Source organism: Pseudophryne corroboree, chromosome 4, assembly GCF_028390025.1.
Source record: "Pseudophryne corroboree isolate aPseCor3 chromosome 4, aPseCor3.hap2, whole genome shotgun sequence".
In the NCBI taxonomy this organism is placed as follows: Eukaryota; Metazoa; Chordata; class Amphibia; order Anura; family Myobatrachidae; genus Pseudophryne; species Pseudophryne corroboree.
Genome location: NC_086447.1, coordinates 73,679,692 through 73,751,780, shown reverse-complemented (window position 1 = coordinate 73,751,780; position 72,089 = coordinate 73,679,692). Strand labels below are relative to the sequence as shown.

Genomic DNA, 72,089 nt, shown 5'->3' with positions numbered 1-72,089 from the left:
CGCCCCTAAGTAATGCAATTTTTATGACTTTAGGGAGAGAGGTCTAATAGTGTGGGGGGTTTACCTGTCCACATGGCTCTGGCCACACCCACACAGCACTGGTCACACCCACACAGCACTGGTCACTTCCCTTACCTTCTCAATATAGGCCTTTGAACATTTTCAGCTCCAGGCCCATGTGACCCTTAATCCGACCCTGAATATATAATTATAAAGACTCGCTTGAATGAATACAAAGTCAGATTGTACCCTCTAATGAGAAAGACACAGTCTCACCATCAATTAGAAGTTAGATTCCATTCTGGTGCCAGTACTTCTGTGCAACAGGGTTTATGTTCCCAAACTTCAGATTGACTGCATATGATGCACACAGGCTTGGACTGGCCCACAGTGGTACAGAGGAAACCACCGGTGGGCCCCACTGCCTGGGGGCCCACCTCCTGCACTAAGGATCAGGTTCCAGACTGTGCACTTGAATTATACATAATACATATGTTAATGTTGACAGATACTTTAATGCAGTAAGGTGTCTATTCATAAAGCAGTGAAAACAGTGGAGAAACAGACGAGTGGAGAAGTTGCCCATGGCAACCAATCCGCAACTCCATAACATTTTATAGAATGCACTTGATAAAGGCTTCCTTGAAAGCTGACACCCTTGATAAGGTTAAAAATGGAATTCGCACTCACAAACAAAACATAGATGAAAGCATGTAACACATCAGCTTGTATAAGGAGACGTCTTATACTCACTGGACCAGATCTCACTTAAGGGTTTGCACAGAGTTCTGGAGGGATCCGGTCTGAAGGTCGACACTGTCTAGGTCGACAATGTTTAGGTCGACCACTATAGGTCGACAGTCACTAGGTCGACATGGATGGAATGTCGACAGGGTTTCTAGGTCGACATGTGCTAGGTCGACAGGTCTAAAGGTCGACATGAGTTTTTCACATTTTTTTTCTTTTTTTGAATTTTTTCATACTTAACGATCCACGTGGACTACGATTGGAACGGTAATCTGTGCCGAGCAAAGCGGTAGCGGAGCAAAGGCACCATGCCCGAAGCATGGTGAGCGAAGTGAGCCATGCGAGGGGACGCGGTGCACTAATTGGGGTTCCCGGTCACTCTACGAAGAAAACGACACCAAAAAAAATTAAACCTCATGTCGACTTTTAGACCTCTCGACCTAACACATGTCGACCTAGAAACCCTGTCGACCTTCCATCCATGTCGACCTAGTAACTGTCAACCTATAGTGGTCAACCTAAACATTGTCGACCTAGATACTGTCGATTTGATGAACCACACCCAGTTCTGGATACCCCTCAAGTCCATGGTATTGAAAGAAAAAGTTATCACCATAATAATTGGATAGAGGGAATTGCATTCAGCCAGTACGCAGTGGAGAATTTCCCATTAGGCACAAGAGTCAACTGCCTTGGGGCAGCACTTGTATTAGTTCTGTCAGACTGAGATTTACCTGCAAAATATTCCCACTGTACTGTACCATGTGCCATCTTGAATGGAGTGTGAATGGGTAGAACATGAACAAACTGCCCCGTAAGCTGTCAGACTTAGTAAATATGTATACAGAATTAAAAATAAAATAAAAGGTCATCGTTAGTGACTTTTTTTATTATTACTCTATTAAATAGCATATCATCAAATGAAGACTTATAACCAATCAGTGAAAATAAATGAATACATTAGGAAGGGGTTGGGAGGCGACCATTACTGTTGTGCCTAGGGGTGCCCTCGCCCCTAAATCCGCCAATGCCAATATGCCAAAATACAGAGAAACTGTAGTGACTACACTGCATGTGAAAATCAGATTCTGGAGACAAAGACTAGGTTCCCGAGCAAAGCTTACAGTGCCTTGCTAAAGTATTCACCCCCTCTGCATTTTTCATGTTTTGTTGCCTCACAACCTGGAATTACTGTAAAATGGATTGTTTAAAGGTTCGCATCATTTCATTCACAGAACATGCCTACAACTATGAAGATGTTTCTTTATTTTATTGTGAAGCAAACAACAAATAGGACAAAATAACAGAAAACTTCAGCGTGCATAACTATTCACCCCCCTAAAGTCAGTACTTTGTAGAGCCACCTTTTGAGGCAAATACAGCTGCAAGTCGCTTTGGATAAGTCTCTATGAGCTTGCCGCATCTTGCCACTGGGATTTTTGACACATTCCTCAAGGCAAAACTGCTCCAGCTCCTTCATGTTGGATGGTTTCCGCTTGTGAACAGCAATCTTCAAGTCTGACCACAGATTCTCAATTGGATTGAGATCTGGGCTTTGACTAGGCCATTCCAACACATTTAAATGTTTCCCCTTAAACCACTCGAGTGTTGCTTTAGCAGTATGCTTCGGGTCATTGTCCTGCTGGAAGGTGAACTTCCATCCCAGTCTCAAATCACAGGCAGACTGAAACAGGTTTTGCTCAAGAATATCCCTGTATTTAGCACCATCCATCTTTCTCTCTACTCTAAACAGTTTCCCAGTACTTGCTGCTGAAAAACATCCCCACAGCATGATTCTGCCACCACCATGTTTCACTGTGGGGATGGTGTTCTTGGGGTGATGGGATGTGTTGGGTTTGCACCAGACAAAGCGTTTTCCTTGGTGGGCGAAAATTTAAATTTTAGTCTCAACTGACCAGAGCACCTTCCTCCATACATTTGGGGCGTTGTCCACATGCCTTTTGGCAAACTCAAAACGTGCCTTGCTATTTTTATCACTAAGTAATGGTTTTATTCTGGCCACTCTTCCATAAAGCCCAGCTCTATGGCGTGTAAGGCTTATTGTGGTCACATGCGCAGATACACCAGTCTCTGCTGTGGGACTCTTCAGCTCCTTCAGGGTTACCTTCAGTCTCTGTGCTGCCTCTCTGATTAATACCCTCTTTGCCCGGTCTGTGAGTTTTGGTGGCCGGCACTCTCTTGGCAGGTTTGTTGTGGTACCATGTTCTTTCCATTTGAAGATGATGGATTTCATGGTGCTCCGGGGGATCATCAAAGATTTGGATATTTTTTTATAACCCAACCCTGACTTGTACTTCTCAACAACTTTGTCCCTGACATGTTTGGAGAGCTCCTTGGTCTTCATGGTGTGATGTCTCTTGCTTAGTGGTATTGCAGCCTCTGGGGCCTTTCAGAAAATGTGTGTTTATACTGACAGACCATGTGATACTTAGATTGCACACAGGTGGACTACATTTCACCAATTATGTGACTTTTGAAGGTAATTGGTTACACCAGAACTTTTGAGGGCTTCATAGCAAAGGGGGTGAATACATATGCACATGTCAATTTTCAGGTTTTTATTTATAAACATTATTTTTTATATAAATTTTTCTCATTTTACTTCACCAACTTAGACTATTTTGTGCAGATCCATCACATAAAATTCACCACAAAGGGCTTTCTAGTGCTTGCCACACTGCCGGCATTCTGGCGGTCAGGATCCCACTGTTGGGATCATGACAGCCAGCATCCTGTCCGCCGAGGAATCGCAAGTATTCCCTTGGTAGAGGTTCCAAATGGGTGTAGTACGGGTGACCGGCGGTCTCCTGACCGCCGGTCACCTTACCGACGCCGGGATCCCGGCAGCATACCGACGCCGGGATCCCGGCGGGGAGGGGCGAGTGCAGCAAGCCCCTTGCGGGCTCGCTGCGCTCGCCACGCTGCGGGCTCGGTGGCGACCTGCGGTCGCCACGGGTTCTATTCCCACTCTATGGGTGTCGTGGACACCCACGAGTGGAAATAGTCCCTGTTGGTCGGCATGCCGACCATCGGGATAGTGAGCCGTCGGGCTCACATGACTACCACTCGTTCCAAACACTCCACTCCGAAATGCATTGTCCCTTAAATATAAACTGGTGAAGAGTGCTCTAGAAGATGGAATTAGGTCCAGTGTAAGAACACAAGACTTTCACCTTTGCGGCATATGTCTCATGTGCAGGACAGTGAAGAGCCCTGTGGGTAAATTTACCATTTTTTTTGCTAATGGTGTCACCAGTAATATAAAGGATTTTATATTGCGCCAAACTAAAAAATGTCATTTATGCAATAGAATGTTCCTGTGGACTGATATATGGTCGGCAAGACAAGAAAAACAATTAAAATACGTCTTTCAGAGCACATATATAATGTTTATCTGTTTATTTTAATAACGAACATAGTCAAAAAGAATGTAATATTAATAAAAATTGGTGTTTAGAACAAGCTAAACAATCTTAGGAAAATAGAGATTCGGGAACTAGACTCTCCAAAAACTGAAATTAAATAGATTTTCAGATTAGATACACTTATTGCTAAAGGTCTTAAACTAGATTTAAGATTAAATGTGTTTTAAATTAATTGTTTCATTAATCATGCCACGATTTTATGTATTTTATGTATTTGTATGAATTTTAATACCTCACCTTTTTTATATTTTTTATGTGAACTTTATATGAATGGACGTTTCAACTAAATTTATGAAGATCAAACATCTATATGTTTATGGATAGTAACATGAGGACAGAAATATATGGAACCCGGAATGTCCGAAATAGATGAAAAAGAAAAAAAAGGAACATTTTATACTTGTGGAACGCAAGGAAAATGTACCGGAGTCGTACTTCCTATTATTTGACATGTAATGGAATGCTTGGGACTTTTGGAAATGCGCCCTGGAAAATAAATGGAATGCATAGCGCTATATCCGGGCCTGCGCGATTACCAGTTGGAATGCAATCCGCAGAAGCTGCCACTCGTGGATTAATTAACAGACGTTGTGCACAAATGTTGTTTATTTGATCATTAAAGGGGGGATTTATACTGGCTGACAGAGACCGGCCACTTAACGCTTCTGATGAAGAACGCAATAGAGTTTGAAACACGTTAAAACAGTGTGGCTGACATACTTGCCGGCTAATGTGGAGAACGCATTTACCTGGACTGACCAAGGGATTGAGGGGTATCTGGAATTCTGTGCAAACCCTTAAGCAAGATCTGGTCCGATGAGTATAAGATGCCTCCTTACACAAATTGATGTATTACATGCTTTCCTCTATGTATTGTTTGTGAGTGCATTTTAAAATTACATTTTTAGACTTATCAAGGGTGTCTCAACTACTGGTTTTCCTTTTTTCGTTTTTTATGTACATCGTATATACATGAGTACCTTTAGATGAATACTGAATGTGAAGCTTCCATTGGAACCAGTGGTGGCTCCAAAGGTGGGGGCCGCAGTGCTGTCCAAAATTCAAATACGGGAGCCACGCCAACTGCCACTCCAACCGCTGCTAAACATCACCAGCTGGGACTCACTGGCAGTTGGTGTGACTCCGCTATTTGAATTTTGAACTGTGCTGCAGCTCTACCTCTGGAGTCGCCGCTGATTGGATCTACGCTCTGCAAAACTCTGGAAACTAATGTGATTATCCTTGGTGATGTCATGAGTACAGGTTTCATGCGCATGTACTGTATTATAGCCCAAATTTATTAAGCCTTAACAAGAGATCAAGTAGAGACGGATACAGAGTGATAAATGACCAGCCAATCAGCTTCCTAACTGCCATGTCACAGGCTGTGTTTGAAAAATGACAGTTAGGAGCTGATTGGCTGGTACTTTATCACTCTCTATCCGTCTCCACTTTATCTCTTGTTAAGGCTTAATACATTTGGGTCTATAGTATCTAGAGATGAGCGCCTGAAATTTTTCGGGTTTTGTGTTTTGGTTTTGGGTTCGGTTCCGCGGCCGTGTTTTGGGTTCGAACGCGTTTTGGCAAAACCTCACCGAATTTTTTTTGTCGGATTCGGGTGTGTTTTGGATTCGGGTGTTTTTTTCAAAAAACACTAAAAAACAGCTTAAATCATAGAATTTGGGGGTCATTTTGATCCCAAAGTATTATTAACCTCAAAAACCATAATTTACACTCATTTTCAGTCTATTCTGAATACCTCACACCTCACAATATTATTTTTAGTCCTAAAATTTGCACCGAGGTCGCTGTGTGAGTAAGATAAGCGACCCTAGTGGCCGACACAAACACCGGGCCCATCTAGGAGTGGCACTGCAGTGTCACGCAGGATGTCCCTTCCAAAAAACCCTCCCCAAACAGCACATGACGCAAAGAAAAAAAGAGGCGCAATGAGGTAGCTGTGTGAGTAAGATTAGCGACCCTAGTGGCCGACACAAACACCGGGCCCATCTAGGAGTGGCACTGCAGTGTCACGCAGGATGGCCCTTCCAAAAAACTCTCCCCAAACAGCACATGACGCAAAGAAAAAAAGAGGCGCAATGAGGTAGCTGTGTGAGTAAGATTAGCGACCCTAGTGGCCGACACAAACACCGGGCCCATCTAGGAGTGGCACTGCAGTGTCACGCAGGATGTCCCTTCCAAAAAACCCTCCCCAAACAGCACATGACGCAAAGAAAAAAAGAGGCGCAATGAGGTAGCTGTGTGAGTAAGATTAGCGACCCTAGTGGCCGACACAAACACCGGGCCCATCTAGGAGTGGCACTGCAGTGTCACGCAAGATGTCCCTTCCAAAAAACCCTCCCCAAACAGCACATGACGCAAAGAAAAAAAGAGGCGCAATGAGGTAGCTGACTGTGTGAGTAAGATTAGCGACCCTAGTGGCCGACACAAAGACCGGGCCCATTTAGGAGTGGCACTGCAGTGTCACGCAGGATGTCCCTTCCAAAAAACCCTCCCCAATCAGCACATGATGCAAAGAAAAAGAAAAGAAAAAAGAGGTGCAAGATGGAATTGTCCTTGGGCCCTCCCACCCACCCTTATGTTGTATAAACAAAACAGGACATGCACACTTTAACCAACCCATCATTTCAGTGACAGGGTCTGCCACACGACTGTGACTGATATGACGGGTTGGTTTGGACCCCCCCCAAAAAAGAAGCAATTAATCTCTCCTTGCACAAACTGGCTCTACAGAGGCAAGATGTCCACCTCATCATCACCCTCCGATATATCACCGTGTACATCCCCCTCCTCACAGATTATCAATTCGTCCCCACTGGAATCCACCATCTCAGCTCCCTGTGTACTTTGTGGAGGCAATTGCTGCTGGTCAATGTCTCCGCGGAGGAATTGATTATAATTCATTTTAATGAACATCATCTTCTCCACATTTTCTGGATGTAACCTCGTACGCCGATTGCTGACAAGGTGAGCGGCGGCACTAAACACTCTTTCGGAGTACACACTTGTGGGAGGGCAACTTAGGTAGAATAAAGCCAGTTTGTGCAAGGGCCTCCAAATTGCCTCTTTTTCCTGCCAGTATAAGTACGGACTGTGTGACGTGCCTACTTGGATGCGGTCACTCATATAATCCTCCACCATTCTATCAATGTTGAGAGAATCATATGCAGTGACAGTAGACGACATGTCCGTAATCGTTGTCAGGTCCTTCAGTCCGGACCAGATGTCAGCATCAGCAGTCGCTCCAGACTGCCCTGCATCACCGCCAGCGGGTGGGCTCGGAATTCTGAGCCTTTTCCTCGCACCCCCAGTTGCGGGAGAATGTGAAGGAGGAGATGTTGACAGGTCGCGTTCCGCTTGACTTGACAATTTTGTCACCAGCAGGTCTTTCAACCCCAGCAGACTTGTGTCTGCCGGAAAGAGAGATCCAAGGTAGGCTTTAAATCTAGGATCGAGCACGGTGGCCAAAATGTAGTGCTCTGATTTCAACAGATTGACCACCCGTGAATCCTTGTTAAGCGAATTAAGGGCTCCATCCACAAGTCCCACATGCCTAGCGGAATCGCTCCGTGTTAGCTCCTCCTTCAATGTCTCCAGCTTCTTCTGCAAAAGCCTGATGAGGGGAATGACCTGACTCAGGCTGGCAGTGTCTGAACTGACTTCACGTGTGGCAAGTTCAAAGGGCATCAGAACCTTGCACAACGTTGAAATCATTCTCCACTGCGCCTGAGACAGGTGCATTCCACCTACTATATCGTGCTCAATTGTATAGGCTTGAATGGCCTTTTGCTGCTCCTCCAACCTCTGAAGCATATAGAGGGTTGAATTCCACCTCGTTACCACTTCTTGCTTCAGATGATGGCAGGGCAGGTTCAGTAGTTTTTGGTGGTGCTCCAGTCTTCTGTACGTGGTGCCTGTACGCCGAAAGTGTCCCGCAATCTCTCTGGCCACCGACAGCATCTCTTGCACGCCCCTGTCGTTTTTTAAAAAATTCTGCACCACCAAATTCAAGGTATGTGCAAAACATGGGACGTGCTGGAATTTGCCCATATTTAATGCACACACAATATTGCTGGCGTTGTCCGATGCCACAAATCCACAGGAGAGTCCAATTGGGGTAAGCCATTCCGCGATGATCTTCCTCAGTTGCCGTAAGAGGTTTTCAGCTGTGTGCGTATTCTGGAAAGCGGTGATACAAAGCGTAGCCTGCCTAGGAAAGAGTTGGCGTTTGCGAGATGCTGCTACTGGTGCCGCCGCTGCTGTTCTTGCGGCGGGAGTCCATACATCTACCCAGTGGGCTGTCACAGTCATATAGTCCTGACCCTGCCCTGCTCCACTTGTCCACATGTCCGTGGTTAAGTGGACATTGGGTACAACTGCATTTTTTAGGACACTGGTGAGTCTTTTTCTGACGTCCGTGTACATTCTCGGTATCGCCTGTCTAGAGAAGTGGAACCTAGATGGTATTTGGTAACGGGGGCACACTGCCTCAATAAATTGTCTAGTTCCCTGTGAACTAACGGCGGATACCGGACGCACGTCTAACACCAACATAGTTGTCAAGGCCTCAGTTATCCGCTTTGCAGCAGGATGACTGCTGTGATATTTCATCTTCCTCGCAAAGGACTGTTGAACAGTCAATTGCTTACTGGAAGTAGTACAAGTGGGCTTACGACTTCCCCTCTGGGATGACCATCGACTCCCAGCAGCAACAACAGCAGCGCCAGCAGCAGTAGGCGTTACACGCAAGGATGCATCGGAGGAATCCCAGGCTGGAGAGGAATCGTCAGAATTGCCAGTGACATGGCCTGCAGGACTATTGGCATTCCTGGGGAAGGAGGAAATTGACACTGAGGGAGTTGGTGGGGTGGTTTGCGTGAGCTTGGTTACAAGAGGAAGGGATTTACTGGTCAGTGGACTGCTTCCGCTGTCACCCAAAGTTTTTGAACTTGTCACTGACTTATTATGAATGCGCTGCAGGTGACGTATAAGGGAGGATGTTCCGAGGTGGTTAACGTCCTTACCCCTACTTATTACAGCTTGACAAAGGGAACACACGGCTTGACACCTGTTGTCCGCATTTCTGGTGAAATACCTCCACACCGAAGAGCTGATTTTTTTGGTATTTTCACCTGGCATGTCAACGGCCATATTCCTCCCACGGACAACAGGTGTCTCCCCGGGTGCCTGACTTAAACAAACCACCTCACCATCAGAATCCTCCTGGTCAATTTCCTCCCCAGCGCCAGCAACACCCATATCCTCCTCATCCTGGTGTACTTCAACACAGACATCTTCAATCTGACTATCAGGAACTGGACTGCGGGTGCTCCTTCCAGCACTTGCAGGGGGCGTGCAAATGGTGGAAGGCGCATGCTCTTCACGTCCAGTGTTGGGAAGGTCAGGCATCGCAACCGAAACAATTGGACTCTCCTTGTGGATTTGGGATTTCGAAGAATGCACAGTTCTTTGCTGTGCTGCTTTTGCCAGCTTGAGTCTTTTCATTTTTCTAGCGAGAGGCTGAGTGCTTCCATCCTCATGTGAAGCTGAACCACTAGCCATGAACATAGGCCAGGGCCTCAGCCGTTCCTTGCCACTCCGTGTCGTAAATGGCATATTGGCAAGTTTACGCTTCTCCTCCGACAATTTTATTTTAGGTTTTGGAGTCCTTTTTTTTCTGATATTTGGTGTTTTGGATTTGACATGCTCTGTACTATGACATTGGGCATCGGCCTTGGCAGACGACGTTGCTGGCATTTCATCGTCTCGGCCATGACTAGTGGCAGCAGCTTCAGCACGAGGTGGAAGTGGATCTTGATCTTTCCCTAATTTTGGAACCTCAACATTTTTGTTCTCCATATTTTAATAGGCACAACTAAAAGGCACCTCAGGTAAACAATGGAGATGGATACTAGTATACAATTATGGACTGCCTGCCGAGTGCAGACACAGAGGTAGCCACAGCCGTGAACTACCGTACTGTACTGTGTCTGCTGCTAATATAGACTGGTTGATAAAGAGATGTCTATGTAACTATGTATGTATAAAGAAGAAAGAAAAAAAAACCACGGTTAGGTGGTATACAATTATGGACGGACTGCCTGCCGAGTGCAGACACAGAGGTAGCCACAGCCGTGAACTACCGTACTGTACTGTGTCTGCTGCTAATATAGACTGGTTGATAAAGAGATGTCTATGTAACTATGTATGTATAAAGAAGAAAGAAAAAAAAACCACGGTTAGGTGGTATACAATTATGGACGGACTGCCTGCCGAGTGCAGACACAGAGGTAGCCACAGCCGTGAACTACCGTACTGTACTGTGTCTGCTGCTAATATAGACTGGTTGATAAAGAGATGTCGTAGTAGTATGTATGTATAAAGAAGAAAAAAAAACCACGGTTAGGTGGTATATACAATTATGGACGGGCTACCGAGTGCCGACACAGAGGTAGCCACAGCCGTGAACTACCGCACTGTACTGTGTCTGCTGCTAATATATAGACTGGTTGATAAAGAGATAGTATACTCGTAACTAGTATGTATGTATAAAGAAAGAAAAAAAAACCACGGTTAGGTGGTATATACAATTATGGACGGGCTGCCGAGTGCCGACACAGAGGTAGCCACAGCCGTGAACTACCGCACTGTACTGTGTCTGCTGCTAATATAGACTGGTTGATAAAGAGATAGTATACTCGTAACTAGTATGTATGTATAAAGAAAGAAAAAAAAACCACGGTTAGGTGGTATATACAATTATGGACGGGCTGCCGAGTGCCGACACAGAGGTAGCCACAGCCGTGAACTACCGCACTGTACTGTGTCTGCTGCTAATATATAGACTGGTTGATAAAGAGATAGTATACTCGTAACTAGTATGTATGTATAAAGAAAGAAAAAAAAACCACGGTTAGGTGGTATATACAATTATGGACGGGCTGCCGAGTGCCGACACAGAGGTAGCCACAGCCGTGAACTACCGCACTGTACTGTGTCTGCTGCTAATATATAGACTGGTTGATTAAGAGATAGTATACTCGTAACTAGTATGTATGTATAAAGAAAGAAAAAAAAACCACGGTTAGGTGGTATATACAATTATGGACGGGCTGCCGAGTGCCGACACAGAGGTAGCCACAGCCGTGAACTACCGCACTGTACTGTGTCTGCTGCTAATATAGACTGGTTGATAAAGAGATAGTATACTCGTAACTAGTATGTATGTATAAAGAAAGAAAAAAAAACCACGGTTAGGTGGTATATACAATTATGGACGGGCTGCCGAGTGCCGACACAGAGGTAGCCACAGCCGTGAACTACCGCACTGTACTGTGTCTGCTGCTAATATATAGACTGGTTGATAAAGAGATAGTATACTCGTAACTAGTATGTATGTATAAAGAAAGAAAAAAAAACCACGGTTAGGTGGTATATACAATTATGGACGGGCTGCCGAGTGCCGACACAGAGGTAGCCACAGCCGTGAACTACCGCACTGTACTGTGTCTGCTGCTAATATATAGACTGGTTGATAAAGAGATAGTATACTCGTAACTAGTATGTATGTATAAAGAAAGAAAAAAAAACCACGGTTAGGTGGTATATACAATTATGGACGGGCTGCCGAGTGCCGACACAGAGGTAGCCACAGCCGTGAACTACCGCACTGTACTGTGTCTGCTGCTAATATAGACTGGTTGATAAAGAGATAGTATACTCGTAACTAGTATGTATGTATAAAGAAAGAAAAAAAAAACACGGTTAGGTGGTATATACAATTATGGACGGGCTGCCGAGTGCCGACACAGAGGTAGCCACAGCCGTGAACTACCGCACTGTACTGTGTCTGCTGCTAATATAGACTGGTTGATAAAGAGATAGTATACTACTAATATTATATATACTGGTGGTCAGGTCACTGGTCACTAGTCACACTGGCAGTGGCACTCCTGCAGCAAAAGTGTGCACTGTTTAATTTTAATATAATATTATGTACTCCTGGCTCCTGCTATAACCTATAACTGGCACTGCAGTGCTCCCCAGTCTCCCCCACAATTATAAGCTGTGTGAGCTGAGCACAGTCAGATATATATATACATTGATGCAGCACACTGGGCTGAGCAGTGCACACAGATATGGTATGTGACTGAGTCACTGTGTGTATCGTTTTTTTCAGGCAGAGAACGGATATATTAAATAAAACAAACATCTGCACTGTCTGGTGGTCACTGTGGTCGTCAGTCACTAAACTCTGCACTCTCTTCTACAGTATCACAGCCTCAGGTCAATCTCTCTCTCTCTCTCTCAACCCTAATCTAAATGGAGAGGACGCCAGCCACGTCCTCTCCCTATCAATCTCAATGCACGTGTGAAAATGGCGGCGACGCGCGGCTCCTTATATAGAATCCGAGTCTCGCGAGAATCCGACAGCGTCATGATGACGTTCGGGCGCGCTCGGGTTAACCGAGCAAGGCGGGAGGATCCGAGTCTGCTCGGACCCGTGAAAAAAACATGAAGTTCGTGCGGGTTCGGATTCAGAGAAACCGAACCCGCTCATCTCTAATAGTATCTACGGTCAAATATTTCATAAGGAGTTTTTGTGAACATCCTTCTCAGTGTGTGTTTATGCTGCATTCTATAATCTTTTTTTGGCGTATGGTCACAGAACCTTTTCCTTTATATAGTAGATAATATGATACCAATGTTGAAGTCATTTCCAAATACAGGACAGGTTGTGATGAGAGAAGCTCAGTGAAATCAGCAGCTATATAGTAAATAGAAGCCGGCAGTTGTATTAAGTACAGCAGCTGTCACATGTATTTGAATGATGGCCCTCATTCCGAGTTGATCGGTCGCAAGGCGAATTTAGCAGAGTTACACACGCTAAGCCGCCGCCTACTGGGAGTGAATCTTAGCTTCTTAAAATTGCGACCGATGTATTCGCAATATTGCGATTACTAACTACTTAGCAGTTTCAGAGTAGCTTCAGACTTACTCTGCCTGTGCGATCAGTTCAGTGCTTGTCGTTCCTGTTTGACGTCACAAACACACCCAGCGTTCGCCCAGGCACTCCCACCGTTTCTCCGGCCACTCCTGCGTTTTTTCCGGAAACGGTAGCGTTTTCAGCCACACGCCCCTGAAACGCCGTGTTTCCGCCCAGTAACACCCATTTCCTGTCAATCACATTACGATCGCCGGAGCGATGAAAAAGCCGTGAGTAAAATTACTTTCTACATAGCAAAGTTACTTGGCGCAGTCGCAGTGCGAACATTGCGCATGCGTACTAAGCGGATTTTCATTGCGATGCGATGAAAAATACCGAGCGAACAACTCGGAATGAGGGCCGATATGCACTATTCTGGTGTATGGGAACACCATTCTGCATGGTGAGACCTTTTATAAGGTGCCATCTGACTTTCAGACTATGAGCCATATTCAGGTTTGTTGCCAAACTATGCGCACTGCAGGTGGGGCAGATATAACATGTGCAGAGAGCGTTACATTTGGGTGGGGTGTGTTCAAACTGAGATCTAAATTGCAATGTAAAAATAAAGCAGCCAGTATTTACCCTGTACAGAAACAATATAAGCCACCCAAATCTAACTCTCTCTGCACATGTTATATCTGCCCCACCTGCAGTTCACGTGGTTTTGCCCAAGTGCTTACTTTTTTGGTTTGCTAACAACTCTGAATAACCCCCTATATCCTTCCAAGCAAGTCTATTTAATTACATATTGCCATTGGTTACTAATTAATAACTGAGGGACCTCTACAGCTTACAGTCTTCCCTAATACTGGAAATATTTTCTGCTGGAATCTTACAATATAATTCTCTTTTAACATAAATACAAGTTTATTTTCAATACTTAGCAGCTACACTTTAATTAGTGCATTTTAAAAGACAGTGAATTATGGATTATCACGTTTATTTATTTTACTGTTTACTGAGTGTTGTTTATGCGTTAATATATAAAATGTATATTTTTACCAGAGACTTGTCTGCTAATTTGAGGCATCTGCATCCTAATATCTTTTTTCACATCTGATATTTGTTTTATGGTTACTTAAGTGGAGTTGATATCCTTTTAAAAGCTATCATTATTAACTTCCCATCAGATGTGGGTTAATGATTTATTAATATAGAGGTAACCTGGCTCAGTCCAATAAGGGACAATCCACTAGAAAAGTAAAACGCCCAAGGGGGAAATGTAATAGGGTGTGAGAATCAGAAAGTGAGAGATTTTGGAATCAGAAAGTGAGAGATTTTGGAATCAGAAAGTGAGAGATTTTGGAATCAGAAAGTGAGAGATTTTGGAATCAGAAAGTGAGAGAATTTGGTCAAATTCTCCTGTTTTTTTTAAAGTGGCAGTCATTTAAATGGCAAAATCAACCTGGTTTTGCCACTTAATTACCACTTTAAATAAACAGGAGAATTTGACCAAAATCTCTCACTTTCTGATTCCAAAATCTCTCACTTTCTGATTCCAAAATCTCTCACTTTCTGATTCTCACACCATATTAAATTTCCTCCCAAGACTCAAATGTTACTGTTGGGGTGGTATTTGCTGCTCTCAAAGAAACGGGGTATTAGCAAACCCCTAAATTCAAGAAAAAAGTAACAGAGAGTAGAGAGCGCAAACAGACTCATATTTTACTTTTAATTTTTTTTTTTTTTTAATTAATAAATGGTAAAACAAAATCCCCTTATATGTTTAAAAGACAGTAATAGTCACATTTGTTCTAAACATCTGTAACAAATTAGCAAAGTATCACGGAACACACAGTAAAAACAGTGATTTCCAGTTGTATAAATAAAGTCCTTAGGATGCTAGGTACACACTATACAATTATCTGCCAGATAATCTGCCAGATTTAGCTGGTTGGAATGAAAATTTGCTCCCAAAAACTGCAAAATGGACAAAAACAGTTGTTCATCCAAGTTGGTTAAATTTGTGTTTAACCAATTTGTATGAATGACAGGTTTTGTTTGTTTTCCAGTGTTTGGGAGCAAATATTTGATTGTAATTTGCCCTCATCCATTAACAGATTTTCATTCCAGCCAGCCAGATCTGGCAGATTATCGGCCAGATAATTGTATAGTGTGTACCTAGCTTAGGTTAGTATTGAATGATTCTAAAAAAGGATTGATAATATGGAAGAAATATAAGAGAACGTAGTTTGATTAGTGCACCTTCTTTATTTGGAGGTAAACAGTGTACCCTCAGGCTTTTGCACAATACTGAATAAATTGTATGTCTCTCCGGTAATTATATCTCCGGTATTGAAAACACAGCTACACACCGTGGCAATTTGTATATGTGTGGTAATAGTACTTGCCCTTCCAGCAGTATATCCAAAGGTGTTTGTACCTGTAGTCAGGTATTAGGGTTGCCTGACGTCAAACCAGAGTGCCCACAGTGTACGGTCCTCTTTGGAAAGCCGTAGTTGTTAATGACAGGGAAGTGCAATTAGGATGGCTCCATCTGCAGCTCGAGTGTTGACTGTGTTTTAGCCATCTTAAACAGCAACGTCCTGGATAGCCGTGGCTTCGGTTTACAAAGAAGCCAAGGCGGGCAGCTCCATGCCGGACGAAATTGACGGCTCTGCAATGTCTGTGCTGTCCGTAAAAAGATAATGGGGATATCAGCGTCCTGATGTGTTTCGTGACCACTAGGAACTGGTCGTTTCTTGAGAGAATATTACTGTCTGTTAAACATATAAGCAAATTTTTTACCATATATAAATTTTTTAGAAATTAAATAATCAAAAGTAAAATACAGTATGAGTCTGTTTGCGCTCTCTACTCTCTTTTAATAAGGGACAATCTTTTGGCCAAGATTTATCAGGCCTTGGAGAGTGATAAATTGCACGGTGAAAAGTACCAACCAATCAGCTCCTAACTGACATTTTTCAAACACAGCCTGTAACATGACAGTTAGGAGCTGGTTGGCTGGTATTTTATCACCCTGCAATTTATCACTCTCTAAGGCTTGATAAATCTTGGGCAGTGTCATAAAAACCTGGTGAGATACTTTTGACAAAGAAACAAAATGAAGGTCACAAACGGGTACACGTCAGGCATTAACAAATAATATTCCGGAAGGTTCCCCAGGTAGACAGATATATAGGAAATATGGTTTGAATGCAATAAGGTTTATGAGGAAGGATGAGAACTAAAGGCTGAGGATCCAGGTCAGTTCCCAAACAGCTGAACTTTTCCCCACCCTGTTTTAGAGTCATTGAGAAAAGTGCTGGATGTTAATGCTGGATGTTAATGAAGATGTTAATGAATGTCAAGTAGATATTAATTGTCAAAGGAAGATGGAAGATAGAATATTCAACCTACGGTATATAATCAACTCAATAGAAAGCACCTTATTGATCAATGAAAAAGAAAATGCAAGTAAACCTTAGAGTATACAGTATGTATCTTACTTGGGTAGCACACCTGAAGAAGAGTTGATGCCCATTTTAGCTGCCATAGGAGGAGATGCACTAAGCAGTGAAAACAGTGGAGAAGTAGCCCATGGCAACCAATCAGCATTGACATAGCATTTATAATTTGCATACTATAAAAGTATACAGAGCACCTTCTTGGTTGCCATGGCCAACTTCTGCCTCACTTCTCTACTATTATCAAGTCTTAGTACATCTCCATAGTCAGCTATAATCCTATCCAAGGTAAAACACAATGTAGCGCTGCATAGGGACATTAGTGAAATGCTGAGTAAACAGTTAAATCTTGAGTCTGAGCCTATTTTTTAAGGATTCTAGAGTGGAGTCCTCGCACTGTGCGGGGAAGAGTGTTCCGTAGAGGCGGAGCCACAAAGCTGAAAGCTCGACCTCTAGATGAGTTCAGGGAGATTCTAGGTTCTGCTAAAAGTCCTTCAGCTACAGATCGCAGTAATCCAGTGGGACAATAAGGAGTCAGAAACTGCTTCAGGTACCTTGGGCCTTGGTCATGTAGGAATTTGAAAGTCAATAAGTCAAGACTTAGGTCCAGATGCATCATCTCTTGGACAGTGATAAAATGGAGAGTGAAAAAGTACCAATCAGCTCCTAACTCCATTTTTCAAACATAGCCTGTGACATGGAAGTTAGGAGCTGATTGGCTTGCACTTTTTCTTTATTCCTTTTAACACTCTCCAAGCGATGATGCATCTAATGAGGAAATGATGATGATGCATCTAGCCCTTAGTCGTTATACTCCTGACTGTGTGACACAAGCTGAATTTCTGAGGTTGCAAAATTACTACAACAAGGAGAACTAAGCCCTTGGCTGACAAGGCAAATGCCGGGGTATCAGCTGGCAAGTTAAATTATAGAGGAGAATGAGCAACCAATCAGATGCTGTCTATCATTTTCTTAAAGGCACTAGAGATATCATAGACAGCATCGGATTAATTGCTATGGGCAACATCACCAATTCTCTGTTTTAGAAGCTTTAGTAAATGTATCCCCTAGAATTAATTTGATTATATGTAGTTTTTTATTTTCTGATTTCGATTAAAATAGCAGTTAATAATTATAGCACATTATTCCCTAATTCTTCTTCTTTTATGGGTGTTTATCTGAGTTGACAAATATAACTATAAATGTGCATTGGAAACACCATGCATTATTACTTTATAGTATTTTATTTCCTTTTTTGAATTATCTGCATTATATTTTGCTGATCTGTGCAGCAGACCCATATATATATATATATATATATATATATATTGCATATGCGTATATTCTTAATATTTGTGTTGTCATTATAATTATTTAAATTGTCAGATATTGTATATGTCTATAAAGTGTGCTATAATAGGCTGAGCATATACTAATGATCAACTGAGAACAGGTGTGAGAGAGGTGTTTAAGTCCATCTATCACACTTGAGGGGATCTCCGCTTCTTGAAAAAGCTGCAGAGAAACGCGTTGAAGTCCACAGATTTCCTATTTTCCTGCAGACATTGTGTCACAAGTGGTTACTGCCTTGGCTGCTGCTGGTTACACAGAACACACAGTCAGAATACACAGTCAACTCCAGCAAATAAGAGCCATCAATCTAGAACTCTTCAGTGCAAAGAGACTTCCTATTACACTTAGGGAGTATCGTACATCCGTCCGAGGCTGTACCGGTTGCTCTACTAGTTTCAGTGGGCGACCGTACGAGACATCCCTTACCGGCATTTGCTACTCATCCTTACCATCTGTGGGAACCAGGGGTGGCTCAAGAGGTGGGGTTGCAGCTCAGTTCAAAATTCAAATAGGGGAGGCACACCAACTGCCAGTGAGTCCGTTTGAAATGACAGTTGGAGGCAGTTGGTGTGGCTCCCCTATTTGAAATTTGAACTGACCTGCAGTTTCCTCTGGAGCCTCCACTGGTGGGAACCCAATATCGGGTCATGACCATACCAGAGTAGAGGCTTCACTAACACCGTACCAAAGTTGAGACCAAATATAGTTGTATTAGCCGCTTGACATAAGAATTACACCGGTGAGTGTGTTAACCATGTTGAGAGACTGATGGGACTACAGCAAGAGTCTCTACGGTAACCACAAATGTTATCTATGGTTGCTGTTGACTCCTTGCCTGGCTTCTGCTATGGCAACATTGCTATTACAGTATGTAACAACCGGATGATTTATGACATTTTGTTACATGTTTGTGGCAACAGTTACAACCAGTGAATGTTCAATGACTAATTTAATTCATGCATACTGTATGAATATGTGTCACGTGTCTACACTATGAATATGATTCATTTATTTATTTTGTAGTTTTCACTCCCGGGAGTATTAGTGTATTTTATTAAATGGATATTACCTACTACATCATCTTATATTTGATTGCTTGTGTCAGCTTGTGCTTCTAGTAGCGCCACCTGATTTGTTTCTGCTAGCCAAAATGGTTGAGTACATGTGTTAATCCCGTAAAGGGGAGGCCGTAAATGTTTATCACTATGATTCACTCAAATGGCTGCTCAGCATAATGTTTATAAAGGAGGATTTTAAAGCACTGTATTAGTAAAAGGACTAAAAACACAGATTGGAGACTGGGTGACAATTTGCCTTCCAATTTGGAAGCTGAAATCTTTGAGCAGGTCTTACAGCCTGAGGGTATCACTGAGACAATGCAGCAGTGGGGGGAAATTACACATGAGGATAGATAGATAGATAGATAGATAGATAGATAGATACCGTATTTGCCGGCGTATAAGACGACTTTTTTGCCCTGCAAAACATGCCTCCAAGTGGGGGGGTCGTCTTATACGCCGGGGGTCGTCTTATACGCCGGGGGTCGTCTTATATGCCGGGGGTCGTCTTATACGTCTTATACGCCGCAGTGCCTCCTGATGCACTGCGGCCGCGGTGGATCATCAGCGTGGCTGCGGCGAGCATCAGCAGCGATACAGGGGTGCCAGCCTTTTCGGCGTGACCGGCCCGTTCTGCTCGGGAAGCAGCGGCGCTCTGGCCCGCCCCTTGCACATGCGGTCATAATATACAGTGAGACAGGGAGGGCAGACAGGGAGCAGGGACCAATCCAATTAGGCTTTGTATACAGCCAACAGCCAACCACAGTACTGCACCATAGTACAGTACAATACAGCATAGAAAATGTCCAGCAGTCAAACCCCTATCAACCCTATCATGGCAACAGCAAAAAGAAAGAAATATGATGCAAGTTTTAAACTTAAAGTTGTAAACTTTGCCATGGAACATAATAATTGTGCTGCTGCAAGACAATATGGAGTAACAGAAAAGATGGTTCGGCACTGGAAATCAAATGAAAAAGCATTAAAGAGTATGCCAAGGGGTAAGTGTGCATTAAGAAGAGGCACCCCACAGTCTTATACGGCGAGTATATAACAAACTCTATATTTTGAGTGGAAATGTTGGGGGTCGTCTTATACGCCCAGTCGTCTTATACGCCGGCAAATACGGTAGGTAGATAGATAGATAGATAGATAGATAGATAGATAGAAAGATAGATAGATAGATAGATAGATAGATAGATAGATAGATAGATAGATAGATAGATAGATAGAAATAAATAAATAATCTCCCACTGTAGTAAACTTTACAGTTTGTATATACTACTGATGGTCCATTTTTTGCATGTAAGAATATCACAAACATCACTGCTATAGCTCTTTCCCACAATTTACTAAAATTCCAGTTCATGCTGACAGTCAACGACTGTTTGCTTTTCTGAGGACAAGTGCAAAAATTTATTTTAGAAATGATAAAACCAATTAACTCGTACAGTAGGTGTCATATTAAAACCCACATAATGCTTATTTTTGTAACAAAAAAAAAGGGGATTTAATTTAACTCTGCATTAGAATTAAACAACCCCGGGAAAGATTCAGAGATGAATGTAAACCCGATGGTTCACGGCACCCCTAGGCCAGAAGTTTCTTATTGAGAAATTTAGAAAGAAATATTAAATTAAGTAAATTGTCATCCTTGGGTTCAGTTGTGTGGTGGGGGACAGGATTTGATTCTGTTTGTCCACATATGTTAGGATTGACAGCCACTAGCACTGGTTTTGCCTATTACATTGACCATAAATAATTTGATTTGGTCCTAACCACCGACCCAGGGCACCCTTGCAAGTACCCCAAGGCACCCCAGGGTGCCACGGAACACAATTTGAGAACAACTACCCAACGCTATGCTGCAATGTTACTGTTTGAGTTTATATAAAACGTTGCAATATAAGTGCCAATGTCAAAATTATTTAATCTCAACCCTAAATTTTCCAGCTCTACAGATTGTACTGTACTATGTCTATAGGGTGATTCAAAAGTCGCAGTACACCCTTTTGTTTCAAAAACTGTGCAGAAAATGGGAAAACTGACATAGATTCAAGATGGTGCCCATGTTCGGTTCATACCCTAAAAGATAGCCCACCTTACCCATAACTTACTGGAGTATTCAGTTTTCCCATTTCCTGCACAGTTTTTGAAACAAAAGGGTGTACAGCGACTTTCGAATCACCCTGTTTATTTATGTACTTGAAAGTGCACTTTATATGATATATTATCATACTTCAGATATTAATTGTACTTTGAATGTTTACCTTTTCTTTTCTTTATTTTTTGTATCATTATAAAATTTTAATAAAAATACTAAGTTTATTATAAAAAAAATAGAGCCACATATTGGGTCCCAAGACTTTGCTGAGAGCCACAAGAAAGACTCAAGTGGACAAAGATTTATGGGTATACAAAAAGAGAGGCGGAAACTTCTAAAACCTATAGCACATTAGTTCGTCTAGTGATTCAGCACAATTTACAGTACATTACTAATACTCCAGTAGTGATCTGGTCATATGATATTCCCAACCTACCGTATCATATTTTCTCTGGGGATTCCATGCTGACTGCAATGCTCTCTTGTGGTATGCTAATTTGTGTAGACATATTATTATTATTGGCATGGTGATCTCTAGTGAGCGTTTGGTCATTCACGATTCCCAATTAGCTAATTCAGCGCCTATATTGTAACTCTGTTAGCCCAGTCACATGTATAGTCTCAGCCATTGATAGTGTGTACGTAGTGTTTTTAGCAAGATAAAGGCCCAGATTTATCAAGCCTTGGAGAGTGATAAGTTTCACGGTGATAAAATACCAGCCAATCAGCTCCTGTCATTGTTTGAAACACAGCCTGTAACCTGGCAGGTAGGAGATGATTGGCTGGTGTGTTATCACCGTGCAATTTATCACTCCAAAGCTTGATAAATCTGATCCAAAGTTCGATATCTATTTACAGTACTTAAAATGTTCCGATGTGTAAAACAACAATCATGGCAGATGTCCTCCAATTATTTTTCCTGTTATAACCCGGATAATATTTATATGGTCGGACCTCATTCAGATGTGGTTGGAGATGCTATCACTGTTGCTTAAATAGAAGCAGCAGCAAAAAGCACTAATATGGTAATGCAGCAGGGGGCAGGGCTGCCATCAGAAATTGTGGGGCCCAGGACTAACAAAAGAGACAGGGCCCCTCCCCACAAAAAAATAAGATTCTGCAACACCACTTTACAGCTATGTGATGTCATATATTGTGATATTAAATATAGGTGGAATGTTGCGGATCTACAGGAACGGTTCACAGAGAGCTGAGGCACAGTTGAAGGCTTGTTTGACGAAATCTTCGCTCTACAGGTAAACATAGAAACATAGAAACATAGAATTTGACGGCAGATAAGAACCACTTGGCCCATCTAGTCTGCCCATTTTTTTTATCTTTTAGGTAATCGCAACCCTCTTTGAACCTTAATTCCTTGTAAGGATATTCACATGCCTATCCCAAGCATGTTTAAACTGCTCCACATTCTTAGCCTCTACCACCCCAGATGGGAGGCTATTCCACTTATCCACTACCCTTTCTGTGAAATAATTTTTCCTTAAATTTCCCCTGAACCTGCCTCCCTCCAGTCTCAGTGTATGTCCTCGAGTTCTAATACTCCTTTTCCTTTGAAGAATGTTTCCCTCCTGAACATTGTTAAAACCTTTGGTATATTTGAAAGTATCTATCATGTCTCCCCTTTCCCTTCTCCATACTATACATGTTAAGATCTTTTAGCCTTTCCGGGTAAGTTTTGTTATGTAGGCCATGCACCATTTTAGTTGATCTTCTTAGTACACTCTCTAATGTATTTATATCCTTCTGGAGATATGGTCTACAGAACTGGACACAGTATTCCAGATGAGGCCGCACCAATGACCTATACAGTGGCATTATTACTTCTCTTTTCCTGCTACTGATTCCTCTCCCTATGCAACCAAGCATCTGACTAGCCTTTCTCATTGCTTTGTTGCATTGCTTTCCTGCCTTTAAGTCACTTGAAATAGTGACTCCTAAATCCCTTTCCTCCTCAGTAGTTTTGATTATAGTACCCTTGATACTATATTTAGCCTTTGGGTTTTTGAGACCCAAGTGCATGATTTTGCATTTTTTAGCATTAAACTGTAGTTGCCATGTTCTTGACCATTTTTCAAGCCTAGCTAGGTCATCAATCATTTGTTTTACCCCTCCTGGTGTGTCTACCCTGTTGCATATCTTTGTATCATCTGCAAAAAGGCATACTTTCCCTTCAATACCATTTGCAATGTCACCAACAAAGATATTAAAGAGAACTGGTCCAAGTACAGATCGCTGGGGTACTCCACTGGTAACATTTCCCTCCATAGATTGCACACCATTTACTTAACTGTCTGTTTCCTATCCTGCAACCAGGTTCTTATCCATTTAACTGTTTTATAATCCACCCCTATGCTTTCAAGTTTATTTAGCAGTCTGCGATGTGGGACAGTGTCAAATGCCTTACTAAAGTCTAGATATGCTACCTCTACAGCTCCCCCCTGATCTATTATATTCATCACTGAGTCAAAAAAGTCAATAAGATTTGTTTGGCATGATCTCCCACCAGTAAATCCATGCTGTTTTGGATCCTGTAAGTTGTTTGATTTAAGATATTCCACAACTCTTTCTTTTAGTAGTTGGTATTGGTAGTAGGAGCCAGGGGTGGGCCCCCCTCTCTGTAAGGGCCCAGGACACCAGTCCCCACAGTCCCCCCCCCCCCCCCCCCGGTGGCTGCCCTGGCAGGAGGCATCACACCTCCTGTTGCATTACTGAACCGAGCTGGATCATCTCCAACACCTTCAGCCGGCTCTGTGACCCATGTGGTCTTGCAGGCCAGACACCGCATTTGCTACACAGAGGCCAGGAAATGTCCATCCTCTGACGGAGATCCTGGCCTCATCCCTACATCCCGCAATACTGTTTTAAGACATGGATTCAGTACGGGTCTGTCGCATGTGCAAAGTACTGAACATCGGTTCTACCATGATAATTTAGAAGTACAGCAGTATTAAAAGCAATAAAATACTTTTCTCTTATATCATTAAATAAAACTGATTCAAAATTATTTATTTATTTTTTTATTTGTTGCAGAATATGACAATACAGGTATTCTGTTGTATTCCGCTACAGGTACAATGGAGTATACAAATATAATCTCTTGCTACATCTCTTAGTTTCTTTTATTTATGTTAATTGCAGGTCACTGATAAAAGGTAATATTATTTCTTTACCCTAAATACAAATAACATGATTATCACATTATCACAATCATCCCATGCGGCTAATTCAATCTTTAATTGGATAACCAGCAGTTTATACTGTACATGGTGCAAAAGAAACTGTGTCTTAACGGTATAGAGATATTTTTGTTACTCGTAGCCCCTTATGTGGCTGGTGTCTCCGATGGCATCCAATATTTTGACAATTGGATTAATCATGATAAATATAATAAATATTTCTTCCAATTATTCAATAATATACATCCTTCAAAATTCACACACAAAAGTCCATAACCTCACTCATCCCCCCATACGGGTGTAGTATGTGTTGCCGGTGGTCGGGCTCCCGGCGACCAGCATACCGGCGCCGGAATCCCGACTGCCGGCATACCGACAGCTGGGCAAGAGCAAATGAGCCCCTTGTGGGCTCACTGCGGGCACGGTGGCGCGCTACAAGCGCCACGCTATCTATTCTCCCTCCAGGGGGGTCATGGACCTCCAAGAGGGAGAAAAGTCATCGGTATGCCGGCGGTCAGGATTCCGGCGCCGGTATAGTGGTCGTCGGGAGCCCGGCCGCCAGCAACCTGAAGACCCCCCCCCCCCCATACAGGTGGGTATATAACCTCATCAGGTACCCATCAGCATTCGTAACTGAATATTCATTCAACATTCATCAAGAGAGTTGTTTATATGAATTAAATGTATTCTGAAATAAAATTTCCGTCAACATACTCAAATTATGTAATAGTCAACTCTATGTTTAGAATGTTCGTAAATTTCGCTTTGTGTTGAAGGTATTTGAACAGTTCACTTAATACCGAGCATCAGCGCATATCATCAGCTTTTTTGGCGTCGTTATATATCCCATTCCAGGTGTCATATCTACACCGCTAACGCCAGCGGGTGAACGGAATGTGAATTTCTGTAATAGGGTTGTGAAGAACATGAAAAGCTCCATTCTTGCCAGAGTTTCTCCAGCACACGCTCTGCGCCCTAAAATAGACCAGAAAAAAAAAATATGTATTATAAAACAGTTATAATAAATCTACCCCATCTACAGTATGATATGCTTAAGCTGGTTTAAGTTGGGTAAACACCGTTCACGAAAATCGTCTAGTGTGTATGCACTATGTCACTGACGATGCTCGCTCCCACATTTCATTAGCGACATCACCTGTTAGACGTGTATGCAGGTCAATCCAGCAATATCGCCAGCGAGGGCCATGCTGTACTGTATTATAGACTATATTATAGGCAATAAATATAAATATAGGCAATTCTATAGAGGGCTTCTAGCTATCACAATCTGGAACTTCAGGTCACGTTTTCTTGTTGCACTTGTGTGGCGGAGCTGATGCATGAATGTCACCATGTTGGATCTTGTCAGCTGACCACATCTTCCCCAATCAAAAGTGTTTGTTGCCTCAGCTGACTCTGGCAACCAATCTGTGACCTGCAGCTCTTATGTACACCTCTCCTGTTCATTAACTCAGTGCCAGAACAATAAGTCACATTGCTATATCCTGGCTCCTGTTTAGCAGCAAGTCTGTAATTCCTAGTAATATCTCTGTGCCTCGGTATGGCTGGGTTCCCTTTCTGCAAGCAACAGCACAGCTAAAGCCTTCCAAGCCACTCTTTTCTCCTGTGTTCCCAGTGCACATGTACATCTACATATCACCAGTAATATCCATCTAAACATGGGTGGTATGTAATCCAATCAGTATTACACCATTTGCTTTATATTAAGTTTTCCTTTGCATATATTATTGGAGAATCATTGCATATATCATTGGAGAATATCACAGAAGTGACATGGCATTTGGATAAGAGCATTTCCCTTTGTGGGAATATGTTGAGACAATCTTTAGTGCATATGTGGCCCTCCCATTCTTTATAGTGTTTTTATGTGAGTTGGTGACTCTCTGTTCGGTCTTTGCTGCTTTCGAGTGTGGCGTTATAGGATTGGTTTTAGCTCATTTGTAGCAGTAATATAACTTACTGTACATTGTAAAGGCCTACATAAAACACATCAGTATTGCTAATTTAGTAATCTGTCAATGACAGCAGGATGAACAACATATAGTACTGTGCAATCACAAAGTCCGGGCATACAGTACATACCTGCTGAGAATGGCATAAACGCATCTTTCTTTAGAAAATTCCCTTTAGCATCAAGAAAATGATTTGGGTAAAACTCGTCAGGTCTCTCAAATTGCGTCTTGTCTCTCAGTACAGATGACAGTAATGGGACGATGCAGGTTCCCTAGGATGAGAAACAGTTGTGTATAGAGACGTAAAAAAAAAGAACAAAGTCTTAGCTGAAAATGTAAATCTAAAAGACAAGCCCTCATAGAGCAAAGGAAACACAGCTTGGAGCAATGGAGTTACAGGAAGAACCAAGATTTTTTTTGCAAATCCTTTTGTAGGGCTGTAAGGGATTAAAAATGAGATTTAAAGATATTGTGATAGCCAGATAAACCCAAGAACAAATACACTTTATTTGCCATTTATTACTTTGGTGCATTGTCCAAAGACTGTACTCTAGACAGGGCTGCCACAGGGGGGGGTACAGTCGGTACTAGTGTACCAGGCCCAGGCACAGATAAGGGAAGACAGTATGCCCATAATCCCACCTGAGAATGACTTCTAATACACAGGCAGATGGCAAGCAGGTAGCTTGATATTAAAATCAACAGTGCCCCATTGATAGTGACATTGATCATGAGCCCACCCCACGTGTGACTCTGCCACAATTTCCCCTTCATGTGTACCTCTGGAAACCTCTCCATGTGTTCCTGTGACCATCTGTCCTAATGTGTCCCACTGAGCCCTTCTCTGTTTTTCACTTTTACTTCTCCTATCCACAACTGTGACTTTGGCTTTACTCCCCGTGTACTGGTCCTTGGGTTTTGACTAATAGGGATGTTTTTATGTATGTGCAATAGGGAATGTTGATTAACACCAAGGGGGGAATGTAATAGGGTGTGAGAATCAGGCGTCCTCCTGCTTTTACAGTGCCAATCATGTACATGGCAAAATAAACTTGGTTTTGCCATGTAATTAATTTCCAAAAAAAAAACTCTCACAAAATCTCTCACTTCATTATTCTAACACCCTATTACACTCCCCCCATATGCACTGTCTACCATGCACGGATGGCAATGATCAAGTATGAGCTGTACAGAGCTATGTAATATAGTGGCTTCCTATTAACATTAATACTATACTTATTTTAGGCAAACATTTTCTTATCACTCAACCTGGTTTTGCTTCATTATTCAGCCAATTATACTAACAACAACATACATCTGTAACCACACTGACCTCAGAGGAAGATTTATCAAAGCTTGGAGAAAAATTAACCGAAGAGAGATAAAGTACCAGCAACTTACCTTCTAACTGTTTTTTTTCAAACACAGGCGTCTATTTACTAAGCCTTGGATGGATGTTAAGTGGACAGAGATAAAGTACCAGCCAAACAGCTCCTAACTGTCATTTTTCAAACCCAGCCAGTAATATGGCAGTTTGGAGCTGATTGGCTGGTACTTTATCTCCATACACTTTATCTCCATGCAAGGCTTAGTAAATAGACCCCCAAGACTGTAAAATGACAGAAGATGATTGGATAGAATTTATTTTATCTCTCTCTGCTCCAAGTTTTGAAAAAATGTACCCCAAAGAGAGAGATATTTTTATCATCACCTTACCCAAAAATTTTGAATGAAATGTTTGACAATGTTTGAAAAATAACTATAAATATGTTTCTAAATTAAAATTCACTGCGGTGTGTCGATATTCACAATGTCAATACCAGAATGTTGAATGTTATGATGTCAACATAGTTTGGTGTTGGCAACTAACATGTCGATGCCAGGGACTGTTGGCTATAGCTCACTAACAGGAATGTGCCGAATACGTCTGAATAAGCTTAGGAAATATACAATATCATAAATCCTCATAGCAATATAAAAATAGTTACAATTAATACTTGCAGTAAGATGTCTTATAATGAATTATTGTAGTTACTAATATATGTAGATGAAGGTGTTACAAAAGATTAAATGATTTTAAAATAGAATTTTTGTTCTTTTAGATTATTTATTGCATTCCTGTTGTTGTTTTTTGGGTTTGTTTGTTTGTTTGTTTGTTTGTTTGTTTTTGTGTTTTTTTTGTTTGTTTTTTGTGTTTTGGTTTTAGATTTCAAATCTATGGACCAAAATTTCCCTTTAATAAAAGTGTATTTAAATTACTATGTCTTTAAATTTTACCTTTAGTACATTGTTTCAATGGTGTATTAATGTAATATTTACACTTTTATTTCCCTTTAATAAAAGTGTATTTTAATTACTATGTCTTAAAATTTTAACTTTAGTACATTGTTTCAATGGTTTATTAATGTAATATTTACACTTTTATTTCCCTTTAATAAAAGTGTATTTTAATTACTATGTTTTCAAATTTTACCTTTAGTACATTGTTTCAATGCTTTATTAATGTAATATTTAATCTGGTATTTTACATCAGATTTCAAATGAAAATAATCTATCCAAAATGAAACACATTCTCAAATTAATAACTATAAAATAATTCATTAACGAGGACAAAGTGAGCATTGCAACAGTTTTGTTGAAAAAAAAATCTGTAATGTTATATAAATGTTAGCTTTGCAGATTATGTAATATTGACATTTATAGAGCATATAATATATACTCACTTTTGGAATGAAATATCCCTTGAAGGTGACGTCTCTAGATGTCTCGTGGGCTACGCTAATAGGGACAATGTCGGAATACCTCTGGATCTCATGTACAACTGCATTTGTATATGGCATCTGTCCCCGATGGCTGTACAACGGTTGTGCATGTCCAACAACTCTGTAGATCTCATCCTGGACTTTTTCTAGATAGGATAAAATATAGAAAGACATGAAGAAGTGTCTGTGTGAGTGATGCCTTCTGGGGCATGATGAGAGTGTTTGCAGGACCTGAGAGTGTTTAAAATGTCTCAAGAGAAGAAAAGAAATCCAACAAGACCAAGGAAACTGAGAAAGGACTCCTGAGAGTAAACTCAACGTTTATGGCTGACCTTAATCTGTATGGTGGATTCCGACAGAGTTAGGCCCAAATTTATCAAGCCTTGGAGAGTGATAAATTTCACGGTGTTAAAATACCAACCAACCAACTCCTAACTGCCATGCTACAGGCTGTGTTTGAAAAATGGAAATGTGTTTGAAAAATGATTGGTTGGTACTTAATCACCATGCAATTTATCACTCTCCAAGGCTTGATAAATCAGGTCCAGTATGAGTCTCCTACTGTCATTGTATAAGTTAACACTTTCAAAGCTTACTTCACAGAAGGAGTCACCAATTCAAAAGATAGAGATCCAAAGAGAATGTATAGGGTTGGAGCAGGCTGACAATGAGCACATGTGAGTGGAGTGTTGAGTGTGAGAGCTTGCTCATTGAGGTTTGGAGAATGCATTTAGTTGTACCCCAAGAGTGGTCTGGGATGATGCTAGGAAAGGGACAGAAATACAGACTCAAAGAATAAGAGAGAGGATCTAAACGCAAGAGTCTCTGATATAAGATCAATTTAGATCAAGGTATGACTTATGCATGCTACGTAATATAGGGGTCTATCTACTAAGCCTTTGAGATATATAAAGTGGACAGAGATAAAGTACCAACCAACCAACCAGCTCCTAACTGCCATGTTACAGATTGGGTTTGAAAAGTGGTTAACTGGAACTTTACTCCATCGACTTTATCTCTATCCAAGGCTTAGTATATAGACCCCATAGTTCCAAGAGGGGTCTATTTACTAAGCCTTGGATGGAAATAAAGTGGACGGAGATAAAGTACCAGCCAATCAGCTCCTAACTTTCATTTTTCTGCTGATTGGCTGGTACTTTATCTCCATCCACTTTATCTCCATCTAAAGCTTAGTAAATAGACCCCTTAGTGTTCGGTGATTCAGAGGAGAAATTTGAAACTGGCAGAAAGTGACAGTGCATCCTGTTCACCAAGATGTATGGGACCATTATACATGTGAAAACAGGAATTACCACGTGTTTTAAGCAGTAGACCCATTCACCATTGCTACAACGCAAGAGATTATCACAGACATCTGTGGGCCACACCTGGACTACAGCATAGTCCAGATGTGGCCCGCAATCCCTAAACACTAGTATGGGGGCAGTCTCACATACAGTATATTCCCTGCACAATGCAGTTTTCCACCAAACCTTTAATAATTCTCTTATATTCCTATCTTCTCTCCCTTTTGGGATGCATGAGGGATTAGGAATGTGTATGTATTCAAATCCCACTTTATTCATTTTGGGGTAGTGGTCCAAGAAGAGAGGTAGGGAGTGCCTACATGCATCTTCCAGTTATCAGTGAGACATTTGTAGTAATCTACAGCCGGATGCACATTTTATTTCACTTGCTACATAGACAGATCATGATATATATTAATGCTAAGTAAGAATGACTGTACCTTGGATATCTTTATGTTTTGCCATCAGCAGAAGAGCCCAGTTGAGGGTATTCGTTGTGGTCTCGGTTCCTGCAGAAAGCAGGTTTCTGACCACCCTTGTTAGATTGTCATCGTGGAAATAAGACTTGGGGTTCTCTGCGTCCTGCAAATGACATACATAGCACAGGGTGAGCTCTCAGCACCTTATAATCATATATTTGCTTTGCATGTGTGCATGAAGCTGTTGGATTCAGTGTCTCATTGCCGCTCGGTTACTCTATAGAGTATAACTTGTTGACAGTTATGTCGACAGCCATCAGGTTGACATGAGAATGTTGACCGGGTGGAAATGTCAACCTACAGCATGACAGCATGCTCAACATGTTGACAACGGCCGCGTTGACATTCATTGTGTCTACATGGATGATTTGTCAACATGATGAATGGTCAGCAAACCATGCCTGGTCGTCTAGAGTTTTTTTTTTACCTTCTTCTGGTGTCAGTGGAAGCTGCAGCATTTTCTCCTTCCCCTAGTGCTTAACCCTAACCTCCAGGCGGCGCCTGACCCTAACCATTGGCATCCTCAGACTGTTGACATTTCAGATGTCAACATTGTGAACCTGTCGACAGTTAGAGGATGTCGACATTATGGTGTCAACAATATGAACATCAACATGTCAACCATGCAACCGGATACTTCGGCAAAAACCCGTCTGTGAACTGTGAAGGAAACTTCATTACAGTGGACCAGTCAGCTATAGCAAAACAAGTCATATAAGACCTGGTTCAGAGTTCCATGCAATTCAGCCGGATATAGATGGGAACGTTTGCCTCTTTTGAGAGTTGGACGCATCTAAGGGACCAGATTACCCCAGTACATCTGCTGGCGAAAGTTGCCATCAGTTCTGAGTGCCGACTAGCCCTATTCATGGTACATGAGGTCCGCCTGGGATCAGCCTCTAAATATACACACCTCTGACATATAGGCACCTTGACATAAAGTAGATTGCTTCCCCAGATCATTGGTGCTCCAACACTCCACTGAACGCATTCCCTATCGGCAGGACAACTACAAGGGCACAAGAAGCAGCAGACATATTAAGCTAACAACCCTTTCACCTACATCCTGGTCTCGGAATCTATGCTGGAAGAGTCCTGCAAGAACACCTGCCATTTTGAGTGGACTTTGAGCAACAAATGATTCTTGTGGAGGCAGCTGTGGTTGACAGGGCTACACTCCAATTCTAGTGGGACTTCGGCTTCTGTTCTCATCTGCAATGGTGGAAGCCACCATTGGTGGCAGTGGGAGCTGTGAGCTAGGGTTGTGTGGGGGGCACATCCCATCACCTGTTCTTGTGTGTGTGGTGCAGTATATACACATACACATACACATAAACCCACTGCTTTATCTTTATAGATAAAAAAACAACTAGAGTACAAAAAAAAAGTGATGCCAACGCTTGTTACCGTACCTCTTTCTGCTTTACGAGGAATGCATCAATGTAGCCTCTCTGGCCATTCTCATCTAGGTCTTTCAGACGCTCCGTAAATGTCTGTGTTGCATATTCCACCAGCTTGTCCGTATTGCTTGAAACAATTTTGTGAGTCCCAGGGAGGAATCCCAGGAATGGAAATATATTATATATCTGTTAAAGATAGAGTGCAGACAAATGAAGCAATTCATTATATTACAGAATACAGTGTCATTAGACTACCCTTCCATTTCTACATACAGAAAGAGCAGAATTATTTGTAGGGATCAGTGCAATGTGGTCCAAAATGTCCTCTGCAGCTGAGTGCATGGGTGCACAGGGCCCAATACAGGGATGTACTTAAACCCCATGTTTTACGACGTATAACTCTGATGTTTGTGGGACTTCACATGTGCAGAACGAGTATAGGTAGGAAATGGGTGGTGCTGCCTGTGTTTCCATAAAAATGGGGACGTGTTATCCCCATTGTCTGGGAGTGGTGAGACCAGTGTCTGCGTCCACTGTTTAGGCGTACTCAAATGGCAGTTACAAAGACCGTGACCATTGATCCTATCTTGCGTCTTTGGGCACAGGCAACGGATCTGAGACGCTGGCAGGAGGCATCTTTTTTCCTTCAGATGCCTCCTATAGGCATGAGCAAATTTCCAAATGGCTGCTCCACCTAAAGAGGCAGAAGATATACTAACTGCGTCCATCTCTTAATCAGGCCCACACTGCGGATTGTACTTTAGATTACATTATTCTGATCCCAAGTTTATAATAATAACACAACAGCGATACAGTTAGGGGTGAAGAGCGCTACCAAAGTGACAAGCATTAATTGGGGTTTTTAGAACAAATAATTGCCCTCCAATCAGAAAATACCTATATGTTACTGTATGGAGAATCCGTGGCAGTCCATCTTGAGAGATGGGCATAGAGAAACCATTAACTGATCATGTACTTGTGTATGGAAGAAAGTGCAAAGATTATTGGGCCGATTCTTCAGCAAAGCACGCCGCAATGCAAGGGATGCAGTTTCTTGTCTTTTTTTATTTTTTTGCATGTAGGTTAAATACTGTACTGAATGATTTTTCATGTAGTCCACAAATACTGGACAGACCCGGATGAAGTGACTTCATGCCAACCAGAGTCTGCCTTAGAAGCTCCCTCTAGTGGCCATGTTGGTTATGCAGCCAGAGAGGAAAGACACATATTGCAGTATCTCCAGAATCTGGTCCTTACCTACACAGACAAATCTATATATTCTCTTGTAGCTGTATATGAAGTGTCTGCACTCATCTAACAATACTTAGCTTGTACTTGTGATGTGTTGATGAGCGCATAAAAGGAATTATAAATAGGTGTATGAACATGTAATAAGTCAAAGAGAGATCTAAGACCATAACATTTTTAAAGTACATAGGGATATATTTACTAAAGGTAGATATTGATCCAATTCAAATAGATGAAAATTGATCTACAGGACATCGATGTTGGGATTCCAGGGCTAAAACACACATTAACTAACATTTAAAAGTTCAATAAAAAATCATCATGTGTTTTAGCTCCTGAAACCCAACATTGGGGTAAGTTTACTATAGTGGGAGTTTTTAAGAACTGGTGATGTTGCCCATACTGTAACAACCAATCAGAATCTAACTATTATCTTCTAGAAGCAGGTATATATATGTTAAGTAGAATCTGATTGTTTGGTATGAGCAACATCATCAGTTCTAAAATACTCCCACCTTAGTAAGTTTACCCCATTGATTGAGATCATTTTCCATCAACTCAAACAGATGAAAAGTGACCTTTAGTAAACCCCATAGTGTTAAGTCTGGGACATGTAGCCCTTATATAGAAAAAGGGACATACAGTATATTGAGAATGAGAAAAAAAAATGAAATAAACAGACAATAAAGATAAATGCATACAAAGTCTAGTAAAAGTGCTGCGGAATATGTGTGAGCTATATAAATAACTGGTAATAAATAAATTGTCCCCTGATTTTTAGATCAAATGTAATTGTATTAATGAATGTGTTGATGCAAATTATATGCCAGTTATGTAATGATGCATACATATAAATCTATGAAAATATAAATGATTATTATTACTTAGATGTGTTGTTTTGTTATCTTACTCTATTATAGTTCTTTTGACCCTTTTCTAGTGATCCTGAGTGAAGACATTGCCTGATCGTAGAAGGTTTTGTATACAGAAAACATGGACATGATGAAACAGCGGTGTGGAATGTGGAAATTTTCGATACAAAGAAATCAAGATGTACCGGTGTCATATGACACCAATTATACATCTGATTGGTGGTGAATCACTTTTCTAATTCAACGGCCCCCTGTAAGAGGTGGAGAAATGTGCCAGTGCTTTCTGTGTCAGTGACGTCACCATCAGTTTCTATTTACTCTGACAATCCATTGCATTTGGCGTTAAAGGACTCTGCATGTCTGGGTCCCCATAGGCAAACACATGGGGAGGGGTCCGGTTGCCTGGAAACCCCCCTTCTCTTGGCAAGTAGCTCAAATTATGACACCCCATCACCTAAGATGCTGACATATAGGTGCACCAGCAGCAGGGGTTATGTGGACTGTAACAAGAAGGTAACCCTGGCTCCATACGGGACACTGTTACTGTAAAACCTCACTGTGGATGCCATCATTACATCATGTGACCTTAGTTCACATATATTTATTGCCAGTGTCAGACTGGGGTATGAAGGGCCCACCGGGGAATGCAGTGATAGGGGCCCATATTTAGGGGTGTGGCCAGCCTACAAAGGGGGTGTGGCCAGCCTCCACAGAGACTTGAAATACACAATAGTCTTGTGCAGTGTAATGCAACATATCTACCATGTATAATACAAGTGCACAGTCTGGAACCTGATCCCTAGAGGAAGGAGTGGGCCCTCAGGCAGTGGGGCCTACCGGTGGTTTCCCTGGTACCCCTGTGGGCCAGTAAAACCCTGTTTATTGCTCCTACATGATCAAAGCAAAGACTATTGTACTATTTATTCCACGGAGATCCTTGCATAGACTGACAATTGCTGTATACTGTTGCTGTATCCTCTCATCAGGAACTAATTCCATTATAATTATTGTACTTGCATGCAAAGATACTAATTAATACCTAGTCTGTGGACCGATGGTTTGGAAAATATCTTGGAGAGCCATGTATAATTATACACGTTTATGAAGTGTGTTGATTGCATTAATGGGTGAGATTACATCATTATTAAGGTGATCTCAAAATGAGCACCTGATTTTTTTTCAATAAAATATTTTCCTACTTCATTGCAAGATCTCTGTTGAGAAGCCTCTCTTTCTTCCCCTTGTTTTCATGTCTGCACTTTTTCGTCTACGGTATGTTTGTGTAAGACCTGTGTTACCCACTGTTCCATGCTGCAGAGCTTCCTTACAGATTAATGATAATAATAATAATAATAATAATAATAATAATAATAATATTATTACCGAAACCATTGGACTTCCTAAATATTTATTATTTTGATCTGTCAAGCTTATAAGTTTCCTGAATGTTGGGTCGTTATAGTCCATTCGCTGTCCAAATAATATTGACACAATTATATTGCCCACACCAGCGTTCAAGATCATTGGGTCATCAATTCGCTGTCCTAAAGAAACATTAAAGAATAATGAGAATTAAACAAATCATGTATAGTGTAAGCAAAAAACAAGGGGGATAAAGTGGACAGATGAAGCACCAACCAATCTGCTACCAATTGTCATTTTCTAAATGCAGCCTGTAAAATGACAGAAGCTGATTGGTCGGTACTTTATCTCCCTCTAAGCATCTCCCCCACAAGAGGATGCTAAGCCATTATTAATAGTATCAGTCCTATGGAGGCACAGAATTTCCGTCATAACATGACCAACGGTGCCATTGCAACGTCATCAAAACACGCAATCGCTGGTGGTAACATGCCCACCAACGCCTGTGTATGGCTAGCCACTTCCCTGCTACCTCCCAGGAACGCCCACTGAAACGCTTGTCAGACTCCAGATGTCGTGAACGTCTGTTTTTGAAAATGGGGCTCTATGTAGATCACATGCAGAAAAGAGGGAGCTGAGAAAGATCTTTGCTCCTAATTTGTATTGGGGAAAAACCATAGAGTAGTGATATTCATACCCTCCAACTGTACCTTTTTGGCCGGTACAGGACCATTTTTTTATTGTCTGCACTGGTCAAAAAGGGCTGTGTACCGATTTTCAGCGTCTCCCTTGTCCCATTGATAAATATGGCAGCGCTGCGTAGCCACGCCCCTTTAGCCGTGGCCACACCCCCTTATAAAAATTTGTACCTGTATCTTATTTACTGATGTTGGAGGGTGTGGATATTTATAATATCTATGCAGATCATACTGTACCTTTAAAAGATGAAACATATTGAATTAGGTGTCCACATTCTTCGACGATCTTATCCTCAATCGTACTTTTCCCCATCCCATAATCACGTAATGTTTTTATTGTAAATCTTCTCATTACTTTCCAGTTATCGCCGTGTGAGAAACTGAGTCCTGAAATGTTCACAAGGATCAGTGTTATTAGTTATAGACATTCATGCATACATTATTCTATACAAAGATGCTTGCTTCCAGTGGCGGATTTTACCTGTAGCCCCTTCAGTAGAATCTGACTTCCCATTGGAAGCACTTCCTACTAATCGTAGCCACACAGGCAGTCCCAGGGGGAGGTGTTTTCTCCCCCTGGGACTGCCAGTCCGGACTGCAATAGCAGAAGGAGTACTTCCCATGGGAAGCCACTCCCCTGATATACTGTCAGCCCTATCTGGCTTCTATGGTCTGCAGCTGATGCAATCCATAGAAGCCAGGCTGTCTAGCAGCTATGGAATTAAGCCCCACCCCAGGACATAAGCCCTGCCCCCAACTGACGCTTGACCTAAGCCCCTCCTATCATTGATGTCAGCCACCAAACACCAGGATAGCAGGAAGGAGATATCAGCAGACCCCCAGCCAGACAAGTAACCAGCCGCCACCGCTACTTGCTTCTATGTGTGACTGGAATTTTTGTCACAAATTACAACAAAACATAGAGATGCTTTTAGCACTGACTGACCCAGAACCTCAATGTAGTCTGCAAATACCTCAAGTGAAGATTAAGTGGGTAGCCAATTAAATGCGCTAAGTTTTCGGCCAATAAAAATTTACCGATGGTCATTATCGGGCTATCCAATTGTAGGCTAAAAAGTGTCCCGTTTTCGGATGATAACACATGGAATCTGGGATAAGTATCTGGACCCGTGTGTTATCATGGAAAACAGGACTGTTATTGCGGATAATGCTTTGTGTTCCTGAGAACTGGATACCCCCCTAAGAAAGAAACTAATGGACTCTCCTCAACCTGCAGATGCGACAGCCCTCGTATTTGCCTCTAGGCACAGCAATCATAAGAATTGCATGGGTGTGGGTGATCCTGCGAGCGGGGTGCATGCGGGTGTGGCATGTCGCAATCACATGTGCTGGGCTGGGGAGAGAGTCTGCTGCCACTGCTGACAGGTAAGAGGGAACACAGGGGAGGGGAAGGGGGTGGTGGTGGACCTGTGGCACTGCCAGTTCCTTCCAACAAGTCTGGACCTGGGTAATTAGTACATGACAAGTCCTGGCTTTGATCACTTTGGGGTTCCAAGTAGAAACGTGTCCCAGTCAAGTTCGAACTTTGGATCCAAAACCAATCTTGGTTTATTGGATTGGATGTAGGTCCATTCCTTGTGACTTCACATGCCATATAACGCAGGAGAGTGTATGGAGAAGGTGTGGGCTGAAGTTCATGATGCAATGCTACACGATTTTAGCTGTTTTCTATCAGGTTTTAAAGGAATTCAGATCCAAAACCTATACCAAAACTATAACCCTGGATTATGGTTTTGCCAAAACCAAAACAGCGATGATTTAGAGCCAAAATCAAAACCAAAAAACATATGGTCTGTGAATATCTTAATATTCTTTAAATGAGCATGAGGAATTTTTTTGGGCTAAAACACCAAAAATATGAAAATGTCCAATTACTTCTAACTCACCCATTCCCTTGTCCATGGTCTTAAATATTTCAATTCTTGCCCTCTCTCCAAAGTCTTCAGCATGATTGACGAGAGCGTCTTTCACCGTTTCATATCCAGCTAAGACCACCGTCCTTTTCATGCCCATGGGAACGCTAAACACCGAACCATATTTCTTTGCAAGCTGAAACGCAACATATTAAAAATTATAGCACTCAAATATGAAATAAATAACTTGCTATCACACAAAACATTTTTGTAAGCTAGTGATATAACATTGGATTATCTTTAATGAAGAACAGTTCACAGCGGGAGAAAAAAATTGCAACAGACGGATTAAAATTTACGACATGATAAAGCAAATCTTTGGTACGGGTGGTGTCATTGATGTCATCCATTTCAATATCAGAACAATAAAGCTATCTCATGCAAAACTCAGTATATGGCCCAGATTTATCAAGCCTTGGAGAGTGATAAATTGCACGGTGATAAAGTACCAGCCAATCAGCTCCTACCTGCCAAGTTACAGACTGTGTTTGAAAAATGACAGGAGCTAATTGGCTGATACTTTATCTATCTCCGCTTTATCACTTTCCAAGACTTAGTACATCTGTCCCAAAGGGTGAGTCAGATAACACTGGGAAGACAGGGTTATTGTATTGCAGTAGTTTAGTCCTGTTATTTCATTGGTTAGTCTTGCAGTGGGTGGAGTTAGGGCTGTGTTTCTGTGTTACTGTAGTTTAGGCTGGCTGGAGCATTCTGGTTCCTCTTTGATCGTTTGGCATCGCCTGGATAAGTACCTGCTATTTATTTCTGCTGAATTGTTTGGTTTATATTGTCTGTTCTGTTTATCTTTGTTTTGCTGCCCCCTCCTGTCTGCTCCTTCCCTTCTGTTTGTCCACTTATTCCTTTGCTGTCTGTCCTTTTTAATTTCTTCCATTTCTTCTTTACCCTTGTTCTTTTCCCTTTTTTCTGTCCCATATCCACAGTTCGGCCCATACAAGAAAGTGTTCTTTCCTCCCTTTGCATATCCCTTAACAGGCCTGTCTGTGAGTGTGTTGTGCTGGGAGCTGCTGAGGTGTCTCTGGGCTCTATTGTATGTACTAAGCCTTGAAGAGAGATAAAGTGGACAGAGATAAAGTACCAGCCAATCAGCTCACAACTTCTATGTTACAGGCTGTGCTTGAAAATGACAGGAGCTGATTGGTTGGTACTTAGAAATAGACTCCATAATGTCTGTCAATCCTCTTTCCAGCACATAACCCTGCTCCACTTGCTGGGTCATGTCCCATGTCCTGTCCCCATCATGCCACAGAGCTGCCTTCCCACCACCTTACTGATGTGAGGGGAGGCTCATGGTGCAGCCATGGCTACTCATGCTCCCCCCATCACCAGGGCCTCAGTTCACAGCCTATCAAGATTACCAGCTCCATTGCGCATCCTAGCAGCCTCTACAATCTCCCCCTACCCTCTGGTGCTGGGCGCCAGTTCATGGTTTGCCGGAAAACTTTACCTGGCATCCCACAATATTGTGGGTGGGGTGCTCCTGGCCAGCCACTGCTGCCCAGAGCCACTCAGGCTGCACTAATGTTACAGCCGCTGGCCTGGCTTGCATACCTGTGGAACCTCCAGGCCCACATGTAGTTAATGAGATACCCACTGGTGCATTAACAAGGCATGTGTGCCAGTCACGGGCACTGTGGAAAGCAGCCATTTTAGATGGGAGAGCCATTTTATGTGACCAGGATGGAGTATGAGAAGAATGCAACCGACGGAAGCAGTGTGATGCTTTGGACAATGCTCTGCTGGGAAACCTTGGTTCCTGACATTTATGTGGCTGTTACATTCACACTTAGCACCTACCTAAACATTACTGCAAACCAAGGGGTTTGGTATGGCTGACCGACGGTCAGGAGACCGGCGGTCAGCATACCGTAGCCGGGATCCCGGCAGCATACCGACGCCGGGATCCCGGCGGGGGTGGTGGGCGAGTACAGCAAGCCCCTTGCGGGCTCTCTATGGGTGTCATGGACACCCACAAGTGGAAATAGTCCCAGGTGGTTGACATGCCGACCATCGAGATAGTGAGGGGGCGGGATATTGGGGGAGGTCATGTGACCGTCGGTCTCCTGACCGCTGGTCACATGAATACCACCCCAAACCAAGAGCAACCCTTAATGGCAATGGTATTTCCTTATGGCAATAGTCTCTTTCAGTAGGATCATGCGCCCTGTTACACTGCAGGCATTGTTCAGGAATAGTTTGAGGAACAAGACAAAGAATACAAGGTATTGCCTTGGCCTCCATATTCCTCAGACCACATTCTGATCAAGCATCTGTGGAATGTACTGGAGAAACAAGTCTGAGCCATGGAGGCCCCTACCTCGCACCTTACAGTATTAAAGGATCTGCTAACGACTTGGTGCCAGATACCACAGGACACCTTCAGAGGTCTTGTGAAGTCAGTGCCTCAACAGGCCAGAGCTGTTTTGGTGACACAAGGGGGATCTACACAATATTAGGCAGGTGGTTTTAATGTTATGGCTTTCATGTGTAATCCTTATAATATTATGGCTTGTGTGTAAACCTTAGAAAGTGTCTCCAGATTGGGCATTGTATTTCAGATAAACATATTTCGAATTTATTAAAATATGGCAATCTCTTACCTCTAAATAGGTCACATGAGGGTTCTCTAAGTTCATGACATGTAAGTACCCAATCAGAGGCAAGCCCTTCGGTCCAGGAGGAAAATTGGATATGCTTTTTTTGTTCCATTGTTTCAGAAAATATAAAATTGTAAAAATCAGCACAAGGTACGTAGCTGCAGAGATCCCGAAATCCATTGTGAAACCTGCAACTGTAAGGGAGCGTTCCTCAACATTATGATTCACCGGTGCCTTAATGACTAATGTGATTTATATAAACTTTCCCACAAACAACATTTGAAACAATTATAATAATTATCAAACAAAGTTTTAAAAGGAATAAAGTGAGGAGACGGCAATGATAAGGAGACTGAGGACATAAAGTTATTTACATTAGTAACATGAGGTGTAAACAAAATATTTAAATTTTTATTCGCTCTGCTGCTTATTGCAGTAGCCATATTTACAGTATATGCGTGTTTGCCTGTATTTGCATAATATGAATATTTATAGATAATGTGACAGGAATCATATACAGTATACCAGAGTTAAAATCCCAGTTTATTTCAACCACAGGCAGTTACACAAGCAAGTGCAGGATTCACAGGTCAGGTAGAGCAAAGCAGAGTTCACATAGTCTTCAAAATACAAGTTCTCCAGTGGACCCTAAGATCAAGGACCCCTAACAGTAGTCAACCCCTGGCCTACCACCTGGGCAGCTTGTCCACCATCAGGAGCAATACTTATTGTGTCTGAAACCCTTTTAGCACAAATTGACAGGTTGCTGCAATCAGCTGCTTCTCCACCCTGGCTAACAGCAACACCTGGCTCTTCAGACGCAATCCTGCAGTTCTACAGTCATGTCTTTGTCACAATATATAATAAAACATTTCCAATTAAACGGTTTTCTGCACTTTAAAAATCTTGGGTTGCCCCATATTGTTAAATGGTGGTCTTTTAAACAATATTCCATACACTTAATGAGGTGTATTAAATTAGCTATTCCATCACCACAGAATTTAAACCAGATTGTTATTCTCTCTCATAACTGTACTACCCCTTTCATGAGCATTTTGACTGGGAAAGTGCCAAGTACAGTAATCCCAGGTTGCGTATTGGTGTGAAATGATCAACCCGTGTATGTGTGCTGGGTGTACGACCCAGGTCATTACAAATGTTATTACTGGATCTAATCCCAAAATGCCTTGGTGTGAAAGGCGGAACCCGAGCTATTTGCCCTGGGATACGTATTAAAGCTGCTCATTGGAGACTCGGAAGTGCTGTGTGATGATGTATGTGATGACGATTCACTTTTAATGACTTCAACTTGATATGTAGGTCAAACATGGGTGCAGAGTGAAAAGCAATGACTCGGGAATAACCCAGGACCAATAAGTGGTGTGAAAGAGGTTTGAGCACTGTAACATGAGTTGAAATCATGTTGATTAACCGAGTCGGACCCTGGATTTTGGCATCAAAGGGGTATAAGATACTGTGAACAATCCACCAAAACAAGAGATTATTATCTCTTCTCTTACATGACTCCTCAGGAGTCTCCTTCAAATTAGGTGCAAGTCAGGTGGAGTGGTTGTCCGATATCTTGGCCAGTGTCCTACCATCAAAATCTAAATTGGAGGACTGCCTTCATTGGACATCAATTCTTAATCTTGATGTGGAGATTTGTAGGAAAGATATACTTTGGTTAAATTATATGCTCCAAACGTTGCCCCTCGTGATTTCATTGGACACCTGGTGCAACTCTCATCAGAACAGACTAATTTTACACTAATATAGGGCTGGAAGGGCTTTGATCTATCAACCTGAGTTAGCAAATTTAATAAAAATGATTTCTTTCCCACAGCTTTTGTACGTCATACAAGCTCTTCCCCTTTTAATTACTCTTATTACAGCGTATACGTGGTATATTCCAAAAATGTATTTGACATGGGAAGAGTTACACAATTAATCTTAAGAAATTAAATGGTGAGATCAGCTTTCCAGATATCCAAATGTACATTCAAGCTGCCATGTTTTGTCACCTGTCCAATATGATTAATTTAGATTACCTTATTCCAGTTTCACGCTGTGAGGTGCCAGCTAAACACACCTACATAGCAGGTAATTGTGGAGAGAGTTACTGTAGCCTACACAGCGCAGACCTATACTGTTGCTGGCAATACCTAATTATTTATGTCAGATTGCTGCTGTATAATCATTCTTTGAATGATGAATAACAAATACAGCAGAAGTTCATGAAAGGTGTGTTCTGCAAATTAATTATACTACTACAGCTAAGCAAGCAGACCTGCAAATTACAGTCAGGTTTAATATTGTTATTCTAAGTATCAGTTGTTTAATATTATGGAAATTTGGCTCCATTAGAACGTCTAATAAATATAATAATATTGGTAAAGCGGCCGATAGTTACAATTTGTAATTTGTTTGGTTTGTTTTTGCATGTTTAATAAATGTGATATTTAATAAGAAGACAGGGGTGCTTCAGTGTTGCTTGTATGTTGCCGACTTCCTACGCGTTGTGTGATAGTGGTATGCAGTTAGGCCTGTATTGGCCACGGCTGTTATCTTGATATCCAGAAATGGGGAACTATTCAGAGATAGACGCAGATTTTGCTTCCGATTTTGCTTCTGTTTTCTATCCTGCAACCAAGATCGTATCCATTCAACCATCTTAGTATCCAATTCCATGCTTTCCAGTTTATTTAGCAATCTGCGATATGGGACAGTGTCAAATGCTTTACTAAAGTCTAGATAAGCTATATCTACGGCCCCACCTTTATCTACTACTTTAGTCACCCAGTAACAAAAAGATCTGTTTGATACAATCTCCCCCTAGTGAATCCATGCTGTTTGGGATCCTGTAAATATGCTGGATTTGAGATAGTCTACAACTGTTTCTTTTAAGAGTGTTCCTGTCAATTTCCCTACTACTGATATAGGGCTCAGTGGTTGGTAGTTGCTTTCGTCTTCCATGCTTCCACTTTTGTGCAGTGGTACTATGTTCGCTCATTTCCAGTTCTCTGGAATTACTCCTGTAACTAGTTACTGGTTGAATACTTCTGTTAATAGTGTTACCAGCACCACTTTAAGCTCTTTTAGTATCTTTGGCTGTATCCAATCTGACCCCATTGTTTTGTCCACTTTCAGTTTTGAGAGTTAGGACCTTCTCCTTTGTAAATGTACCTGTATCTAACTTATTTTTATGAATATACTTGTAACTTAACCGGCCCCTTCCCCTTTTTCTGTAGTGAACTCTAAGCAAAAATAAGTATTAAGATGATCTGTGAATACGTTGTCTCTGTCAACAAGACTCTCACTTCACAATACTTGCTACATCTTTTGCTACACATTGGCTTCCTTTTTCATGTGCTTTTCCTAACCCTTTTGATACAGAAGTGTGTTGGCTTTAGTATTGCACTTTTTTTATTTTTCCCACCTCTCCTGCTTTCCTTCCAAGTTCCTCCATTCTGCCAAAGAATCATTTATACATATTCCCAATCCCATCACTGCAAAGTCAGTCTACAGTAGCTAAAATCTAACACCTTTATTTTTGTGTGATATGAATCAGATGTCCTTTATACTAAAAACCATACTGCTTGATGCTCACTGAATCCTAGATTCTCACTCACATTTACATCAGATATTCTGTTACCATTTGTAAGTATTAAGTCCAATATTGTGTCTTTGCAAATGGGCTCCCTCACCAATTCCTGGAAGGATGCACGCTGCAAGGAATTCAGAATGTCCCTCCCTTCTAGTGGAACTTGCAACAGATACTATCCAGTTTACATCATGTATATTAAAGTCTCCCATGATTACTACCCCTACTTATTATGCCATTCTAGGGATGTCCTGCAATAAGGCCCTGTCCAGTTCCTCTTCCTGACCTGGTGGTCTTTCACCCCAGTATGAAGATTAGTCTTCTCTCCTGTTTCTTTAGTCACTCAAAAAGCCTCAGTTTTTTCTTTAGTGCTTTGTATTAAAGTAGTATTTATGCTTTTTTCAAATGCAATGCTATCCTTTCTCTAATTCTTCCCACTCTGTACTTCCCATATAAATTGTGGTATAGTTATACCCCAGTCATAATTTTCATTGCACCGTGACTACCCCAGTCATAATTCTCATTGCACCATGGCTTTGTAATAGCCACAATATCCAGATCATCCCTTGTCATTATTGCAATTGGTTCTGGGACTGTATGTGCTTAGCTCCTAGCATTTGCCCATATAGCTCTAAGAGTTTTGTTTGGGCATCTCCTATTCCTAGCTATGGTCATCTATTTTGATCTGCATTGTCTTCTGATGCTGTGGACATGTATCTTGTTTAATTTGCATGCAGAGACAATACATCTTTGTTAGGGGGGCAGATTGCTTTATAACTAAATAGTTCACTTGCCGCCCTCACCCATCCTTATTCTGCCATCTTAAATGGTTCCAGATGAAGCATACAAGCTGCTCACTTGGTATACTGGTTCCCATTGAAGATGGGTGCAGGCCTTCACTTTTGTATAAACCCCTATCCTTGCCAGATGAGGTGCCTATGTTCTAATAATCCTGCTCTATCCTTGTCATACCACTTCTTTAGCCACACATTAAAGTTTCTAATGTGATTAGTTCTGTCTTCACCTCTGGTACTGGTGGTAATACTTCTTAAAAAAAGTTATAGTGGTTCCACCTGCTTAGAACAGTCCATAACTTTCTAAATTATTTTTTTATGGCCATGAACTCAGCATTAGCCAGGTCATTTGTCCCTTGGTGGACAATGACATGCACCTCCCCATCTTTTCTTGCTGCCATCTTAATTCGGAAGATGCAATCTATATCCTTTGGAGCTGTGGCTCCAGGTAAGCCCCTTAATTGTTTCCCTACTTCAGCAGCTTTTCACAGATGTATTCCACTTATAATATAATCACCCAAGTGAAGTGCACCACTATATTTGTATCACATACCTCTGTGACACATACCTATCCTTATACAATATTTTATTTTCTTCTTTCTAACAAATCTTCTGCATTTTGTCAAAATAGGAGCGTTCAGCAAATAACCTTAGGTCATATTTGTCACCTTAAATCTATTCTATTTATACATTTCTAACCATTATTTTCCTCACAGGCAAGAGCTACAGTAGTAGGTAAATGAGTTTGCACATAAAGTACACTTTTATCTGTTTAACCTTCTCCCCTTTCTTCCCATTTTAATGTATAATAACCTGAGGTACAGGATAGCATGGCAATTCCCCAAGAATGCATGATTTTCAAAAAATTACACAGCCCAACAAAAACAAACGTTTGTTTAGTTCCCAAGGATATTTGAACAAATTTAGGGTATTTTTGGATTTCTGAACTCAAAAATGAAAGTAGTTTTTTGAATTGAGCTCTATTTCTTGAGATAATAGATACTGTACCCTCAACTAAAAGGGAACTTAGCCATAATGTGCTCATACTGTATGTGAATTCTACGTTTCATATTCTAGAGTATACCCTTGTATGTCTGTGATTGGATACTGTAAGTCGGCAGTTGAGCGGTTTGCGTTGTCTTAAGTGTTTTTCTTGTATCCTGTCCATTTTCTAAAAAAAATTGGAGCCAATCTAGCAAAACCAATGTCATATTCAGAATCGGCACCTCAAAGTTACCCCAAAATTGCTGTAATATGATTGGCAATAAATTGAGTATTGAGTACTGTTATCTATTGCATCATTAAAAAACCTTCAAATATGTCTACCAGAGTAAAGTAGGAACACTGCAAATACCACAACTCCCAAACCTTTCCCACCCTTCAGCAGGAACCCCATCACCCGGATGTGCCCCACTGTGTACCACAACTCTAACTTTAGAAAACAAATATTGAAATTGGAAGTGGAATAAATAATACAATTGTTCTTATAGTTATTTGTTCTGTCTTACCTGTCTGCCCGATGCCCTTCACTCTCCTGTAGGATGCACCACTATAGCTCCCAAACTATAGCTCTGATTTAGGCGCTGGAGCCTCAATGTATAGTGCAACTACCTCCTCCCCCTTTTATACTTTAACTTTCTCAACTTCTCAGAAAAGTTACATAATCTACACAATAATGCACATAATGGAATGTATACCACGCAGCTGAACGGTTGTAAAGCCCTTTGGTTTGACCTTTGTTTATCTTTATCACACTTGAGGATCTCTATCACACTGTAGATAGATCAAAGTGGAACCTGGTAAATGTGCATCTTCTGCTTGTTGCAGTTTGTACAATTTAATCTGAGAAGCGAAAAAGCGCCCACTCAGTAATATAGTATGGGCAAGGAGCTGCGGCTACCCAAGGGGTCCACCTAGGGGTTTAACAGTCCCACTCAATAATATAGTATGTGCAAGGAGCGGCGGCCACCCAAGGGGTTCACCTAGGGGGTTAACAGCCCCCTCAGTAATATAGTATGTGCAAGGAGCTGCGGCTATCCAAGGGGTCCACCTAGGGGGTTAACAGCCCCCTCAGTAATATAGTATGTGCAAGGAGCGGCGGCTACCCAAGGGGTACACCTAGGGGGTTAACAGCCCCCTCAGTAATATAGTATGTGCAAGGAGCGGCGTCTACCCAAAGGGTCCACCTAGGGGGTTAACAGCCCCCTCAGTAATATAGTATGTGCAAGAAGTGGCGGCTACCCAAGGGGTCCACCTAGGGGGTTAACAGCCCCACTTAATAATATAGTATGTGCAAGGAGCTGCGGCTACCCAAGGGGTCCACCTAGGGGGTTAACAGCCCCGTCAGTAATATAGTATGTGCAAGGAGCGGCGTCTACCCAAAGGGTCCACCTAGGGGGTTACCAGCCCCCTCAGTAATATAGTATGTGCAAGAAGCGGCGGCTACCCAAGGGGTCCACCTAGGGGGTTAACAGCCCCACTTAGTAATACAGGATGTGCGCGTTGCGGTGGCTTCCCAAGGGGTTCATTAGGGGAGTTAACAGCCCCCAGTGAGTTATATAGATGTGTGAGGAGCAACTGCTACTCAAGGGGTCCACCAACAGCCTTAAGGCAAAAAACCCAAAATCAAAAGAAGAAAAATGGCTACGCCTATACTCCTAAATCCCATATACAAGTACTAAAAATGACAGGTATAAATGTGAAGCTCCACTGTGCACCAGTAACAATAAAGTCACAGTTTAATAACTATAAATGAACACACAAACAACGGTCCTAATAAGTAACAATAACAAGCTACTTATGCAATAGAAAAATAAAGCCTTAGGAGCAGAGCCGGCCCTAACCAATATGATGCCCTAGGCAAGATTTTGGCTGGTGCCCCCTAGCACCACCGCTGGTTCCGCCTCTGACCTTGCACCTCTTTTCCAGCACCATCACCCCTCACCCATAGCAGTCCTTATTTTGGTGTTTGTACCCCCTATATTTTAATTAGGAACAGTTCGCACATTTGGCGCACAGCCCAAAAAGGGATGTGTTTTTGCTGGCAAGGGGCATGGCCACACAATAGTAACCCCAATTCCAATTACGCCACACAGTACTGCAACTTTATTCATATTTGATCATGTGATAGTGTCTATTATTCATATTACATCCCACAGTAGTATTACTTTACCTTATAAACATTACTCCTCACAGTAGAGCCCCTTATTCACATTATATCACACTGAATTGCTCCTTATTCATATTAGACGACACAGTAGTGCCCTTTCTATACGCAACACCACATAGTAGAGCACCTTATACACATAATGCCACACATTAGTAATGCATTTATACACATAATTCCACACAGTAATGCCCCTTACACATTATTAATGTCCTTATAAACATAATGCGCCTTACACATTATGACAACCTTTATTAATGCCCTCTTACACATAATGTCCCTTACATATATGCTGCACGTTATTAATGCCCTTATACACATAATGACACACATAGTGCCCCTTACACATATGTTGCACATTATTAATGCATTTTTACATGACACACATAATGCTCCTTACACATATTCCGAACTCTACTGCACAACCAACTCACTCACATGCACACAGCACTCACACTGCCACTAACACTGTGACCTCTGCCTCTGCTTGGATACTTGGATACAGATGTGTCCTCATAAATCTTGCCTCAATGCTAACGTCGGGCACCTTTTTATGAAAATGCATCTTATTTGCATTGCTATGTGGCTAGGATGCACAAGCAGATTCTGCTGATTAAAATGATATGCAGCATGCCAATATATTGTGTGAGACTGTGGCTGTATCTGCATAAGAAATGCTACACACAGAATATAGACATGCCGCATATCATTTTAATCAGCAGAAGCTGCTGATGCCCCTAGGCATATCAAATGCCATAGGCAATTGCCTAGTTTGCCTATGCCTGTGGCCGGCTCTGCTTAGGAGGTTAATCAGGTTTGTTAGCAAACCAAGAAAGTTAGCAATTGGGCAAATCCATGTTGCACTGCTGGTGGGGCGGATGTAACATTTGGAGAGATATTTAGATTTGGGTGGGTTATATTGTTTCTGTGCAGGGTAAATACTCACTGCTTAATTTCTACACTGCAATTTAGATTTCAGTTTGAACACACCCCACCCATATCTAACTCTCTCTGCACATGTTATATCTGCCCCCCCCCCACCACCCCCCCTTCACAGTGCAACATGGTTTTGCCCAGTTGCTAGCTATTTTGGTTTGCTAACAAACCTGAAAAGGACCTAAGTAAGGTGCGCAATAAAACACTTAGTGCAGCCGAAAATAGTGCATAAAACTATACTGTACATCAAAAATACTCCAAGTAACACGTGAAACAAAATAGACTGTACAATACCATATAAACACTGAGATAAATGTAAACACCTTTACGTGTCATATATTATGGTATAGAATAATAGTCACCATAGAAATAAATCTTCTTGAAATGTCCAATTATGACGTAGGAAATTCAGGCAGGTGTAGATTAATTAATGGTTGGATTCAGCTTCCTGACAGGTACTTGGTGAACCTGGGCTTCCGGAAACATTTCTCCACCAGTCCACCTTACATCTTGGACATTAAGGACCAACCTGACTGTTGCTGTTAACATTATTGGAGATCTATTTAGGTGCATTTATTCCACCCTCCATTGTAAGTGCAATGTGTTATTAAAATTCATGATTTAAAAGAACTTCTGCAATATGCTTGTCCTGTGTTTTGTATTCTCCCGACCTGTGCTGGTGCCAAGTATAAGTGGGAAGGGAAACACTATGTACAGGTTTATCAAGGAATAATGAGTGTATTATTGGAAATATACTGTATGAATGTATGGGAGCTGAATCCAACCACTAATTAATCTACATCTGGTCTAGAATATATTAAAGGTGGAGTACTACCAACAGAGATGGAGATAGGAATAGGAGACTCCTCATGAGTGAGGCACACTGGATTCACCTCCTGGGCACCCTCCGTCTGGATGGACTCCATGAGACAGTGGATCTGGCGTTCCTCTAATAGTGTACGGAGTCGCCGTTTTAAACCTTTTTTTTTTTTTGTACGATTTCTGAATGTAATATATAATTAGATACAGTACTCTGGATTTATGCATGTTTGTGAAATTCATCTGTATGACGTTGTAGTTTCTAGGCAGTGTCGATTTTTAAATCCTGAGTAGCTGTTAGTGTAAACAGTATTGGACTCATTTATCAATGAGTGATAAATTTCACCGTGAGCGAGAAAACTCATCGCGTATGATAAATGGTGCCCCGACCAATCAGCTCCCAACTGTCATTTTTTAAACACATGACAGTTACAAGCTATTTGGCTGGAGCCCCATTTATCATACGCAGAGTTTTAACACTCACAGTGAAATTTATCACTCATTGATAAATGAGCCCATGTTTTTGAATGATAAAAAATATGATGTGCACTGAAATTTATATTTATAACTGTATAAAAGATATATAAAGTGATTATTCTACAGCTAAAAACTGTTTTTCAAAATAACTTTTTGTTGCATTCCTTCAAAAGAGATTTAGGGCTAGATGCATCATCGCTTGGAAAGTGATAAAATGGAGAGTGAAAAAGTGGCAGCCAATCAGGTCCTAACTACCATGTCACAGGATGTGTTTGAAAAATGGCAGTTAGGAGCTGATTGGCCGGTACTTTTTCACTCTCCATTTTATCACTTTCCAAGCGATGATGCATCTGGCCCGATATCTAGCTCCAAATAAAGATAGATATAAATGCATATTTTTTTAATTATTATTTATTTATTAATTTGTGTAATATGAAGAAAGGGGATGGAGTTAATATCCCGGCGGTCGGGATCCCGACCGCCAAGAATGGCGGCAGCTGCGCCAGGGCTATTCCCACTCGGCTTTCTAGCGCTCACCCCGCTGCCGGCATTCTGACGGCCAGGATCCCACTGTCGGTGTAGTGACCTCCGGGATCTCGCCCACCAGGAATCCATCCCCAACTCCAAGGAAGCATATCTTTTAAAGATATCTATCTTTGTCTGTTAAGCACCATGCTGCAGCGGGAGATAAGATAAGAATCTTAGTAAATTATAAAGATTCCTATGTATAGCATAAACCTTGATTGTAATCTCTACTGAATATATTTTATGTGTACAGAGAATGTTTTATGACTATTTGGAAATAATGTGTGCACAATGTAATTAACTGATATAATAGATACTACAGTATGTTCTCTATCATGAATATAAGAGACTATGGGGTAAATTTACTAAGGTGGGAGTTTTTTAGAACTGGTGATGTTGCCCATAGCAACCAATCAGATTCTACTTAACATTTGTCTAGCTGCTTCTAGAAGATAATAGATACAATCTGATTGGTTGCTATGGGCAACATCACCAGTTCCAAAAATCTCCCACCTTAGTAAATTTACCCCCATAGGCGAGATGTAATAGCGTCCGAAACTGCCCAAGGCGTTTTTTTTTGCCGCTTTAAAAAAATGTACAAGATTGGCCGGCATCCCGCACCTCAGACAATCTCTGACGCTATTACATCTCGCCTAAGGTGTGACTTCTTAAACAGATTATCACTAATAAATTAATACTGAATTCAACTGATTTGGACAGTCTGCTGATTGGACACCCATCCTCCTGAAGAAACTTTCAAGTGAAAGAGAAACGCGTCAAGAGCTGTGGTTCAACCACCCAGGGACAACCACACAACATTGCCAGGTACAATATATGAAGTACATGGGCAGTGAATATCTGTAGAGAACTACAGTATATGGAGCCCCATCCTGATTGTGTTGTGCTCAGCCTTTTGCCTGCAGAATTAGTGTGTACACTGCGCTGGTATAGTGATTTCTACACCTTCCATGGAGCTCCCCTGTTTTACTCCACCGGCACGCTCTACACCTAGTGCTAGGCTTCTACACGCAGAACCGTGCCACATCTCTCAGCTGGGGCTGCAAGCTTCCATCTGAACCCTCCGCTGTGGTACTTCTATGGCACTGCATTACCACCTAAGCCCCACTCACAGCACACTCTGATCCAGCATTTATTCGAGCAGGAGTCACCCATGCAAAGCTTGAGACCTGCTGTGGTCACCCTCTTAGCTGGCATCATGCACCATGGAAAGCATAGGCCCCAATCTATCACAGCTCAGCCTACCTGTCACTGTGTGGATTTCACATCTGCCCAAGCACCTAAAGATCTTATTGTGGCCGGTGGACATTTGGGACTTCAATACCCTACTATCCATGAGTGATGTCCTATTCAGTTTTCATTGGGAACTTTATGCATTTATTAATTTACGCAGTTTACGGCATTGCCCTGTATTATGGATTTTTAGAGACCCGAGTTTTTATCTGAGAAAGTATAAGTTGCATCTTATCGCTGTTGATTATTAGGAGCACAGATGGTTATATGTTAATTTATATTTCTCCTACGTCCTAGAGGATGCTGGGGACTCCGTAAGGACTATGGGGTATAGACGGGCTCCGCAGGAGACATGGGCACTATAAAGAACTTTAGAATGGGTGTGCACTGGCTCCTCCCTCTATGCCCCTCCTCCAGACCTCAGTTTGATCTTGTGCCCAGAGGAGATAGGGTGCATTACAGAGGAGCTCTCCTGAGTTTCTCTGATTAAAGAATTTTGTTAGGTTTTTTATTTTCAGGGAGCACTGCATCGTGGGACTGAGGAGAGAGAAGCAAACCTACTTAACTGATAGGCTCTGCTTCTTAGGCTACTGGACACCATTAGCTTCAGAGGGAGTCGGAACGCAGGTCTCACCCTGCCGTTCGTCCCGGAGCCGCGCCGCCGTCCTCCTCGCAGAGCCGGAAGATAGAAGCCGGGTGAGTATTAGAAGAAAAGAAGACTTCAAGGCGGCAGAAGACACACACAGAGCAGGCACAGATGGGTGCAGGGCGATGGGGGGGCGCCCTGGGCAGCAATAAACCTCTGGACTGGCGAGTTTGGGACATATTAGGCTGCGGAGGCAGTAAATACAGTAACCCCCGCCATTTTTTGAATATTGAAGCGGGACCAAAGCCTGCCGCTGGAGGGGGCGGAGCTTGATCCCTCAGCACTAACAGCACCATTTTCTCCACAGAAGCTGCAGAGATGCTGGCTCCCCGGACTCTCCCCTGCTGAACTCAGAACAGAGGGCTAGAAAAGAGGAAGGGGGGGCACAATTATTGGCGCAGTGAGTGTATAACTTATTGATATAACATAAAAGCGCTATCTGGTGTTATTCCAGTGTCAGTGGGCGCTGGGTGTGTGCTGGCATACTCTCTCTCTGTCTCTCCAAAGGGCCTTGGTGGGGAATTGTCCCCTTATAGTTATATCCCGGTGTGTGTGTGTGGTGTCAGTACGTGCGTGTCGGCATGTTTGAAGCGGAAGGCTCGTCCAAGGAGGAGGTGGAGCAGATGAGTGGGGAGTCCCCGTCGGCGGTGCCGACTCATGAGTGGATGGACATGTGGCATATGTTAAATGCAAGTGTGGCATCATTTACATAAGAGACTGGACAAAGCTGAGTCCAGGGAGACAACAGGGGGTCAATCCACGGATTGGACCGAGTCACAGGGCCCTTCAGGGTATCAGAAACGACCCTTGTCACAAGTAGTTGATACGGATACCGACACGGAGTCTGACTCCAGTGTCGACTACGATGAAGCAAGATTGCACCCTAGGGTGACAAAAAGTATTCAGTGTATGATTATTGCAATAAAAGATGTTTTGCATATCACTGATGAACCCTCTGTTCCCGACACGAGGGTACACATGTTTAAGGGGAAGAAGCCTGTAGTAACCTTTCCCCCATCCCATGAACTTAACGAGTTATTTGAAAAAGCTTGGGAAACTCCAGATAAGAGACTGCAGATTCCCAAAAGGGTTCTTATGGCGTATCCTTTCCCTGCACAGGACAGGGTACGTTGGGAATCCTCTCCCAGGGTGGACAAGGCTTTAACACGCCTGTCCAAGAAGGTGGCGCTGCCGTCTCCGGACACGGCGGCCCTCAAGGATCCTGCAGACCGCAGGCAGGAGACTACGTTAAAGTCTATTTATACACATACTCGTGCTTTGCTCAGACCGGCAATTGCGTCGGCATGGGTATGTAGCGCAGTTGCAGCTTGGGTAGATACCTTGTCAGCTGACCTTGATACCCTAGACAGGGATACCATTTTATTAACTTTAGCCCATATTAAGGACGCAGTCTTATATATGAGAGACGCTCAAAGAGACGTTGGACTGCTGGGTTCCAGAGCCATGGCTATTTCTGCGAGACGAGCCCTATGGACCCGCCAATGGACGGGTGATGCGGACTCAAAAAAGCATATGGAGGTTTTACCTTACAAGGGTGAGGTGTTGTTTGGGGAGGGGCTCGCGGACCTGGTTTCCACAGCTACCTCGGGTAAATCTACCTTTTTACCTTTTGTTCCCCAACAGCAAAAGAAAACTCCACAGTATCAGATGCAGTCCTTTCGGTCGCAAAAGTCCAGAAGAGGTCGGGGCTCCTCCTTCCTTGCCAGAGTTAAGGGTAGAGGAAAAAGAACACCTGCCGGCTAGTTCCCAGGAGCAGAAGTCCTCCCTGGTTTCTGCAAAATCCACCGCATGACGCTGGGGCTCCCCTCAGGGAGTCCGCTCCAGTGTGGGGACGCCTTCGACTCTTCAGCCAGGTCTGGGTTCGGTCAGACGTGGATCCTTGGGCGATGGAAATTGTTTCCCAAGGCTACAAGCTGGAATTCGAAGAGGTGCCCCCCCCCGCTGATTTTTCAAGTCGGCCTTACCAGCTTCTCCCCAAGGGAGGGAAGTAGTGTTAGCTGCAATTCAAACGCTGTGTCAACAGCAAGTGATTGTCAGGGTTCCCCTGGCCCAACAGGGAAGAGGGTATTATTCGACCCTGTTTGTGGTCCCGAAGCCGGATGGTTCGGTCAGACCCATTTTAAATCTAAAATCCCTAAACCTGTACTTGAAAAAATTCAAATTCAAGATGGAATCACTCCGAGCTGTAATATCCAGCCTGGAAGGGGGGGATTTTATGGTGTCGCTAGACATAAAGGATGCTTACCTTCATGTCCCCATATATCCCTCTCATCAGGAGTACCTGCGATTCGCTGTACAGGACTGTCATTACCAGTTTCAGACGTTGCCGTTTGGGCTTTCCACGGCCCCGAGGATTTTCACCAAGGTAATGGCGGAAATGATGGTGCTCCTGCGCAAACAAGAGGGTATATTTACAAAGATTCGTGTTTTAGCCGTTTTTAAGGGTGTTTGATCTCGAATGGTATCGGGTGCATTTTACTGCAACTTTTTGAATCCTGATACGGTCATTCACTAAGCTTCCGACTTTTCCAAATTCGTATTTTCCGATGTCGATGTGATTCGTAATGTCAGGCAGTGTTTTACGGGAGTGATGAGTAAAACACTGCCTGACAAAACACAATGAATCCCGGCCGGATCTGTGAGATCCGTGCAGGGCTTCATTGTGTACCTTAAAAAGGTGTTTAAAGTGTTTAAAAATCTGAAAAAAATTGCGTGGGGTCCCCCCTCCTAAGCATAACCAGCCTCGGGCTCTTTGAGCCGGTCCTGGTTGTAAAAATACGGGGAAAATTTGACAGGGGATCCCCCATATTTAAACAACCAGCACCGGGCTCTGCGCCAGGTCCTGGTGCCAAAAATACGGGGGACAAAAAGCGTAGGGGTCCCCCGTATTTATAACACCAGCACCGGGCTCCACTAGTCAGAGAGATAATGCCACAGCCGGGGGACACTTTTATCTTGGTCCCTGCGGCCCTGGCATTAAATCACTAACTAGTCACCCCTGGCCGGGGTACCCTGGAGGAGTGGGAACCCCTTAAATCAAGGGGTCCCCCCCTCCAGCACCCAAGGGCCAGGGGTGAAGCCCGAGGCTGTCCCCCCCATCCAATGGCGGCGGATGGGGGGCTGATAGCCAAGTGTAAAAATAAGAATATTGTTTTTTGTAGCAATACTACAAGTCCCAGCAAGCCTCCCCCGCAAGCTGGTACTTGGAGAACCACAAGTACCAGCATGTGGAGGAAAACCGGGCCCGCTGGTACCTGTAGTACTACTACAAAAAAAATACCCAACAAAAAACAGGATACACACACCGTGACAGTAAAACTTTATTACATACTTGCACACCTACATACATACATACTTACCTATGTTCACACGAGGCTCGGTCCACTTCTCCATGTAGACTCTACGGGGTACCTGTGAAAATAATTATACTCACATAATCCAGGGTATCTTCTGTTCTCTTTGTAATCCACGTACTTGGCAAAAAAACAAACCGAAAAAGCCGAACCACGCACTGAAAGGGGACCCATGTTTACACATGGGACCCCTTTCCCCAACTGCTGGGACCCCTCCTGACTCCTGTCAAAGAGGGTCCCTTCAGCCAATCAGGGAGGGTATATTTACAAAGATTCGTGTTTTAGCCGTTTTTAAGGGTGTTTGATCTCGAATGGTATCGGGTGCATTTTACTGCAACTTTTTGAATCCTGATACGGTCATTCACTAAGCTTCCGACTTTTCCAAATTCGTATTTTCCGATGTCGATGTGATTCGTAATGTCAGGCAGTGTTTTACGGGAGTGATGAGTAAAACACTGCCTGACAAAACACAATGAATCCCGGCCGGATCTGTGAGATCCGTGCAGGGCTTCATTGTGTACCTTAAAAAGGTGTTTAAAGTGTTTAAAAATCTGAAAAAAATTGCGTGGGGTCCCCCCTCCTAAGCATAACCAGCCTCGGGCTCTTTGAGCCGGTCCTGGTTGTAAAAATACGGGGAAAATTTGACAGGGGATCCCCCATATTTAAACAACCAGCACCGGGCTCTGCGCCAGGTCCTGGTGCCAAAAATACGGGGGACAAAAAGCGTAGGGGTCCCCCGTATTTATAACACCAGCACCGGGCTCCACTAGTCAGAGAGATAATGCCACAGCCGGGGGACACTTTTATCTTGGTCCCTGCGGCCCTGGCATTAAATCACTAACTAGTCACCCCTGGCCGGGGTACCCTGGAGGAGTGGGAACCCCTTAAATCAAGGGGTCCCCCCCTCCAGCACCCAAGGGCCAGGGGTGAAGCCCGAGGCTGTCCCCCCCATCCAATGGCGGCGGATGGGGGGCTGATAGCCAAGTGTAAAAATAAGAATATTGTTTTTTGTAGCAATACTACAAGTCCCAGCAAGCCTCCCCCGCAAGCTGGTACTTGGAGAACCACAAGTACCAGCATGTGGAGGAAAACCGGGCCCGCTGGTACCTGTAGTACTACTACAAAAAAAATACCCAACAAAAAACAGGATACACACACCGTGACAGTAAAACTTTATTACATACTTGCACACCTACATACATACATACTTACCTATGTTCACACGAGGCTCGGTCCACTTCTCCATGTAGACTCTACGGGGTACCTGTGAAAATAATTATACTCACATAATCCAGGGTATCTTCTGTTCTCTTTGTAATCCACGTACTTGGCAAAAAAACAAACCGAAAAAGCCGAACCACGCACTGAAAGGGGACCCATGTTTACACATGGGACCCCTTTCCCCAACTGCTGGGACCCCTCCTGACTCCTGTCAAAGAGGGTCCCTTCAGCCAATCAGGGAGCGCCACGTCGTGGCACTCTCCTGATTGGCTGTGTGCTCCTGTAGTGTCAGTGAGGCTGCGCACTGAAGATACAATGTAGCGCATAGGCGCTCCATTGTATCCAATGGTGGGAACTTTGCGGTCAGCGGTTGAGGTTACTCGCGGTCAACCGCTCACCTTCTAGAGGGTCGCAGGTCCGGCATTCAGGACTGGGTTCTGGTAACCACGGACGCGAGCCTCCGAGGGTGGGGAGCAGTCACGCAAGGAAGAAATATTCAGGGAATATGGTCAAGCCAGGAGGCTTGTCTGCACATCAACGTGCTGGAATTAAGGGCCATATACAACGGCCTTCTACAAGCGGAGAATCTTCTTGGCAACCTACCGGTTCTGATTCAATCAGACAATGTCACAGCCTTTTTAATGTAAATATAATTATACTTATATAACTATATATGTTTTTTAAAAATATTTTAATAAATTGTATTTATCCATTCAGCACCTTGCGCTCTCTTATATAGTTATATAAGTATAATTATATTTACAAAATATACTGTTTAGGTGTTGCAGACACCTTATATGGGAGCTGCAGTTTACATATTAATTAATTAGTGTGAACTTATTTATTGTTCTCATTTTACTATAGCGCCTGTATTGATTTTGCCATAATAGTAATATCAATTTTAGTTGTTATAATGTCACAGCCGTGGCTCATGTAAACCGCCAAGGCGGGACAAGGAGCAGAGTCGCGATGGCGGAAGCCACCAGGATTCTTCGCTGGGCAGAAAATCACGTAAGCGCTCTGTCAGCTGTCTTCATTGCGGGAGTGGACAACTGGGAAGCAGACTTCCTCAGCAGACACGATCTCCATCCAGGAGAGTGGGGACTTCATCAAGAAGTCTTTGCAGAGATAACGGGTCTCTGGGGAATTCCTCAGATAGACATGATGGCGTCACGCCTCAACAAGAAGCTTCGGAGGTATTGTGCCAGATCCCGGGACCCTCAGGCAGTAGCGGTAGACGCCCTGGTGACACCATGGGTGTTTCAGTCGGTCTATGTGTTTCCTCCTCTTCCTCTCAACCCAAAAATTTTGAGGATCATAAGACAAAAAAGAGTACAGACGATACTCATTGTTCCAGACTGGCCTCGAAGGGCCTGGTACTCAGATCTTCAGGAAATGCTCACAGAAGATCCTTGGCCTCTTCCTCTCAGGGAGGACCTGTTGCAGCAGGGGCCCTGCTTGTTCCAAGACTTACCGCGGTTATGTTTGATGGCATGGCGGTTGAACGCCGAATCCTAGCTGGGAAAGGTATTCCGGAGGAGGTCATACCTACTCTGATAAAGGCTAGGAAGGAGGTGACGGCGAAACATTATCACCGTATCTGGAGGAAGTATGTCTCTTGGTGTGAAACCAAGGATGCTCCTACGGAAGATTTCCATCTGGGCCGTTTTCTCCACTTCCTACAAACAGGAGTGGATATGGGCCTGAAGTTAGGCTCCATTAAAGAATTTAAAGTACAGATTTCGGCCCTATCTATATTCTTTCAGAAGGAATTGGCTTCTCTCCCAGAAGTCCAGACTTTTGTAAAGGGAGTGCTGCACATCCAGCCTCCTTTTGTGCCCCCAGTGGCACCATGGGACCTTAACGTGGTGTTACGGTTCCTTAAATCACACTGGTTTGAACCCCTTCAAACGGTTGAATTAAAATTTCTCACCTGGAAGGTGGTCATGTTATTAGCCTTGGCATCTGCAAGGCGGGTGTCAGAATTGGCGGCCTTGCCTCACAAGAGCCCCTACTTGATTTTTCATGTGGATAGAGCAGAGTTGAGGACTCGTCCTCAGTTTTTGCCTAAGGTGGTGTCTTCATTTCATTTGAACCAACCTATCGTGGTACCTGTGGCTACGAGTGACTTGGAGGACTCCAAGTCCCTGGATGTAATCAGGGCCTTAAAGATTTATGTAGCCAGGATGGCTAGGGTTAGGAAAACAGAGGCTCTGTTTGTCCTGTATGCAGCCATCAAGGTTGGCGCGCCTGCTTCAAAGCAGACTATTTCTCGCTGGATCTGTAACACGATTCAGCAGGCTCATTCTACGGCTGGATTGCCGTTACCAAATTCGGTAAAGGCCCATTCCACTAGGAAGGTGGGCTCTTCTTGGGCGGCTGCCCGAGGCGTCTCGGCTTTACAGTTGTGCCGAGCAGCTACTTGGTCGGGTTCAAACACTTTTGCGAAATTCTACAAGTTTGATACCCTGGCTGATGAGGACCTCGCGTTTGCTCAATCAGTGCTGCAGAGTCATCCGCACTCTCCCGCCCGGTTTGGAGCTTTGGTATAAACCCCATGGTCCTTACGGAGTCCCCAGCATCCTCTAAGACGTAAGAGAAAATAAGATTTTAAACCTACCGGTAAATCTTTTTCTCCTAGTCCGTAGAGGATGCTGGGCGCCAGTCCCAGTGCGGACTTACTCTGCAAGACTTGTATATAGTTGTTGCTTACATAAGGGTTATGTTACAGTTGGAATTGGTCTTTGACTGATACTGTTTTTTGTTCATACTGTTAACTGGTTGCGTATATTCCAGGTTATATAGTATGATTGGTGTGGGCTGGTATGAATCTTGCCCTTAGATTAACAAAATCCTTTCCTCGTATTGTCCAGTCTCCTCTGGGCATAGTTCTCTAACTGAGGTCTGGAGGAGGGGCATAGAGGGAGGAGCCAGTGCACACCCATACTAAAAGTTCTTTATAGTGCCCATGTCTCCTGCGGAGCCCATCTATACCCCCATGGTCCTTACGGAGTCCCCAGCATCCTCTACGGACTAGGAGAAAAAGATTTACCGGTAGGTTTAAAATCTTATTTTATTATACAGTGAATTTATTGTTGCTGGTGTGTATTAGAGCTTCACATTTATACATGGCAATTGCATTATTTGTAAATGGTATGTAGGTGCTTTCATTTTCTTCTTTTTTTACAATTTAATCAGTTTTATATGGTGATGACAGGAAAGCCCAACTGAGCAATCTTCATGTTGGCTCCTTTAAGGAGGCTTCAATCCCTAACCAGGATGTCCACCTGTACTTCTGTGCATGTGTAATACTATCTTGTCCCTGCACTAGAGCACCACAGTGGGACACGGATATGTTCCACAGGATGTAGTTACTATCCCGGTGGTTGGATTCCCAGCGGTCAGAATACCAACGCCGGGATCCCGACTGCCGAGAATGCCGCCAGCTGTGGCAGGGCTGTTCCCATGACACCCACAGAGTGGGAATAGAACTTGTGGCAAGTTCAGCAAGCCACTGAAGCCCGCAGCGGTTAGGTAATGGGCTGTTCAGTGACTTCAAGGCATCCGTTGGTGTATACCATTTCTCTGACATACCATTGCCAACAGTACAAACATATTCCAAGAGTTTATGGGCCCAGGCACACAAGCGCCAGTCACACAGACCCAAGCTGTTAGAATGCCCAACAGTACACAGATGCCCTTAGACACCTGCAAACAGTGAGTGAAGACACCACAGAGTGTTTCCAATGCAACATATCAGCACATAGATTTGAGTAGGGCACGGAAGCTGCATAATCATGCAAGAGAGAATTATGCATACAGGCACTACACCCATGTTTGGGTTTATCAAGCTAAAATGTACAGAAAATTACACCACATGGACGTTTGCAATGGAAATGCCATTAAAGCCTGAAACATTGTGGAAAGTTAAAGTTTATCCTGCTGATAGTCCAAACCCAGATGATGTAGATAGAGCCATGGGTACAAATGGCTTATGTGTAGAGCAACACATGTACTCTATCATACAAGATGTATGAAGATGGCAAGGTTTAATCTGAGGCATGTATTGTATAATACCAAGAAATGTGAATGTAGCAGTATGAGTGACTACATTGACAGAATGATGTCCATATTTCAGCAACTAATGTTTGTAGGAGTCTAAGTAGGTGATGATGAGATAGCACAGCAATGCTGCAGTGGCATTGTAAGCAAACACAGACATTGTCAGTGTTCCAAGAATGTTTTCCAGTTGAACTGAATGCTGAAAATACTGCTTTTCATACTAAAAGTGAGTAGCTCAAAAACTTCAAGTACAAGTGTTATATATGTCACAAAAAAGGTCACAAAGCATTTAAATGTAAGAAGAAAAATAAAAATGCTATGAAGAATAAGAAGTGCAACAGCAAAAGACGAATCCGCTCTGAGTGTCACAGACAGTCACATAATAGATTGTTTGTATATAAACTCAGGTGCTACCAGGAACTTCAGCTGCAATGAAGAGTGATATACTCCAATAGCCATGTGTGATCCTTTAACAATCAAAGGGATTGGGAATAAAGTGCTTAAAGCTACAAAAGTGATTACAGCTACGAGAAGCATTCTGCGATGATGACTGAGGGGCCAATGTGGATTACCACCATTCCTATATGGAATACCTGTTCCAACTCACTGGAGTAGTAGCTAGATGTGTAAGATGTCTGACTGCAATCTCAGAGGTGATGTATTTAAATCCGGTATGATATAAATGTGTTAAATGTGTGATTAAAAAAAAAGATAATCTGACTGAATGACAAAGTGCTCTCAAATTCTCAAGTTAAGTGTGTGTTTGGGGTGTATATATATATATATATATATATATATATAATATAATAGCGTAATAGCTTCTCCAACACACTAATGGGGTGTCTGTCCAGTGTTATTTTTGTTTTTGGGGTGTCACCAGTAGCACTGATCCCCAGATTTTCTTTCTATTCAGTTTTATAAACACTTTTCCAGTGCAAGATCTGTTTAAAGTTTTGCTTCTGTTAGCAATGTTGCTATTTCAAGTCTGCCCAGTGTACAACAATGGGAGGTCCGATCCGGACCCCAAACCCCTAGTATGCCTTCTGGGATCCAATGAGGCCACTCTGTGAAGTTTTCCTCAAAATCCATCAAGTGGAAGGCCCGTCAAAATTTTGCCCAGCATACACCAATGGCAGATCCAACTTGGACACAAACCCCTAGTATGTCTTCCGGGATCCAATGTTACTACTCTGTGAAGTTTTCTTCCATTTCCATCCAGTGGAAGGCCCAGAACAGGCTCCCTGGGTAAAAATTCTGCTTGGTGCATTCCAGAATCAGGTCTAACTAACCCCAACCCCCTAGAATGTCTTCTGGAATCCAATGTTACCACTCTGTGTAGTTTTCCTCCATATTCATCCAGCGGAAGGCCCAGAATAGGCTCCCAGGGTCAAAGTTCTGCTTGGCGCATTCCACCATGAGGTCCAACTGACCTCAACCTCCTATCCAATGTTACCACTCTGAAGTTTTCTTCCAAATCCATCCAGTTGAAGGTCCAGAAGAGGCTCTCTGGGTCAAAGTTGTACCCGCCACAATCGCTGTGAAGTCCAACCAACCCCAACCCCTAGTATGTCTTCTTGGATCCAATGTTACCACTCTGTGAAGTTTTCTTACAAATCTATTCAGTGGAAGGCCCAGAACAGTCTCCCTGGGTAAAAGTTGTGGCCGGCGCATTCTGCTGTGAGGTTCTGCCCGGCGCATTCTGCCATGAGGTCCAACTGCTCCAAACTCCCTAGTATGTCTTCTGGGATCCAATGTTACCACTCTGTGAAGTTTGCTTCCAAATCCATCCACTGCAAAGCCCATAACAATTTCCTTGGGTCAAAGATCTGCCCAGCGCTTTCCACCGTGAGGTTTCCAACCAGGACCCTGACGAGGAACCTGACGAGGATCCAACTTGGCCACTTCGCATTGGTATCATCGCAATCGATGCATAACCAGACAGAAAAACAAACAGACCAATGAATTCAGATATATGGCCTTGGGAAGGGGGAAGGGGATAATTAGAGATGAGCGGGTTCAATGCCTTTGCACTTCTGTGGGGGGGGTGGCACTGACATGCGGGGCAGACTAGCCCTGTGCTGGGCGTCCCCCCGCATGTCAGTGTGAATGATCGTAGCTGTTCTAAATTTAGCACAGCTACGATCAACTCGAAATGACCCCCCAATATCTCTCCAAGGCTTAGTAAATAGACCCCATAATCTTCATTCCCACTTTTTCTCCAAGGCTTAGCAAAATAATTATATAGAAAAGATTGGGCATAACATCAGTGTAAATATAAAAAATTAGAGATGTGCACCGGAAATTTTTCGGGTTTTGTGTTTTGGTTTTGGATTTGGACGCGTTTTGTCAAAACCTCCCTGAAATTTTTTTTTCGGATTAGGGTGTGTTTGGATTCGGGTGTTTTTAAAAAAAAAAAAACCTCTAAAACAGCTTAAATAATAGAATTTGGGGGTAATTTTGATCCCATAGTATTATTAACCCCAATAGCCATAATTTACACTCATTTCCAGTCTATTCTGAACACCTCACACCTCACAATATTATTTTTAGTCCTAAAATTTGCACCAAGGTCGCTGGATGACTAAGCTAAGTGACCCAAGTGGGCGGCACAAACACCTGGCTCATCTAGGAGTGGCACTGCAGTGTCAGATAGGATGGCACTTAAAAAAATTAGCCCCAAACATCACATGATGCAGAGATAAATTTAAAAAAAAAAAGAGGTGCAAGATGGAGTTGTCCTTGGGCCCTCCCATCCACCCTTATGTTGTATAAACAGGACATGCACACTTTAACAAACCCATCATTTCAGCCACAGGGTCTGCCACACGACTGTGGCTGAAATGACTGGTTGGTTTGGGCCCCAACCAAAAAAGAAGCAATCAATCTCTCCTTGCACAAACTGGCTCTACAGAGGCAAGATGTCCACCTCCTCCTCATCGTCCGATTCATCACCCCTTTCACTGTGTACATCCCCCTCCTCACAGAGTATTAATTCGTCCCCACTGGAATCCACCATCTCAAGTCCCTGTGTACTTTCTGGAGGCAATTGCTGGTGAATGTCTCCACGGAGGAATTGATTATAATTCATTTTGATGAACATCATTTTCTCCACATTTTGTAGAAGTAACCTAGTACGCCGATCGCTGACAAGGTGACCGGCTGCACTAAACACTCTTTCGGAGAACACACTGGAGGGTGGGCAACTTAGGTAAAATAAAGCCAGTTTGTGCAAGGGCCTCCAAATTGCCTCTTTTTCCTGTCAGTATACGTACGGACTGTCTGACGTGCCTACTTGGATGCTGTCACTCATATAATCCTCCACCATTCTTTCAATGGTGACAGAATCATATGCAGTGACAGTAGACGACATGTCAGTAATCGTTGGCAGGTCCTTCAGTCCGGACCAGATGTCAGCACTCGCTCCAGACTGCCCTGCATTACAGCCAGCGGGTGGGCTCGGAATTCTTAGCCTTTTCCTCGCAGCCCCAGTTGCGGGATAATGTGAAGGAGGAGCTGTTGACGGGTCACGTTCCGCTTGACTTGACAAGTGTCTCATCAGCAGATCTTTGAACATCTGCAGACTTGTGTCTGCCGGAAAGAGAGATACAACGTAGACTTTAAACCTAGGATCGAGCAAGGTGGCCAAAATGTAGTGCTCTGATTTCAACAGATTGACCACCCGTGACTCCTGGTAAAGAGAATGAAGGGCTCCATCCACAAGTCCCACATGCCTAGCGGAATCGCTCCGTTTTAGCTCCTCCTTCAATCTCTCCAGCTGCTTCTACAAAAGCCTGATGAGGGGAATGACCTGACTCAGGCTGGCAGTGTCTGAACTGACTTCACGTGTGGCAAGTTCAAAGGGTTGCAGAACCTTGCACAACGTTGAAATCACTCTCCCCTGCGCTTGAGTCAGGTGCATTCCCCCTCCTTTGCCTATATCGTGGGCAGATTTATAGGCTTGAATGACCTTTTGCTGCTCCTCCATCCTCTGAAGCATATAGAGGGTTGAATTCCACCTCGTTACCACATCTTGCTTCAGATGATGGCTAGGCAGGTTCATGAGTGTTTGCTGGTGCTCCAGTCTTTGGCACAAGGTGGCTGAATGCCGAAAGTGGCCCGCAATTCTTCGGGCCACCGACAGCATCTCTTGCACGCCCCTGTCATTTTTTAAATAATTCTGCACCACCAAATTCAATGTATGTGCAAAACATGGGATGTGCTGGAATTGGGGTAAGCCATTCTGCGATGATGTTCCTCAGTTTCCGTAAGAGGTTGTCAGCTGTGTGCCTCTTCTGGAAAGCGGTGATACAAAGCGTAGCCTGCCTAGGACGAGTTGGCATTTGCGAGATGCTGCAACTGGTGCCGCCGCTGCTGTTCTTGCTGCGGGAGGCAATACATCTACCCAGTGGGCTGTCACAGTCATATAGTCCTGAGTCTGCCCTGCTCCACTTGTCCACTTGTTCGTGGTTAAGTGGACATTGGGTACAACTGCATTTTTTAGGACACTGGTGACTCTTTTTCTGACGTCTGTGTACATTCTCGGTATTGCCTAGAGAAGTGGAACCTAGATGGTATTTGGTACCTTGGACACACTACCTCAAGAAATTCTTTAATTCCCTGTGAATTAACAGTGGATACCGGACACACGTTTACCACCAACACAGCTGCCAAGGCCTGAGTTATCCGCTTTGCAACAGGATGACTGCTGTGATATTTCATCTTCCTCGTAAAGGACTGTTGGACAGTCAATTGCTTACTGGAAGTAGTACAAGTGGTCTTCCGACCACCTCTTCCCGTCCAGTGTTGGGAAGGTCAGGCATCGCAATCGACACAATTGGACTCTCCTTGGGGATTTGTGATTTTAAAGAACGCACAGTTCTTTGCTGTGCTTTTGCCAGCTTAAGTCTTTTCATTTTTCTAGCGGGAGAATGATTGCTTCCATCCTCATGTGAAGCTGAACCACTAGCCATGAACATAGGCCAGGGCCTCAGCCGTTCCTTGCCACTCCGTGTCGTAAATGGCATATTGGCAAGTTTACGCTTCTCCTCAGACGCTTTTAATTTAGATTTTTGGGTCATTTTACTGAACTTTTGTTTTTTGGATTTTACATGTTCACTACTATGACATTGGGCATCGGCCTTGGCAGACGACGTTGATGGCATTTCATCGTCTCGGCCATTACTAGTGGCAGCAGCTTCAGCATGAGGTGGAAGTGGATCTTGATCTTTCCCTCTTTTACCCTCCACATTTTTGTTCTCCATTTTTTAATGTGTGGAATTATATGCCAGTAATATATCAATAGCAATGGACTACTGCACTGTCCTACTATAAACTGCTCACAATAATGCAGCACAGAGATAGTATACTTGACACAGAGCTGCAAGATACAGCAATGGCCTACTGTACTGTTCTATATGTATACTGCTGGTCATCAAAATGCTGCACTGTCCTACTATATACTGCTCACAATAATGCAGCACAGAGATAGTATACTTGACACAGAGCTGCAAGATACAGCAATGGCCTACTGTACTGTACTATATGTATACTCCTGGTCACCAAAATGCTGCACTGTCCTACTATACAGATGTATCCACATTTATCTTGACGGTTAATAGGATTAACTGTGACTGGCCAGTCAGATTTAATCCCCTGCTGTAATGATTTAATCCCCGGCTGTATTGTTCTCTGTATTGTATTGCAGTTGAGAACAATAGCTGAAGGGTTTATGCTAATAAATCATGTTGTGACTAGGCACGGAAAACTACTCAAAATAACGGTGAATACATCTGCATACTGCTCACAATAATGCAGCACAGAGACAGTATACTTGACACAGAGCTGCAAGATACAGCAATAGCCTAGTGTACTGTACTATATGTATACTGGTGGTCACCAAAATGCTGCACTGTCCTACTATATACTGCTCACAATAATGCAGCACAGAGATAGTATACTAGACACAGAGTTGCAAGATACAGCAATGGCCTACTGTACTGTACTACTATAATTATATACTGGTGGTCCCCACAATGTAGTACACTGAGCACAGATATTTGTAGCACACTGAGCACAGATATGGAGCGTTTTCAGGCAGAGAACGTAGATATTTCCAGCACACTGAGCACAGATATTTGCAGCACACTGAGCACAGATATTTGCAGCACACTGAGAACAGATTACGGAGCTTTTCAGGGAGAGAACGCAGCCACGTCCTCTCCGTTCAATCTCCAATGCACGAGTGAAAATGGCGGCGACGCGCGGCTCTTTATATAGAATACGAATCTCGCAAGAATCCGACAGCGGGATGATGACCTTCGGCCGCATTCGGGTTAACCGAGCAAGGCAGGAAGATCCGAGTCTGCCTCGGACCCGTGTAAAATATTTGAAGTTCAGGGGTGTTTGGATCTCGGAGAACCGAACCCGCTCATCTCTATAAAAAATAGTTATTAAAAGTGCTTATCATCTTATGTGCAATTACATGCAGCTCCCATAAAAAAAAAACACTCTGGAATGTCTCAAATTAAACAATATAGGTAGTATACAGAATATTATTATCATAAGAAAGCGCGTACAAATTGGCAATTTCAGAATAATAGTTTAATCATAATTAAAATTCATATAAAAAAGTATAAAATCTAAAGTATATACTGTAATAATAGACACCTTTGAGAATAGACACTAGTTTTGTGTAATCAATATAGTTCCAGATTTAACTGGGTATAATCAAAATATGTCTATATTAGTCTGTGATCTCCAACATAGAAATTTCAATATACCTTGTGTTTTTAGCACTGAGTTCATTACCGTAGGCAGACACCTTTGCATACAAAGGCGCACCATTGGCACCATCGATCACACATCAGTTGCTCCTCTACCTGAGTAGCCAACAGTGTCGGACTGGCCCGCAGGGGTACAGGGGAAGTCCCCTGGTGGGCCCAACTGCCCGGGGCGTAACTCCTCCTCTAGGGATTAAGTTCTAGACCGTGCACTTGAATTATACATTATGGGGGTCATTCCGAGTTGTTCGCTCATTATTTTTTTTCGCTACGGAGCGATTAGTCGCAAACTGCGCATGCGCAATGTACGCAGCACGCCTGCGCCAAGTAAATTAGCACAAAGGTTTGGTATTTTACTCACGGCGTAACCAAGTTTTTTCATCGTTCTGGTGATCGTAGTGTGATTGACAGGAAGTGGGTGTTTCTGGGCGGAAACTGGACGTTTTCTGGGAGTGTGCGGAAAAACGCAGGCGTGTCTGGGAAAAACGCGGGAGTGGCTGGAGAAACGGGGGAGTGGCTGGGCGAACGCTGGGCGTGTGTGTGACGTCAAACCAGGAACGAAACTGACTGAACTGATCGCAGTGTAGGAGTAAGTCTCGAGCTACTCAGAAACTGCTAAGAAATTTCTATTCGCAATTCTGCTAATCTTTCGTTCGCAATTCTGCTATGCTAAGATACACTCCCAGAGGGCGGCGGCCTAGCGTGTGCAATGCTGCTAAAAGCAGCTAGCGAGCGAACAACTCGGAATCACCCCCTATATACTGTATATGTTATCTTGTACTGCACAGGACTATGGTGTATTTCTATGGTGTATTGCTGTTATTAATCTGGTACACTATCATGCATCTACTAGCAGTATTTACCATATAAATACTGTATATCAAGGAGCCCAGATCATGCACTATTTAATGATTAGCCAAGCTTTTGTGGGAGCTGGCCACACCCCCTCTAGAGAGCAGCCACACCCCTAAACATGAGCACCTACCACTGCACCCACTCAGTGGACCCTTCATGCCCCGTCCGACACTGGTAGCCACCCTCCCTGTTACCACCCAAAGTCACCCACTAACTGTCAATATCTCTGTACACAAATCCTCAATGTGACCTCCTCCAGTAATTATCAGCATCAGTGGCGGAACTACCACCAGTGCAAGCAGTGCCTTGCACACAGTGCTAAAATGTCTAGTTACGGCACTGTTGCCAGGTATCCATTTATCTGGCTCTAAGCAGGTCCCCCTCACCAGATCCTCTCCAGGGGTGAGGGGGTGGACTTGGATGGGATGAGTTGGGGGGGGGACAAAGCATTTTGTCGCACCTGGGCCCACCGCTCGCTAGTTCCGCCACTGATCAGCATGTTTCTGCAGTGCGACTGCAACATCTGCCAACTGCGCAAATCTCGCCACTGCATCCAGCTCTCATACAGGCCCACAGCTTGAGAGGAAATGTATTGTGTACATGGAGCTGAGACTAAATTGGGAACACAGCTATAACTGTCAGCAACTTTGCATCTGGGCAAACTAAAGCTATGTTGTGCTGCAGATGCGGCAGATGTAACATGTGCAGAGAGATTTAGATTTGGGAAGGGTGTGTCCAAACTCAAATCTAAATAGCTGCGTGAATATAAAGCTGTTCAGAATGTGTGGGTTGCATGCAATAGCAGCTGGTATTTACCCCATACTTACCTACTTTGTGGCTGCTCCCTCCGGGAGGGAGCAGCCAGGTCACACAAGAGGGGGTGTGGAGGAGGCGGTACGGGGGCGTGGTGATGAGTTTGCATCATCATAGCCACACCCCTGCTCTGTAATGCCCACTATATCGGTATTGCAGGGCAGGGGGCGGGGTTACGATGACGCGAATTAGCGCGATCGCATTATCGCCCTGCCCCTTTTTTCTGTTTAACGGGCTGAAAGTGGTGGGGAGCAGCGGGAGGAGAGTGTGGTGCGGCGGGGGGGCAAGCGGAATTCGGGAGACTTGCCCCCTTCCCCGGGGGGCCGGGAGTGCCACCCTAATTTCGGGAGCCTCCCGGCCTTTCCGGGAGAGTGGGCAAGTATGATTTACCCGGCATGCGAAAAACAACATATATGTTTTCACCCCTTGCAGAGTGCAACATTGCTCAGGTACAAAGTGTGCCTGTGACGGTTTCCTGGTGATTTCTCTACTGTGCATGCGGCAGTGCTATTTCCCCAGAGATACTCAAGGTAGGTACAGTATATTGAATGGGTTCGGTGTGGGCCACCTTTGTTCCCCATGTGCATCACACACTCTGCACCCATTATAGAAATGTCAATGTATTCATGGAAATGACAAACAGAGACTTTTAGGGTTAAACTTAATAAAGCTTTTAAAACAGAAATTTTGATGTTGCCCAGAGCAACAAATCATATGCTATCATTTTCTAAAAGGCAATACAGAAATAGAAATGAAAGACAGCCTCTGATTGGTTGCTATGGGCAACATCACCAATTCTGTTTTGGAAGCTTTAGTAAATTTACCCCTATGTGTGTAAATGTTTTAACAAGTGTACTGTACATTGCCTGTGTACTGTAAATTCCACTTGTCAGATGAGGACCTCTAGTGGTCACAAAACATAATGCAGCTAAATTAGGGAAGATGCTGTACAGTAGTTGAGAGCTGCAGAATATTCCAGTGAATAAATTGATGGACACACTTGTTACAATCCTGTCATGCAAAACAATGTCTTTTTTTATTGAACTGTTAAAGAATTGATTCTGGCTTGATGGTAATAGATTATAAAAACTGGGTATTGTGATTCACCTGAAGCATTTATTAAGGTTTATCGATTGTCTGCAGTGTGGTTATTAACCACTTAACTGGCATGGTTAGATTTCAGGCGACTACGCCATCCCACCCTGCGCCATCCCACACTGCGCCATCCCACCCTGTCCCCTGTTTTTGATGAGGAGATCCATTCTGCAGATGTGCATAATATAATGTTTAAATATTTAGAAAAATATTTTTTCAACTTTATTAAATAAAATAAATTTTAAAAAACAATGGGGGTCATTCCGAGTTGTTCGCTCGTTGCCGATTTTCGCAACGGAGCGATTAAGGCAAAAATGTGCATGCATGGTACACAGCACGCATGCGCTAAGTATTTTAGCACAAAACTTAGTAGATTAACTCACGTCCGAACGAAGAATTTCCATCGTTGAAGTGATCGGAGTGTGATTGACAGGAAGTGGGTGTTTCTGGGCGGAAACTGACCGTTTTTTTGGGAGTGTGCGGAAAAACGTAGGCGTGCCAGGATAAAACGCGGGAGTGTCTGGAGAAATGGGGGAGTGGCTGGCCGAATGCAGGGCGTGTTTGTGACGTCATACCAGGAACGAAACGGGCTGAGCTGATCGCAGTGTAGGAGTAAGTCTCGAGCTACTCAGAAACTGCTAAGAATTATTTATTCACAATTCTGCTAATCTTTCGTTCGCAATTCTGCTAAGCGAAGATACACTCC

The 72,089-nt window shown here is 43.1% G+C and overlaps 1 protein-coding gene and 1 long non-coding RNA gene across 2 annotated transcripts in view; one reads left to right on the top strand and one right to left on the bottom strand.

Moving 5' to 3' along the window:
• The window catches only part of LOC134908910 (uncharacterized), an 8,630-nt gene extending 3,524 nt beyond the window's left edge, over positions 1–5,106 (top strand). The window contains exon 2 of the long non-coding RNA XR_010175817.1: positions 4,491–5,106. This is a non-coding gene — a long non-coding RNA (uncharacterized LOC134908910). The remainder of the gene's footprint in view (positions 1–4,490) is intronic.
• Positions 5,107–25,112: 20,006 nt separating this feature from the next.
• Positions 25,113–41,149, bottom strand: LOC134908908 (cytochrome P450 2K6-like). The gene is made up of 9 exons (XM_063915143.1): positions 40,973–41,149; positions 38,328–38,490; positions 36,658–36,807; positions 35,744–35,904; positions 32,253–32,426; positions 30,802–30,943; positions 29,016–29,200; positions 26,423–26,564; positions 25,113–25,294 (listed from the first exon to the last, which is right to left on the bottom strand). The coding sequence occupies exons 1-9, from the start codon at positions 41,147–41,149 to the stop codon at positions 25,113–25,115; spliced, it is 1,476 nt and encodes a 491-aa protein (XP_063771213.1).
• Between the last annotated feature and the right edge of the window lie 30,940 nt (positions 41,150–72,089).

Coding starts and splice junctions, on each gene's coding strand:
- LOC134908908 (XM_063915143.1), bottom strand. CDS start 41,149: ATGGATTTCGGGATCTCTGCAGCTACGTACCTTGTGCTGATTTTTACA. Junction 29,201..30,801: donor AAAACATAAAGATATCCAAG/GTACAGTCATTC, acceptor TATCCTATCTAG/AAAAAGTCCAGGATGAGATC. Junction 26,565..29,015: donor AGGGATATTTCATTCCAAAA/GTGAGTATATAT, acceptor TTCTCATCCTAG/GGAACCTGCATCGTCCCATT.